Genomic DNA, 61,264 nt, shown 5'->3' on the forward strand with positions numbered 1-61,264 from the left:
ATTTCTTTAAAAAATCAAAAATTGTAGGAAGGTCATCAGGATTAGTCTATTCTGAGGTTTGTGCACCTACTCGTGTGATGAACATCAGTGCATAAAGTGGAAAGAAACAAACTAGGTTTACTTAATCACATGTGCATCTATGTCTCTTTCTCCTAATGTAATGCACAAATTGTATTTTCTCTCAGATGTACGTTGCTTTGGAGAAAAGTGTCTGCTAAATTAGTAAATGTAAACATTCACAGAAATGTTACAGAACATTCAGGTGTTTTTTTTTTCCTCTCCCAAACTTGAGACAATTTTTCTTTTTTTTTTTCTTTTTTTTTTCTGGAAAACGGTGGTTTTCTCTGTGGTTTTCCTGTACGAACACTTCTTGTTTAGTGTTTTTCTAGTAGTGGACGCACAGACATTGGCAAAATTTTTGCAGGTCCTTTTCTCTTACTCTAGGGTTCTTTTTGACTTTCTTCAGCATTGCATGCTACACTCTTGTGATCTTTGCAGGGCTCCCCCACTTCTCAGAAAAGTAGCAACAGTCCTGAATTTCCTCCATTTGTAGAGTTTGCTTTACAGTAGACTGATGAAGACCCAGGCCTCTAGAAATGCTTTTATTCCCTTTTCTAGCTTTATGCATCTCTCCAATGCTTCTTCTAAGGTCCTCAGACGTTTCTTTCAATAAAGCATGATTCACACAAGCAGGTCTTTCTTGAAGTGCAAACTCAGTAACCAAACTCCAATACTGCCAATCTCATATCATTGATTAGAACATCTAACTCCCATTACCTTCTGGAGAAGTTATTAGGCAAGAGGCTCACATACTTTTCCTAGCCTGGATTGACAATGTAATTAATGATGTATTCAGTATTGACAAAAAGTACAGTTTGTGTGCTATCGGTTTAAGCAGATTTTGTCTGTTGTGATTTGGTTGAAGATCAGAAGACATTTCAAGAGCAATTAGTGCAGAAATCCACATAATTCTAAAGAGTTGGCAAACTTTTTTGTAACTGTACATCTTTAAAATGAATTATTCATTTATATTTGAAAGGAATGTGATACGATAAATGCAAAACACCAATCTTTCTGCAGTAACTGCCTGTCCAGTACAGGGTTGTGTTGGTCTGGAGCCTATCCTGAAAGTACAGGGTGTGAAGCAGCAGTACACTCTGGATGGGCCCATTGGAGGGCAGTCAGACTCACTCACTCACACATAAACATACTAAGGGAAGCTTAGATTCCGACACACTTTTTCTGAGTGTGGGAGGAAACATTTTATGCAGAATCAACTTCTGTGTGGTCTGTTGTCAGCTTCACAGAAGAGCTAAAAGAGTGAATGAAAAATGATCATTGTTGAAGAGGTGAATTCATATGAGTATTTCCCATAAAATATACACTCACTGGCCACTTTATTAGGTACACCAGGCTAGTACCCAGTTGGACCCCCTTTTGCCTTCAGAACTGCCTTAATTCTTTGTGGCATAGATTCAACAAGGTGCTGGAAACACTCCTTGGAGATTTTGGTCCATATTGACATGATAGCATCGCGCAGTTGCTGCAGATTTGTCGGCTGTACACCCATGATGCGAATCTCCCGTTCCACCACATCCCAAAGGTGCTCTATTGGATTGAGATCTGGTGACTGTGGAGGCCGTTTGAATATACTGAACTCATTGTCATGTTCAAGAAACCAGTTTGAGATTATTTGAGCTTTGTGATGTGGTGCATTATCCTGCTGGAAGTAGCCATCAGAAGATGGGTACACTGTAGTCATAAAAGGATGAGCATGGTCAGCAACAATACTCAGGTAGGCTGTGGCATTTAAACAATGCTCAACTGGTACCAAGGGGCCCAAAGTGTGCCAAAAAAATATCCTCCACACCATTACACCACCACCACCAGCCTGAGCCATTGATACAAGGCAGGATGGATCCATGCTTTCATGTTGTTTACATCAAATTCTGACCCTACCATCTGAATGTTGCAGCAGAAATCAAGACTCATCAGACCATGCAACGTTTTTCCAATCTTCTATTGTCCAATTTTGGTGAGCCTGTGCAAATCGTAGCCTCAGTTTCCTGTTCTTAGCTGACAGGCATGGCACCCGGTGTGGTCTTCTGCTGCTGTAGCCCATCTGCTTCAAGGTTTGACGTGTTGGGCATTCAGAGATGCTATTCTGCATACCTCGGTTGTAACGAGTGGTTATTTGAGTTACTGTTGCCTTTCTATCAGCTCAAAGCAGTCTGGCTATCCTCCTCTGACCTCTGGCATCAACAAGGTATTTTCGCCCACAGAACTGCCACTCACTGGATATCTTCTTTTTTTCTGACCATTCTCTGTAAACCCTAGAGATGGTTGTGCGTGAAAATCCCAGTAGATCAGCAGTTTCTGAAATACTCAGACCAGTCCATCTGCCACAAACAATCATGCCACCTTCAAAGTCACTTAAATCACCTTTCTTCCCCATTCTGATGCTCAGTTTGAACTTCAGCAGATCATCTTGACCATCTCTACATGCCTAAATGCATTGAGATGCTGCCATGTGATTGGCTGATTAGATATTTGCATTAACGAGCAGTTAAACAGGTGTACCTAATGAAGTGGCCAGTGAGTGTATACACACACACACACACACACACAGCAATTATTCTATATCTCTATAGGACACAGCTCACACTTCTGCAAAGCAGTTTGCTGAAGTCCATTGGTTCATCTTCTACAAAGGTTTGTCTTCCTTTGTTAGCACGCAAAATGTAGAATGTTGTCAATTATGTAAATGTTATGCGGAACATGTGCAAATGCATGTAGCCTTCTCTACACCTGCAGCATCACAGAGGACTGCTCTACCAGGGATCTAGTGGAGTTCTAATATTACTATTAGCTGATGACTATCCTTGCAATTTACATTTATTCCCTTAGCAGATGCTTTTCTTCAAAGCAACTTACAATAGATACTATGTAGTGTTATGAGCCCACACACCTTATTCACTAAGGTGTCTTACACTGCTTGAAACTCTACTTACACTGGGTCACTCATCCATACATCAGTGGAACACACTCTCTCTGTCACTCATACACTATGGGGAAACCTGAAGAGCATGTCTTTGGCCTGTGGAAGGAAACCGGAGCACCTGGAGGAAACCTGCACAGACACAGGGAGAACATGCAAACTCCACGCAGACTGAGCAGCGATCGAACCCACGTTCTCTTGCACCACCCAGGAGCTGTGAGACCGCAGCGCTACTTGCTGTGCCACTGTGCTGCCCCAGCATATGACCCGTTTATATAGCCAGGTATCTTTACTAGAGCAATTCAATGTAAAGTACCCTCATGACACTGCAGCAATACTGAGGAGTTGGAGCTTAAACCTTCAGGTTACATGTCCATGTACAGAATTGGTACTCTACTCCCTAACATTGTGCCTTCAGTGTTCTCAGGATAAAGATTCTCCTTAAAGACAAAATGTAGAGGGAGAAAAAAGTAGTCAGAAGTACTGTTACTTAACTACTCAAGTACTCATCCAACAAGCTGCTTGAGTAAGCATCAGCCCAAACTACTTAAGCATCAAATTTCTTTGATTTATATTATTCTTTTTAATGTTCTGAACCTCTAGAAATATTAACAGCTCAGCTTAATATGCATTTTTAACTCATAGAAAAACATCTGTATCTTTTCAATAAATTAAACCTGCTGTTACAGTGAAACTGGCCACACTAATTCAATAGATGCAAAACAAAATACCAAGGCCTGGAAGCTGTTCAGCTGTTTAGCCGTATCAAATGTAACATGCTTTACTCAGTCTAGCTTATCCGATAGCCTTGGTCTAACAAGGTGGTGGTTCATTTTGGACATCAAAATTGAACAGTAATACTTTTACAAATCATGCCTTGTACATTGTGTGTGTATATATAATTATACATACACACGTATGCTATATCTATATAGGACACAGCTCACACTTCTCACCATGATTCAAGGTGAGCAGCTGTAACATCATAAGCTGCTTTGGAGAAAAGTGTCAGTTAAATAAATGTCCAATTCCAACTTTCACTATCACAGGTGCTTACCATACATTTAGTCTGGCAGAATTACATATGAGTAAATCTTGTTTTAATTAAATCTGGAATCGTGTCTCATATAGACTACAGCAGATAGTTCGGGCTGCTGGAAGAATCATCGGCACACCTCCCCCCCCAGCTCTCCAAGAATTGCGCTCGTCCAGAGTCAGTAAAAGGGCTAGCAAAATCATTCTAGACCCCTCACATCCAGGCCACTTCCTCTTCGAACCCTTGCCATCTGGCCGGCGTTACAGAGCACCGAGCACCAGGACAGCCAGGCACAAGAAAAGTTTCTTTCCTCAGGCCATCTACCTCATGAACAGCTAAATCCCCCCCTAGAGAGTAAACCAGTGCAATACACAACGCTATTTATATTTATAACTGTTTATCACATCATATGTCTTACTCACACTCCCTTGCATTTCTATAGAACATACCTGTACATACATACAATGTCTAGTGATTATTTTTGTATATTGGGTACTTTATATTTTTTATATATTTTTTATCCTTTATTCACATGTTCTATCTTCTCATCTGTCTTGTCACTGTCATTCTGTCAGTGCTGTGGAAGTTTCTGTCACCAAGACAAATTCCTTGTATGTGTAAACACACTTGGCAATAAAGCTCGTTCTGATTCTGATTCTGATATACAATCGACAGTTGAATGAGCCATAATTAGAAGAAATTCGGTAGTGTCAGTTTTAAAACAGAAGGGGGCGACATTTTTGCGTTTTCGGGACATCGGTGGTGATTTTTTCCAGTGTACAGTTCGGTTTAACCGCTGTGTTTCTAATAACGCGTCATCCGCGAGCCGCGTAAAGCACCGCTTCTCAAATGTTTACGTGTCATATTTTTAGATTTAGATAAAAATAGTCCTGCAGACAGCCGGCAGCATAGTGAGCTACAGTCTTTAGATCTCAAAGTCGCAGGTTTGATCCCACCTATGTTTGAGCAAAGTACTTACTCTAAAAAATTGCTCCGGTAACATAATCCAGCTGTATAAAGGGGTCAATAATTGTAACCTTAATGTTATAAGTGGCTTTGGAGAAAAGTGTGAGCTAAATGAATGAATGTAATATAGTCCTAAGTGGTTCTGGCAGCAGGATGTTTCATACTTGCCATCATGATGAGGGTGTAACACTAAAAGCACACTGCTGTACAAATGTTACATTGTAATAAAATTAAGTATACTATTGTGTTTTAGCTGTCTGTGTGAAGCTGTCATTTTTCCTCTGATGGTATGACAATTCACAATTTTTGTAACACTTGCTGTTCAGCAGTTTAACCTCAGAACTATAATATATTTTCTTGATCTGTCATAAAGTGTTCAAAAGGATAGCGGTTCTTGTCATCTCAAAATACATTTCAAAATAACAATTCTGAATAAACCGTGGATGGGTATTGAGTTTCCAGTAATATTTCTACAATTTATGCAGCAATTAAGTGAATGTACATTATTGTGCATTAAAGGATTACTCTGTGAAAGCCTGTTTGCTGATATGCTGCTTCCTGCTTTCAGCAGTCATTCAGCACATTTATTCATATAATTTCACATCACTAGACTCGCTGTTGAGAAGCAATAATCCATGTAGACAGCAGAGGTTTCTTTTATCTCAGATGAGAAATTCCATAATAGTAATGTGTGATTTTTTTTCCCTCCCCACCAAGTAATATCATGTAAATCCTCACTGTACTGAATGGGCTGGAAACTTGTTGGTGTACACTGTGTCACATCATATATGCGATAACTTTTAGGTGTCCCAAAAATGGGGAAACAGGACAAAGTAGAAAAGTTAATAAGCACTGAAATGTGCAAACAGAACCAAATTTCTACAGAAACTGCTGGAACTTGCTGTGTACTATTAAAAGAAATCAGTACTACATATTATTAATGTCTGACAAATCAGCACAAGTGACACATTCTACATCTATTTCATCTTTGCTTTTGTGACAGACTTTTATAGGATTGTTGAACACCCACTTCATCCAAAACAACTACTTTTATACATAAGGCCTGTTTCTTAGCATTATTTTAAATTGAAACTTTTTGCATAAACAATATGGCCTGTGTTTTTTTGTTTTTTTTTTTTTTTAATTTAAACCTGGGTTATCCTACAACATTTAGTATGAACAATCATCATAGTCACAAATCCCTTTAATGAAAAACTAAAATATGTGCTGTGCTGCACACAGAAAGATGCACCCTGTCATGCGGAACAGAGGACACAAAGGAGGCTGGACCCAAGTGCAGGACTGAATCTATTTAGTACTCAGGGATCAGTCTTGTTCTTGTGGTCGGGGACAAGGACAGTGCAAGGGGGGCATCACTAACTATGTCCCTTTACGCACGATCGCGTATCATAAGGGTTTTCTGAATGTCTCACCAACTGAGGGTTAAAGCGTCAGAGCAGCGCGGCGGTTCTGCGCGCGCAGAGGCGTCACTTCCGTCCTCAGACGCTTTAAACACCTTGGCACAAGGTTTCCCAGCAGTGACTTGTACCTGTGTGAGCTGGAAAGAAAATGAACTTGATCCCCGACTGTGAGTCCTCCGCGCTTACGCATGGCTTCTATCACAGCCCCACGGTGCCCGGTTCCGATCGGCGGGCGCAGCCCGGCAGTGAGCGGCAGCACATGTCCGACTCCCTCTCCTCCTCCGCGGGATGGACTCCTGCCTCTCCGGACGCGCGCATCTCCCGTCCGCGAAGCCCGTACAGCCTCTACGCCAAGTCCTTCCTGGGTCTGAGGTGGAGCTCGAGCGGCGGGGGGGGCGTTGCGTGCCGACGGAAAAGGGAGTTCACGCCCGACGAGCAGAAAGACAGCACTTACTGGGTCAAGAGGAAGAGGAACAACGAGGCTGCGCGGCGGTCCAGGCAGCGTCGCCGGATGGACGAGCTGCTCCTGGAGAAGCGCGCCGTGGAGCTGCTGCGCGAGAACGAGAAGCTCAAGGCCACCCTGTCCGCCGTGCACTTCCGCTGCGTGGATCATGTGGGCAGCGGCGCCCCGGTGGCCGCCGAGCTCTGTTCAACTCAAGGTTTCGCCACGCCAACTTTCCATCCGCCTTCGGGGGCGCTCTGGCATTGCCAGCCTCCCGCGACGTTCCCGGCTGCGGCTCCGTCATCATCCTGGATGCCCCCCCGCGCCACGTTTCACGACCCATTCGCTGGTTACCGGGAGTCCACGCGTTCTCCCGGGATCTCGGTCCTGGATGCCTTCTGCGCGTTACCTGTAAGCTCTGTGCCGAGGGTTCTCTCGGGAGCAGCACCAGTGCCAGGCGGTCCGGTGGATGCGCGCAGCTCTCCAAGTGTCCCGCCTACGGCCCCCGAGGCGCCCCGAGGCGCGTGGTACCCATGCGCCACCGCCGCCCCTCCGAACGTAGCGGAGAGCGCTTCCAGGGCCCGGAATCACTACACGGACACTTTGGGGGCCCAGTGTGACGTGCTTCGAAGCGAGGAAAGGAACGGGTGCGATCGTGCGCTGCGTGATGCGCAAAGCGTGCATGAGGAGGCGCCTCCGCGCGGCCATGGCGCGGTTGCGCAGAATCCACAAGGCGCTCCTCGATTCGTGATCGATCCCGAGCCACCGCGCGAGAAGAATGCGATCCGTCCGCATGGTTTTGGACCCGAAGCGAACTCCTCCCTGGAGAGTGCAGAAAAGAAAGCAGAAGCAGAAGCCGTTCTTCCGGAGACAGACCCCTCCTTAGAGACCTCTTTGCCCTACAAACTGAGATTCAAGGCCAGCGGGTGCAAAAGGTACGAGCACTTCCACTTGACAGCTTCGGCAAGTGGGAAGAACTTCGCAGCGCGTGGTGGAACGGAGACCAAACCCAACAGTCCAGGTCCAAAGAGAGACGGGGGAGACGCGGCGCGTGAGGGGCGACCGTGAGTGACGCCGCAGGAAGGAAGAGCGGTGCGCAAACTTGGATCTCCAGGTGAAGAACTTGATGATCTCCTCCGCTGCCATTCATTCGTCCTTCTGCACGCCTTGGGTCCGCTGTCTTAAGCAGCGCGCTCCAAAAGCAAGGGAAAAGCAGGTAGCTTCCTGATTCGGGCTGTCACTGAGTGATCAGAAGGCTGCAGGTTCGAAACCCTGTCACGCATGTGGTTACCGGCACCTTGTTGCCGTGAGGCTTCGAGATACCCTTCACATCTGAACGCCTTAAAATGATGAATCATGACCCGTTCCATTGAATTTTACTCGCATTTTGTTACGTGGGTTTATGAAGAAAGTTACCTGAATCACAGCCCGAGGACTGGGAATAGATACAATAAGGAAGTCAAAGTAGAAATTACCAGAAAAAAAAAATGTGTCAGAGTGGATTTTGTGTGTGATCCTCTAAATACAGAATTAAAGTGTATTTTTCAATCTGCTTTGTAAATTCGTTAGATTACATTATCTGCATTCAGATAAATTCACAGTATGTCAATTATTTTTCATTAATCTTAATTTTGCGTTCATGAAACGGACTTATTTCCAGTACTGTTTGATGTACCAATAGTTTTGAATGGAGTTTTCTTGTTCTGAAATCATTTACAGTGAAATGTTCCTTCGGTGGGGGACGCGTTGGCACAGTGGGTTGGACCAGGTCCTGCTCTCCGGTAGGTCTGGGGTTCAAGTCCCACTTGGGGTGCCTTGCGACGGCCTGGCGTCCCGACCTGGGTGTGTCCCCTCCCCCTCCGGTCTTACGCCCTGTGTTGCCGGGTTAGGCTCCGGTTCCCCGCGACCCCGTTTGGGACCAGCGGTTCCGAAAATGTGTGTGTGTGTGTGTGTGTGTGTGTGTGTGTGTGTGTGTTCCTTTGGCTCCGACTGGACACATAACATCTTAAGAAATTTGTGATAGTTTATTTCTCAGCGCTAAAATAGACAGGTTATTTTCTGTAAGATAATGTTGTTTGGGGTTCGAATCTGGGATGCACAGGGCTCTGTGAACTGGGGTGTTTCTGGCCTGTTGAAGACGATTTGCAAAAGGGTTAAGAATGCAAATGTTATTTTCATTTAAAATGTTTTAAGTGCCAAAACTACAATGTGGAATGAAACGAGTCTCCCTAAAATGTTACGTTGTCTAAAATAAAAATATTTAATATTTAAATCAATATTCAACCGACTCAGCTCTTATTTTGCACAGGGGTTTCGCAACACTTTCACCGTCAGTGGAAATGCAACGTTGTACACACATGGGTCGCTGGGTGGCGCTGTTCTCCACACAGCGGAGCAAATCTCAAACGAATAATTTATAGTATCATAATATGATCATAATTACAGTGACATGTCAATGTCAAATATGTCGACCCGTCATATGAATTTCCCGTGCGTGAATTTAAATATGAATTTATTTGTTAATTAGACAATATATTTATCCAAAGTAACTTATTCTTTTAGTTATTAAACTTGTGCGAGTATTTGGATTTGTTCAGGCTGAAACAGGATCTCCGCCTGTGAATTTTCAACCACCACGCCACCTGTTGCTCTCTCAGAGCCTTTCATCACGTCTACCTGAAAGAAAATTAATCACTTTATTTAAGCCTTTATTAATCACTTTATTTAATCTGTTTAAGTAATCCTTGTTTCGGGTAACATTTCTTACAGGTTTCAATTAATTTTCACACCTGGAACATTATACACTTTGTATCTGGAACATTCCTCATATGAGCACTGGTTATTTGGACAGTCAGTAAATGTCTGTAACGAAGTTCCGTTTTAACGTTTGCTTTTGATTTGCGCTTAAATGCTACAGTGTTACATTTGTTGTAACAAAAATCACAGAAAGGGTTTCTCAAACGTGCAGTGCGATGCCTGTTGAGTCAATAGAAGGCGCTGTTGCCTTTTTCAAACAGCCACATGGATTAACTGGAGAAGCACAAAGACCCAGTACACGAGTTCAGTTTCTCTCCCATTTGTTGGACTCGAATCCACGCCCTCCTTATAGGAGAGACACCTTGAGAAGTACTTTCTGCTGGACTGTTATTCACTAGATTTACATTTATTCATTTGGCTGGCGCTTTTCTCCAAGGCGAGATACATCTCACACACACATTGGCTGAAGCTGTTCGTCCCAAGCAGGGGTCACGGCAAGCCAGAGCCTAACCCGGCAACACAGGGCGCAAGGCTGGAGGAGACATACCCAGGGCAGGACGCCAGTCCGTCACAAGGCACCCCAAGTGGGACTCAAGCCCCAGACCCACCAGAAAGCAGGATTTGGCCAAACCCACTGTGCCACTGCACCCCTGACTACATACTTCTGAGTAAAGTGCATTTCAGCAACAGGAGGAAGAGCGAGAAATGCAGACGCAAAATTTACAGAGTACAGTGAGTTACTCCAATACCATCGTCCTTCCTGATGTACATTACACCAATAGCTGTATCTAGAACTGATAAGTAGTTCACTTTTATCAGACAATCCGGGGAAAGTTTATGGCATAAACTGATCAGGAGAGAAGTGGGTCTGAGAGAGATTAGTTTTGAGCCCCTTCCTGAATGTTGAAAGTCAGCAGTTCTGAGTGACGGAGGTCAGATCGTTCCACCACATGGCAGCCAGATTTGATTTAGGACCTCTTGTGTGTGGTACCACCAACTGAGCAGAGACAGAGGAGCGGAACAGTCTGGCTGGGGCATAGAAAGTGATTGAGTCCTGCAGGTATAAGGGAGCAGATCTGATGGTCTTGTAGGCTATAACAGAACCTTGAACTTGATGCAGGCAGCTACAGGAAACAAAAGGAAAGCGATGAGGAGGGAGAGGATACATGGGAATGTGTTGACATTTCAAACAACTCATGCAGCAGCATTCTGTATCTGATGGCAAGGCTTCGTGGTGGAGGCTGGACGACAAGACAGGAAGGAGTTGCAGTAATCCAGGTGGGATAATACCGTGGTCTGGACGAGAAGCTGTGTAGAGTGTGTTGTGAGATAAGGCAATGTTATGCAGGATGTATCTACAGGCCAGGGTAATAGCTTTAATTTGTTGAGAGAAGCAGAGACTTGGGTCGATCATTAATCCCAGCCTCTTAACTGATGAAGTAAATGAAATGAGTGAGTTGTCCAGTTTGATATGGAATTCTCGATAGGTTGACAGACCTGTGTACCATCCAGAGTGTGAACCCTCCCCTCAGCCTTGTATTTAGTAATTTTGGGATAGGCTCCGGACTCTGGCAACCCTGCTCAGGACAAATGGATGGATGGATGGATGGTGAAGGAATTTGATCTTGGAGAGGTTGAGGGGTGAATGGGATGGAGATTGGTTATTCAAGCAGACATGTCTGAGAGGGTAATCCATGAGGATACGTCTGTAGCAGAAGGAAGAGAAAAGAAGAAAAGCTGGGTATTGTCAGCACAGCAGTGATCGGAGAAGATGTGAGAAGCAATGGAAGAGTCAAGGGAAGAGGTGTAAGTGGAGAAGAGCAAGGAGCCCAGCACTGAGCCCTGTGGAACACCAGCTGAGAAAGACTGAGGGGAAAACAAAGGGGTGTGAAACAACCTAATAAGATCTACAGTCTCTGCCATTGAATATTGGTGTGACTGGTATTTATTCCGCAAACAGTCCCATAGGGAGGAAATACACCAGTATATTTATCAAAATTTAAGGAACACAACTCTCTTTTGAAATAAGTCATATTACAGCATCAATGAATGTTTATAGATGTATTAGTAGCAGCAGCACAATCACGTCACATGATGTAGAAGGATTACATGTATATCATGTTTTATGTTTATTATTTTCGTAATAAGCCATCATTCAAACTCATTGCTTAAGTTATCCCAATACACTTCTATCTCTTCAAGGGCAGATATTAATTCGGTCGTGCTGTCCGGTAAATGTGTATACTAATAAATATAATAACCTGCTATCTGTTAATTAACTTAAGTATTTATTCATAATATTTTAATCATGCATATTAAATTTTACTTGAAAGGTAGCATTTGCTGCAAAAGTCTACGCACACATTCATGTGCCGTAATAACCTCTTAAGTGAAGCAGTTGCAGAAAATGCTAAACATAATCTTCCGATGGTCGTTATGCAATTAAAACACAATAACACCGTAACGTTAGGCACATAGGAGCGCACCATGCTTTTGCATCAGACACGTTTTTAGAAGATAGGATAGCTTCGATTGGTGGAAATTAGAAAATGCTGCGCCGCGACTGGCCAGCGCAGCTGTCAATCATCCGGTGCCGCCAATACGTTTCTTTAGTGACCTACTAACACAGATCCTTAAAGCAGCAGTCATTCCAGGAGGAAAAAGGCAGAGAGACGTCAGCCTCAGTGCAATTGGATTTCACAACCAATTAAACTTCCTTTCTCGCTGTAACGACCGTACACACGTCGCAGCGCACACAATGCAACGGACACCCACAGTTACGGCACTGAGCTAATGTCTGGTCAAGGTAATATCATCATGTGATGTGCCCTGTGTGTTCATTACACTCTGTGTTTTGCGGTGATACCAATTGCCTGCATATAATCCAGCTAGTATTAAAACTTAACATCTGTAAGTCTTGAATTAATCTTTGTCTAGCATAATAAGATGATCGTGTCTTAGAAGGAATAGTCGGTGCTTATGCATTGCTTAAATCTATACTAAACGCGTTCGTGTATCTTTCCATGATTTAACACATATTTACATCTCCACACATATCATATGTATCTATTTATGTGAGTGTAAGAATTGATCAGTATTACATGTGACTGCGAGACAGGGCAGTTGTGTAACAGAACACACGAGGTCTTTTTTAAACATTACTTATAGGTGACCTTTGCGTTTTAATGGCATTTTCGCGCAGCTTTTTAGGGAATCGGATATTTGTGGAGTGTAAACAGCGGTGATCGCTGCGCACTTGGGCTCCTCTCAGATCGCCCAGTATGGCACAGTGACCCAGAAATAGATGTGAGCGGATTGGGTGGGTGTCTCAATGTCGTTGACGTTTCTGTGGACATGATGTGGAAGCGGGCAATTGCTGGTCAGGGGACTGACTGCGGGTCACGTATCTGGAAGCACAGTTTACGTCAAGCGGCCCGGGTTTTGTGTTGTCTGCCGATGCGATGTTTGTCTACCGGCAGTTTGCTGATGATCCGGAGCGCAAAGATTTTTTTTTTTTTTCTCTCCTTTTACTTTGATGTGAAATACAAGTTCACATCGCCGCGCTTTAACACACATGCGAACACCTAATCCTTTTCTAAATCGTACGTGTTTTAACAGTAAATGCCTCTTACAGTAAACATTGCATAACACATCCGCAGTCACAGAATTTGCTGGCAAGTCGTGGGGGTTGAACTTGGGGGGGGGGGGGGGGGGGGTGATGATCACGGTTATTTTATAACCCTCACACAATGAAGATATCTGGGGCATGGGCACGACCGTGTTTATTCAGCCGTGCAAATCGAGCCCGAGTGGCGTGTCTGTCTCGCTGGACCCGTGACCAACACCTCCCAGATATGACTGAAAAGTTATCTCCTAGCTACTTACTGGTTAGGGGAAATCGTTTTTTTTTTAAAAAAAAAAAAAAAAAAAAACACACTTGTTAATTGTTGCGCTTCCCCCGCACCAGTGGGACGGTGATCTTTCGTAAGAGGGCCACGAACGGTGTTTCATTGCATTCCATCGTATCCTTTACGTTTCGTCTCCCCAGGCTTCGGAGAAACACGCGTGCCTAGGTGGCCAGGCAGTTTCTGAAGCGATTCCAGCCGTCCTACTTTAAATGCTGTTAAAAGATTTTCGTTTTAACACAAACGGAGCAACTTCGCGTTTCAAACTTTAGCTTCATCTGCGTCCGTCGTTCGAGCGCCTTCCGATTATTCACCACTAGTCGTTCCGTCTTGATGTTGTTGTTTCTGCTCGGCCACGTGCGACGGGGACGGCGCGCCGCATTCCTTTGTTCCCCAGCTCCTCGCGCCAGCCGAGCGTCCGCCGTTCGGAAGGCGCGAGCGGGAAGCGAGCGGCCCGGGCCGGGGCCCAGAACGAGGCCGAACGGACAATGGGGACGGTGCTGTGATATAAACGAGCGGGGCGAGGGCGTTGGGCGCGCGGACCGCACCCATGATGTACGCCCTGTTTGAACCGGGAAGCGGCGCGCGCTTCGTGCTGCTGGTGCGGCGAGTCGAAGGTCATTCTGAGATGTTTTTTTTTTTTTGTTTCTTTCTCCTCACCCGGTCGGACTGTCGTAAAACCAGCACTTGGCAGCCTTTGTCCCCCCCCCCCCCCCCCCGTTATTATGTAACTGCAACGCGAAAACGTCTCCTCTGTTTTTTTCTGTATTAAAAAAACAGACGCGACTCTGAAGCGCTGATGGATTATCATGCAGTTGTTGGTACTGCGTTGACGGCCTTGTGGTTGTATGTGGTTGTATCAGTGAAGGCGAGTCACGTGTTCCATGATGATCTGCGCTTGAACATGACATCTCGGCCCTTTCATAACCTTAAACATAACATTGTACACAGCATTAACATAACCTTAAAGACACTTCTCTGCATCTTTTTAATCCGAGTGGGCTTGGAATGAGCACATCTACACACAACCCATACATGCATGCATATTGTTTAATAATAAAAGCAGTGGCTTATTAAATAGCAAACTTTAATGTCTTCTTTGCCATAAACAAGTTATAGAAAAATCATCAGCTTGGGCTGGCATTCCACAGGGGGTAGCCTTTGAGAAGATTCAGTGCAGTACAGTCCTCCTGTTCATATCCACATCCAAAATGCATTCTTGTGCAATCCTGTCAGCTTTGTGTATTGACATGTACGCATGACATTAGCAGCATAATAAAGTGAGATCGCAAGTGTTTTGACGACTTGTTATGCGAACGTCTCCAGCTACCATGCGCCACGTGCAGGATTAAATGCAGGCGGCTGCTGTGTTAAGCAGCTGAAATAACACAACGCAATAGTTTGTGGAATCGTGTCAGTGTCAGCTGAGCTCACACTGCAGTTCAGGCACACAAAACTGCCATCAAGGCCTGTGGTAATTTAATAATTGAATCTGATTTTGCATTGTAAATATGTGTCGTTTAGCACAGCATTACAGTGTAGATGAGCAGATGGGATCAGAAATATTCACAGTACAAATTATGGGTTGACTTGTAGAACTTGATCCTAGCAGTCCACTTAGTGTAACCGTCTTGTCTGCCGTTGAATTCTTGGTGCATTATGAGTGTTTTTCTAATATGAAACAGATTGGCTGTTATCTTTTGTTGTTTATTTAACAGCAGTTACAATTGGCCACAAATGAGATGCTTTAAAACCCCCGGGATCGTTGGAAGATGAAACAAACTCCTCTACAGCAGTAATAAGTGCTGGTCCACAAATATTAAATGAAACTGGAAACGCCCATCCAGTCATTAAAGTTTGCTAAGTCATGGCCGAACAAGGAAAACTAATATTGACATCATTCTCCCCAAATTAAAACATATGAATTGCCAATGCTCGTATAGATGTATTTATCTTTAAAAATCTTTGTATCAGTGTTCCGATGTCCTCTTACTTCAGGATTAGTAAAAGATCATCTGTCCTGGAGCTGTTTGCAACTGAAAGTTTGTCTCAATGAAAGAATTTAAAAGAAAAAAAAATTGAACCCACTGTGAAGCTGCATTTGTAATGCAGCTCAGGCTGCATTTATAAACAACAGACAGATAATTTCTGGGAAAGTTTAGGTGCTCACTGCAGCAGAAGAGTACAACAGGTGCTTTATTATTATTATTATTATTATTATTATTATTATTATTATTATTACTGATATTTCATTATTATATCTAATGTTCTAGGTGGGCCTTTCTTCCAGCCTGTTATTTTTTAAATAAAACCCAGCTGTGGCATGAGGAGGCAGTGGGGCCAGTTTAAAAGCTTAAAGTATATAAAGCTTGTATTTAAAGATAAGAGCCAAGGTGGTATACCGGTGTGGAAATGGTCCTTTTGCTATATCTTTTTTACAGCTTAGCCAATATTCTCAAGGGTACTAACTACAGCATGCTTTAGGATGAACGCAGCATCCTTCATGTTCCCAGCCCACGACCTTACCTGCTGCCTCAGTTGACAGTCCTTTCTTCCTCCCAGTTTCTGATGCACATCACTGGCTATCTGCAGTATGTATGATACATCTACGCTCAGAATTTGTGATTTACAGTACGTCTCACATGCCCTTTATTGTATGACTGGAATGTAGATGGTTTCTCAAACCATAACTATACGGCTAAAAATAAATCTTTGTACTCTTCCATAATTACAAGGCTAAAAATACCATTTTTGCGTGTTGTCAGTATGGCTATTGACAGCCTTCCCTAAGCAATCCTTCTCTGCAGGGAACACAAGTACAGATGATGGCGCTTGTTAGCAAATGAACGTGATCAACAGGTTGGAAGAGCATCTACAACGGGAGTGCCAGACATACAATATGAAAAACACTGGAGAAAAAATCGAATGCAAATTTTACAAGGGGAAGATTTCTTTGATTTATCTATAGGAACACTGTGGAACATGACAGTTATGTACACTGTTGGCTTGATAGGCCCATATGTTTCTGATAAACAGAGCCAGGAGCAGTCTTAAAGATCACTATCACAGCTGGTATATATCGAGTTTTCAAAGTGTCTCTTAAATCAGATGGTTGTAAATAAACACTGTGAGTCAGCTGGTGTCATATTTCCCAGCCTGTGTTGTTATGTTGAAAAGGTGAGATGATTGCTTTCCTCGGTGAGTTGCGCATAAGGCAGATAAATGAAGTTTTGACTACACTTATCTCCCGACATTGTGCCCTAAGTTTTGTAAGTCAAATATTAACCCACAGTGATATGTGTATACCAGTCTTTATTTGATGAACATCAGCTTTGGAACTGTTATATTAGTAAATAAGCAGTTATTAGTTCTGTAACGGAATAACTAGGTTATACAGAAAGCTGGGGATGCGAAAAATGTTTCGAAATTTGCAAATGGACAGTTACAGAAAACTCCTGAAGCAAACAGGAAAAGTTATCTGCTCAGTACTCATGTTTGGGTAAGGATAAAAAATTAATTTTTGAAGAGAATCAACTAGCTGTTCTTAGTAATGTGAGATTTCTGAAATATATTATTTTGTTTTCTACAGATTCTTCAAAAGTTGCAAACAAAGGAGACCTTGGAATCACCAGAACAACTGAACTGAACTGAATTTTCGATATTAAAAAATACCTACCATGACTTGCTGCTTGTGAGGATACTGAAAATTGATGTAAAACTGTGAAATATGCAAGCGATTAAGAAAGAGCCACCTTCCAGTGTGTCCTACCCTGGAGAGGATTCCCTGGTTCTTGCTGTGGCCTTGCAAGGGCCGGACCGGGAGCTGATGGGGCACAAACTGTCCAACTTGCCCTTCAAAGCGAAAAGTTCCACTTGCCGGAGGAAACGGGAGTTCATTCCTGACGAAAAGAAGGACAACCTTTACTGGGAGAGGAGGAGGAAGAACAACGAGGCAGCCAAACGTTCCCGGGAGAAACGGCGGCTCAACGACATGGTCCTGGAAAACAAGTTGATGGCACTGGGGGAGGAGAATGCAACCCTCAAGGCTGAGCTGCTGTCTCTGAAGCTCAAGTTTGGGTTGGTCACGTCTTCTGCCTATGCCCAGGAGGTGCAGAAGATCTCCAGCTCCACCTCAGCCCTTTACCAGGATTTCATATCGCCTGGGCCCGGCAAGGGTGCTGTCTCCAGAGACCTGGAACCCGCTCAGCTGGGCAGTAGCTGCATTTCCGTCATCAAGCATTCTCCCCTGAGCACTCATTCAGAAGCGCCTGAGACCGTGTCCATAACCAACGGCAGCCCCCTGGTAAGCCTGTGTAGGACCCCCGAGGCCATAAAGCAGGAGCCGGTCGAGAATGGCGGTTATGCTGCGGACTGCAGAGGGAGGAGCAGTCCGTACGAACTCTACCGCAGCTATGTGGGTAGCCCATACCTGGGAATGCGCTCTCAGACCTCTCCCTTCTCACAGCTGGCTAGGTCCTCCAGCAACTCCCCTAGGACCTCGGACGGGGATGATGGGGCTGTGAGCAAGTCCTCGGATGGCGAGGATGAGCAGCGTGTTCCAAAGGGCCCTTTGACTTCCGGTGCAGACCAGAGAAGCGTCATCACCTCCACAATCAAAGTGCCGGACGTCAGCTCCTCCGCCCTGCCCCACAAGCTCAGGATCAAGGCCAGGGCCATCCAGATCAAAGTGGAGGCCATAGACCCCGAATATGAATCATTTGGGAAGCCATCGTCGCCCATCGACATGACAGCAAAAGGCTGCTATCCTACAAGGAAGCATGGCTCGCCGGCCTTCCTGCCATCATCACTCAGCCCCTTGTCCCTCCAGGTGGCAGATGTTCAGGACTGGGCTTCGCGGCCTGAGCACTGGCACAGTGACCATCCTGAGCCGCTTCAGGATGGCTGCAACGGCAGGCTCTGCTCCAGCTCATCTGACTTGCCGGGGCCCGCAGCAAACAGACTCACTGGTTTTAAGCGCGGCTCGTGCTCTGATGCGGAGTCGAACTTGTACTTAAAGCAGGGCATCGCCGACCTGTCAGCGGAGGTGGCTTCCCTCAAACAACTGATTGTGGCGCAGCAGCAGCAGCACACCTCGGCCGAGTCTGCCGAAAGCACTACTGATCAGGACGACTCGCCGTCGAATGGATGCTGCTCAAAATGAGTTCCCTTTGTGTTTGCACAACACCCGTGTTCCACTGTTTGTGTTATTTCACTCTGCGTTAAATATGGTGTCTAAACGACACAGATTATTTAAATGGAATGTGTGCTGTGCACTTATTGTTGTAGTCTGATGTGTCGTCTTGATTACTCCATCTGTACTCAAAAGCAATTGTCAGGCTCCTTGAAAAGTACATGTAAACTTTTCCCCCATTTTTGTTGTAAATTGTATGTTTTTATTTACAATAAATGTATGTAAGCACTGAAAAATATTATTTCTTTTTTAACACGTGATAAACAGTAATTTTGTATTTATGAAACAGTGGCTTTTGATGAGTCTGATACATTAATAAACTTAAGAAATTGACTGATACAAAAAAATAGTCCACAGAAACAAACAACTTCCCTTATCTGGTACAGGAAATGTTCTAGTATTAAAAAAAAAAATCAAACATAAGGAAATCATGTGGAGGTGTTTATACGTTGTGGCATAATTTAAACGTATCCCACCTTTATTCTTGAAGCATAGTTATAAATCTCATTTTGTAAAACAAATTATGAAATGCAGAGCATATTTCGACTGTCAAGAGCTGGGGGATAACAGTGATCCACTCTACTCTATGTTTGTAACCTCAGAAACCAAGTATAAGCCTTATATGTGATGCGACCCTATATTAGATATGATCCACATGACCTTCTAGTACAGGAGCTCCAGGCTCCTCCTAAAGAACTGAAATGTTGCAATTATTCAGATATTTATTTATTTAGCTGATACTTTTCCCCAATGCACCTTTTAAACATTTACCATTTCACACAGCTTTCAGTGATTCTGTGGTGGGATTCAAACCAGCACCCTTGAGTTCAAAGGCAGTAGTAGCTCTACCCACAACACTAGGTGTTTTTCCTGTGACCGTAGGGACACTATTCATTGCTGGGTAGTAATCCTGAAGTACTTCTGAGGACAGTGTATGCAGCAGTAAATAATCTGCAGTTATGGAATAACCCAGCTAGAAGATATGTTCTGTCACACAGCACCTGCAGACGCGGTATGGAAGCCATCAAGTCCATCAAGAGGCACCCCAAGCGGGACTCGAACCCCACACCCACCAGAGAGCAGGACCTGGCCAAGCCCCCTGTGCCCCCCCCAAAAAAACAGACACTTCATCCAAAATTAAAAATATCTAACATTAAACTCTCTTTAGCCATATTCTTTTCTAATCACTTTGACCACAGTCAGTGTAGGGGTGTATTATGTATATTAATAAATTATTAATAGAGAAGCCTCAATCAGTGTTTGTGCTCTTCTCAGACAATCCGTTGGTCAAGTCTCATTTGCGTAACACTAACAGCAATCAAAAATGTTCACAGTCCCAAACAGGACTCCATTAAAGAATCCGTTTGGGCGAGCACGCCGCTCAAAAAGCAAAGCGAGACCTGCTCCGAAGTTAGGACCGCGTACGCAACAGCGCGGCCGCTTATTACACGTTATGCAACAGACCAGATAAGACGCGCACAGCATTTCGAGAGGTGAGTCACGTCATCAAGCGACGCGCAGGGAGTGTCACGTGACTTAAGAGCGTGCCATTATTGGTGCGCGGCGACGAGTCACTTGACAAAACCCGCCGGTCACGCAACGAGCGAGTCACGTGAGCAGGATACGCGTCGGCGGCGGTGGGTTAAAGTTGAGAGGGAGAGTGCAGTGCGCCGCCATGGCGTCCGTCGTAGCTTGCGGGCGAGTTTCTCAGCTGCTTAGAGCTGTGACCGCGAAGTGCGGTGGTTGCAGCCTGCGGGAATATGCCCCCCGGCCTCTGCACCGCGCCCTTCGCTCGGACGAAGCAGGGCGATGTGTTGGCACGGGGAGGCGCGCGTACGGCTCAGACTCGAAGAAGTTCACGGACGAGCTGAGCGTGAGATACCTGGACGGGTCCGACTCAGGTAGTGGACTCTGCTGCAGTGCTGGGCAGCGCGCAGCCCCCGTCCGTGCGGTCGCTCTGAATGAGCGTGGGCGGCCCCCAAGGCTTGTGTCAGCGGTACATGTCATGATGATTATTATATCATCGACATCATCATTATGTTCAACATGCCGATTTGTCCTGCACGAGCCACGACTTTTTTTCTTCTCCCTCCCCTCCAGCATGAGGACACCCCGGCCGAAAACATTTATTAGTCACTCATGATCATCATCATGTCCTAACTCTGTCGCTCATTATTCAGAGCCACCGCCCAGTACTTCTTGGCACATTCATTGACCTGGGCATTTGTTAGAGTGATTCAGATCAGGGTAAAGCACCTCGAAGGTAGTAGTGTAACAGCAGCGCGCACGGGACGCCGGGAACCGACACACCTGCTTTGGTTTCTTTTTTGAAGGTTACACACTCAGGCAGCCGCGTGCCGCCCGAACATGGAACTTTGAACGTCTCGCGCGGTGTGGAGCAAGTGCTTCTGCGGCATAGTGAGCTGATGAAATATTAAACGTGTTTAAAAGTTGCTGTTGATGGCGCCGCACGTCGTCTGTCTGGGTTATTCCGTCACTGCAGATCATAATAGAGCTGCATGCGCTGTCCAGAGTTACAGTTTAATAACTGATTCTGATTTGGTCAAACTCAAAGCTGTTGCCTGGACTCCAGCCTGGGTTCGAATCCCACTTATGCCATAGTGCATTTAATTAAGGTACCAACCTTGAATTGTTCTGGTAAAACAAAAATACCCTGCAGTATGAAATGGGTCTTTATTGTAAATAGTTTAACATTGCAAGTTTTTGTTAAACTCTGAGCTAAATAAATTTACTTTGTCCTGTAGTCGGCCTGCATTGCTTTTGTAACAATTTTGTTCCTCCCAATAAATCGGGCATCAATATTTTTCGGCCTAACTTCCCCTTCAAAAAGAAATATTGACTGTCTGACCAAGTTCTGTAACTATATAAATCGTGATAGGTGGTGTAAAACTCATCTGATCTGGACTCACTTTGCGTGTGATCTTTTAAGTTCATGTAGGTATAAATGTTCATGATTATGCTCTGCAGTCTAATGTAAATGTTTATATGTATCTTAAAAAACTCCTAGGAAGGTGATTAAGAATCTGTGATACTCTGGTAAATTTTCATGCAGCTGCTTGTGTGATGAACGTTGGCGCATATGGTGAAGGAAACTAACTGCACTTAAGAATCACACATCTGCAGCTATGTCTCTTTCTCCTAATCTAATGCACACGTTGTATTTTCTATGAGATGTATGTTGCTTTGGAGAAAAGCATCTGCTAAATGAATCATTGTAAATAAATGTAACTTTCACTGGAAACACTCACTAGTTTTTCATATTATTTAAAAGAAAGTTATTACCACATCAGATAAGGATTTGTCTTAAGGTTGTCCATGAAGTTAAAAACCACAGTCACTTTGGAACAGGTGGGAGTGAATTGTAAGTTAATTGTTAAAGCTAATATCAGTCCCAAAGTCATCATGGGAAGTTTCACAAAAGGAAATTGTGCTCTTTGAGCAGTACATGTTAAATAATCTGAGGAACTCTTTGGATGGATAAAGTGTATGTTTGCTTATGAAGAATATCTTACTGAGCATATATATATATATATATATGTGTGAATGTGTAACCTGAATGTTGTTCATTTGAGTCCCTCTTTTGCTACTGCTATAGTACCTTCAGTTACAGTTCTTACCCTGAATTATTATGATAAAAATACTCAACTTCATAAATGAGCCAATCATAATCACTTTGGATGAAAGCATCAGTTTAGCAACAGGTAAGATGGTGAACCAGAAACCAAGGAGTCATGGTAGAAGGCAGAATGAAATCAAAGTTTCAATGGCATTCATGTACACTTTACATTGGTTTTAATATTAGTTTTCTTGGAGACGGCATACAAGAGGATTTTAATCCCTTCCATACTTGGATTAGTCTATGCCAGTTTTAAGACAGGGTTCCTTTGTATTGGAAGGAAGGTTATTTAAAAGTCATATAAGTTGGTACTGATTTATTTTCTTTGTCTTTTTAGGTATTGTGGTGTTTGCAATGAATCGACCAAAGGCAAAGAATGCTATCGGCAAAAACCTGTTGACAATAGTAAGCAGAAGAGCATGGCGACACGGTTGCTGTGTGTGTTTTCAAGTGAAATCCTGATGCCTCCATCTCTCCTCTTCCTCCCAGATATCCGAAGCCTTGGATGCAGTGAAAGTGAACAATAAAGTACGGACTGTCATAGTCTGCAGTTTAGTGCCTGGAGTGTTTTGTGCAGGTATTGTGCATTTTAAAAACTACCAAGAGTGCGGAAAAGTGACAGAATGAGAAGGTGCCCTAGAAATGTAATTCTGCAGACAATCGCTTCACTGAGTTCCATTACATCAACGCCAGTCTTTTAAGTGCAGGATATTAATGGTTTCAGTACCTCCTATTTTTATAAGATAATCTGTATAGTGAAATATGAAGTGTGTAAGGAGTTAGGCAATTTTGTTTAAAGTTGAATGAGAAACATAAACCTATACATACTTTCAGCGTTTTGTTAGTTATTTCATTTTATTATGTGATTGGATGTGCTTTAGTATGATGTTTGTTTAGGTAAGTGTCTCTGAAAGCTCCAAAAAGTATATTTGGCTCATCTCAGTTTTTTTTTTGTACATTGTGCTTGAAAATTATTCTACATTATAATATGTTGTTAGACATACATTTTGTCTATATTTGTTAGCAATGTAATTTTCAACGTAGCAGCAGTAGTTTAGTGGGCAGAACTATTACATTACTATTGAATGGACCTGGGTTCGAGACCCACCTCTTGCTGTACTACTCTTGATCACAGTGCTTGCCCTGAACTGATAAAGTGAAAATTACTCTGCTGTGCAAATGGGTCTATCATTTTCAGTAGCATAGTATACAAACAATATTGTAAGTTGCTTTGAAGGAAACTGTCAGCTAAATTTTTAGGCTGGCAGCTAGCGAGATATTTTAAACTTTGGCTGCTTGTTGATTTGTCTTAGGGATGTTGGGCTGTTCAGTGTTATTTACCAGTGTTTGCATATCGGAGGTGGACTTGAGGGTTTTCAGCTCAGAAAAGCTCAGACGTATGAACACCTTCGCTTTATCTAGATTTTAAATGAAATTGGAGCCATTAGTAGGAGCTGTGATACGAGTGGTACGTGAGCAGTAGATGCTGAACTGTGCTCTTCCTGGCCAGGTTTATTACGCACCTTTGGACATGACCAGAGTTTTACCTCCAGTGACTGTGTTGAGAGTCCCAGTTACAGTCCTAGTTATACCCAGAAAATAGTTCTAAGCCAGCGAGTGATTGGCTGTCTGTTGGTCGTTCACACCTTGTTTCCATGTGCCCTTGTTGCATTTTAATTCAGTGTTAAGAATAACAAGTGCTAACAGAGATCCAGGTCAGCTTCAGTTATTGTATTTGACTGTGACTTATTTTTACTGGATTGTGATGCGTTGGTGGTTGTCTTGTAATGAATGTTTTCTCTGTCTTTGGTGAAGATGGTGGATGGTGGTTGAAAGTGCACGTTATTGTGTTATAGTATGATATATTGCATTATAGACATGTGAGTAGCACATGCCATCTGTCATCAAAATCTGTGTGCGTGTGGAAGCGACATTTGTGAGTTTTCAAGCAATTTCATTGAGACAAATCATTAGCCCGTGCGATGTTTTCCAGCGTATGCACGTCCACTCAGATTTAATGTTCAAAGGCGCAATATTCAGCCTTGTTAAGGTGTGCGACTAACACTTAATGAATTTGTCGTCTTTAAGAGCATCGTCAAGGGAGCGAGGAGATGTCTGGGCTGCCTGTTTCTCTCTGCAGATGTTTACAGAATGTTTGCTCGTTTTCTGGATAGCCTTGTCCTCCACTATGATAAATGCCAAAAATGAACTGAAAACACATTGTGAAAGCCTTTTTATTCTTGGTTTCTTAAAAATGAATGCAATCGAAAATGGCACAATTAGTCAAACTGTTAAATGACGCGTAGTCAGCGGCGCCCCTGAGACGATGGGCATAGTGATGCCGTTAAAGCTGCCTTCCTGTACGTTCGCTAATCCGCATTTGTGTTTACGAGAAGTCATATTTAGCTTTGAATAGCCCTACGCCGTGCGCATGCGAACAAACAGTGTGTCGCGATAGAAGCGCGTAAGCAAATTGAACAGAGCTGTTAAACAAATGGGTGAAGGGCTCCCCATTAAACACTGCTGAAGATAATTGCCTTTTCCGCTTGTGACAGCTGACTTTATTCATGGATGAACCTTTGTGTGAATGTTACGGATCTCCCGTTTAATCAGGTGCAGACCTTAAAGAGAGGGCAAAAATGGACCAGAGTGAAGTCGGCCCCTTTGTTTCGAAAGTCAGAGCGTTGACCACCGAGTTGGGTGAGCGAAACATCCAGACGTTTTAAAAGCAGCTCCGTACAGTCACATCGCAACAGTCCGGCAGCTTGAATGTTGCGGCTTCTGATTTTCTCTTCTTCAGCGAGTCATGTAAAACCTTCGCCGCTGCGCCGCTCCTTCCGTTTGAATATGTGCTTCTCTGGTGTTCAGGTAACCTTCCTATCCCAACGATTGCTGCCATTGACGGGGCGGCGCTTGGAGGCGGTTTGGAGATGGCCTTGGCCTGTGATGTCAGAGTTGCAGGTAAACCAGCTTTCATCCACTGGACAGGAATGAAGGCGCTACATCAGGAGTACGTGTGAGGTGATCAAAGGACTTGAAATGGGCTTTTTCACCAGTCGCAATTTCGTTTTATTCCTTCCCCCCCCCACTCTGTTACTGACATGCCACAGAATAGCCTCTTTCCAGAACTGCTATATGTCGGTCTTCTGGTTTTACAACTCACGAAGTGGGGTTTACAGAAGTAATCCGAAGAAGGTTTTGGCACCCACAAAAGTATTTAAGAGCCATCCATCTGTCATCAGTAACTGTTTATCCAGTGCGGGGTTGCGGTGATCTGGAGTGTTTCCCAGAAACAAAGGATACAAGGCAGGTTACGTCTTGGATGGGACATCAGTCCATCGCAGGCCAATCACACACACTCATTCTCTCTCTCTCTCTCTCTCTCTCTCTCTCTCTCACACACACACACAGTACATGCAATTGAGAGTCACCAATTCATCTAAAACACAAGTTCTTGGGATTGTGGGAGGAAACTGGAGCACCAAAAAGAAACCCACACGGAGAGAATATGCAGACTCCACACAGACTGAACCAGCTTCGAACCTACGGTGTTCGAATGATGTTCGAATCATCAACCTATGAACGTCGTGCATATCCAAACCCCCAGCCCAAGAGCCGAGAGGCACGATACAAAATTGTGTTGGGCCAGCCTGGGTGAGACTGTCGGAGATAAAGAATGTGTTTCTCGTTAGCCTCCAAAAAAGGTCCTTGCGGCATTTGTCCAAAATCAGTGACAGGAGTTACTGTGTTCTCGGAGCGGCATTTCGAAGCAAAACAACAGACTGTGTTTGTCTACTAACAGATGTCTGTCCCTGTTGATTTTCTCACCCAAGTTTCATTGAGAAGTCTGTTCAATTCTTGACATATTGTGCATGATTCATAACAGAAGTGACATTTCTAATGCTTTCGCACTTGCCTGGTTTGCTTCAAAAATATGAATTCAGGCCAAATGTTTATTTTAAGAATACGCCATTTTTTCTTTGTCTTTACATTGAATTATATTAAAAAATCTTGGTTCTTGGAAATATTTTGTGTCTGTTCTGCCAGGCATGGGATGTAAATATTTATGAAATTCCGTTCTGTATCTTAAGTCCAAATATATCGCAGTACATAGACAGATTGAACAAATGACAATTTTTCTCTTTTTTCTTTTTGTGAATGTGGATAATTGAGTTGTCCAGATCTCCACTAAGTGCATTAGCTCTTGACGTAAGTGGGTGTTTCCATGGATTCGGAATATTTACAGCAACCCGGTTGTCTTGTCCTGTTTTTTTTCTTTTTGGGGCTTGAATTGAGTCAGCAGCACAGTGGAGCAAAACAAAAAAATGTAAAGCAGCTAGCCTTGCGTACCATTCGGTTTTTAACACACTTTATATAATTCCTTTTCTGTTGGATATCCGTTCCTTAACCACTTTGCCATCTGCTGTCCAGAGTTAATTGTTGTACTAGTGGAGGGATTTTGTTCTAATTTTTTGTAATATAACGTCTCTGTGTGGAGTTTGCATGTTCTCCCGGTGTTCTTGTGGGTTCCTCTGGGTGCTCCAGGTTCCCACCACAGTCCAAAGTTTCAGTTGAACTAGGTGATATAAATTGCGCTTTGTGTGTGTGTGTCTGTGACTGGCATCCCATCCAGGATGTACCCTGTTCTCATGCCCTATGGTTCCAGGATAGGCTCCAGACCACCATGATACTGCATTGAACAAATGGTTATTGGTGACTGATGGATGGGTTGAATATTTTAACTTGCACATTGTGCTATGCTTTTATGAAATGTTAAATCTTGAGGAAGGTCTTAATCGGATGTATTCACTCTATCATATATTTTCTCTGGACATTTCTGTATTGCGGTCTTATGTGTTTTTGTGGGGTTCAAGTTCATTTTTGACGTGTTTAGGCTTTACACATTTTTCCCACTATATGCTTGTTCCCACAGCAACTTCAGCAAAAATGGGATTGGTTGAAGCAAAGCTGGCCATTATTCCTGGGTCAGGTAAGTTCCACTTTGGTGCAGTTGCACCATATGTTATTTGTAGTAACCTTCATTTAACTTTAGTGTTCATACAGTTTTATACATTTGAATTTCTTGCTCTTTTTTCTTTGTCTTTGTTTCTATAAATTGTTGACAGTCAATGCTGCAGTTGTACCAGACTTTTAGAAAAGCTGGAGAAGTCAACAAATTAAATGGACACATTGTTTATTTTAACAATGTAATAGCTGTGCTGTTCCATCTCTGATACACCTCAGATATATCTTTCTCAGAATTCACATGTTTTATGTTCACCAAAATAACCTCGTAGAATGGTTTTTATAGCTTTGAGAAAATTCCAGTGATATTTTGTGTAGCCTCTCTGTAGTTTCTGAATGAAGTGAGGAAAGCAATTCATTAGACCTTTTGGTCTTGGTAGCTGTGTCAACTGTAACCACAGTGTTGTTCCTTAACAGTACCTTGGTCACCATCGCTGCAGATTACATTTTTTTCTCATTTCCATAAACTTGTGTAGTACAGAATTGTGCTTGCCTGCGGCCTATTTCAGAAGCATAAGCATGAGACAGGGTTCACCCTGGATGGGATGCCAGTCCACTCCAGAACAATCACATACATAACACCCATTCACATATACAGTAAACCCTGTGGGCAATTTAGGGTCACCAGTTCACTTGAAAAAACATGCCTTTGGACTGTGGGAGGCAACCAGATCAGCTGGAGTAAGTGGTAAATTGTTTAATGAACTAAAATACAGTTGTAATAAGTTAAGTTTCGTCTGTTTTGCATGAAAAGATACTTTTTTCAGAGTAAAATCTTTATGTACCAGGCGCTGCAAGCAGTTAAGTTTAAACCACTTTCAAAGAGAATAAATGCTCTGTCTCCCTCATTGGATCATAATCAGTTATTTTGAGTACACCAGAAGGGTAAAAATGCAAAAGAATTATCACACATTATTCTCATGCTGTCTTTTTTTCTAAAATGTATGACTTCTCTGGGCTGTATGCCTGCTGCCCGCTGGGTACAAAAAATAGCTAAGGTAGTATTTTTGTATTTTATTACCTAAAAGACTGAGTCTTCATCTAGTACTACATGCCGTGGTCCACAGTGTTTTCAATAAATGAGTTACCCTCCGGTACCTTTTTATGTTCTCCGTGTATCACAGAGGCCTACGCTGCCGTGTAAATGCATGGTCTATACCTGGTTCATGATGTAGCGCTTGGCTGTCAAGGGTAATATAAGCAGGTTCCAAGTTAGATGGCTGTGTGTCTGTTTTCTGCCATTGGTGAAAATAGGTCACTGATCTTGGCCCCCCGTCAGAGGTGTTGAGATTCATTTAGGGTTGGATAGATGCTTGAAGTAGCGACTCAACGTTGGCAGGAGTCGTATCGCATGCAGGCTATGTCAGCTCTGTACCCTGAAATGACATGCTTGTGCCTGCAGGTCATCTAATGGGCAAAGCTACTGTCAAAGCTCTGGTCCATGCAGGATGTGTCAGTCTTGCATGTAGAGAACTTGGGAGCTGCTTGACTCAGACTTGCTTTTCATTCAGCGTGAGAAAAGCTGAGGGCCCAAGCATGCCTAGACAATAAGGAAAAGTATTCTTGTGTTTCTTCACTGTTGGCACAATTAGGGGTGCGACAAGAGACGGAATGCCTTAAGTTTTGTGTTTTTTTTTTCTTTTTCTTTTCCGAATGACAAATGAGCAAACAACACTTTGTTTCCATTGCCCACAGTGTAGCAGATAGGTAACAAATAACCTTCCAGTGCCTTGGCTTAAAAAGCCTTAATTTCACCACACTGCTTCCTGTGAACAACTCAACTCATAGTTTCCGTTTTTTTTCTCTTGGGATACTGTTGGCTAAGCCTGATATGATGCACATGGACTCATGACTAATCATCATAAATGGTCATTGCTCGCCCCACTTGGGTCATTTTCATGTGTAGTTGGGCCTTGTTGCCCCACTCAAGGGCAGCTGTTACTGTACTGCAGTTCCATTACAAAGGGCATAATGCAGGGCTCTGTCACTGCACAGTAATTCTGCCATGAAAATGTTGTCAAGTATGATTATTATTTTGCCATTTCCTAGTATAATCACTGCACTTTTATCCACATGGACCAGCACCCGTTTCAAGATATTTGAAGTAAAAAAAAAAAAAAAATACAGTTAAGTGCTGATGAGTTGATGTCAACTCTTGTACACCACATAGGTGATGCTTCAAGAACTTAACAAAATTTTTTAAGTTAATGCACATCATTATTCAGTTGTCACTCAATAAAGATTATTTAGACACTCATTAAAATAAAAAGCAGGATGCATAATGGCTTCCTGAAACAATGATAAAGAAACCGGCCTTTTATAGCTTTTCATGTAACAGCTCTAGTAATGAGTGCTGTATCAGTTGCATATTTTTCATATATTTCAGTGACTCACTACATAAGACTTGACGAAGTGCTTGTAATAAAGGACCAATTAGCCACTGAATACTAACACGAGGCAGCATTTTTGCGTTGCCGCACTGCAGAGTTAATATGTGAAGCACTTATATTGAATAGTTCTAATGGGGGAAAGCTGAAGTCATTCTAATGAGCAAAACTGAGATCTGAAAGGTGGCTCCGTGAAGATTTTGCCAATTTGCCTAAGCCAGCACAACCCAGCACAATATTGGCTGCAGTCGGAGGACCCTGATGCATTTACTGAGCAGCCCAAAAGTGTGGCCTTTCAGTGGGAAGCTATTGGAAGAGCTTCTTTTCTCACTGTGGACACCTCCCCGTGACAGCGTGAACCAGGGGGGTCCGATGACACAGAACACGAGTTACGGAGAGTTCAAGTTTTATTGCACGGTTGCTTCTGGACTGTTTAGGGACTACGACTAAGGGACTAAAAAGCCTTCACGTAGGAGGATGACGACAAGTAGTGTAGTGGTTTCCAGTTGTCACCGTGCAATCCAGGGATACACGTTGAAATCTCACTGCTGCTCCGGTCCCCTTGATCAAGATGCGTACTGTTAATTTCTCCAGTAAAAATAACTCAGCCTCTGTATGTGCGTAAATCATTGCAAGTACCTTACTGTGCCAACGTAATATTGTAAGTTGCTTTGAACAAAGGCAACACCTATGGGCAGCATGATGGCACAGCAAATGGCACTTTTGTCTTGCAGCACCTGGGTGGTGCGAGAGGATTTGGGTTCAATCCCCGTTTCGTTTGCGTTTGGAGCGAATCGATGACTCTAAATCTAACGCTGTAAATTACATTGGGTGAAAAATTGTTAGCTAAATACTACATAATTGTGTGTAAATGGCATTGGAGAAAAGTGTCTGCTAAATTAATAAATGTAAGTGTGGACTAAATGAACAATGTAAATGCTCAAAATGAAACTGCTGTTGTGCCCTTCAGCAGGTCATGTACCTTATGACGCTTGCTGAAGCAAGTAAAACACATGCACTCCTTGCTCATTACATAATGTGATGACGTAAAACTGTTTTGTGTCTAAAATTATTCACTGTATTGACCCAAAACATTGTCCAGCGGACCGTTTCGGCAAAAACAAAACATTGTTTTACGTTGTAAATAAGTCTGAATGTAAACCGCACCGGGTGAGTTAAAATTTAGTTACAAAAAAGATGAGACGTTTAAATTTGATACAAGTTTTTTAAAAGGGTTTTTTAATTCCCCCCCAGTCAAACACTTTTTGTAGTTTGTTTTGCTTCTGGTGCTCGAATATAATCTCATGGCCACAAAACATCAGTGTTCCAGTGACCCATTTCTGCTAATGTCCCATGAGTCCCAAAAGCAATGTGAGCTTGACCCAGATCCCCTTTGAAAACAAGGCATGTCAAGTCACAGATCTTTGCTTCGAAGTTTTACTGTTTTTGAAGCTTATTTTCATATCCGGCAATATATTTTGTCTGTCAATACCAGAGTAAGGTCACTGGACAGCAGGGTGGCACAGCGAGTAGCGCTGCTGTCTCACAGCACCTGGGTGGTGCGAGAGGATGTGGGTTCGATCCCCGCTCAGTCTGTGTGGCATTTGCATGTTCTCCCCGTGTCTGTGTGGGTTTCCTCCGGGTGCTCTGGTTTCCTCCCACAGTCCAAAGACATGCTGTTCAGGTTTCCCCATAGTGTGTGAGTGACAGAGAGAGTGTGTCTCATTGATGTATGGATGAGTGACCCATTGTAAGTAGTGTATCTAGCAGTGTAAGTCACCAGGGTGTGGGCTGGTAACACTACATAGAGTTCGTTGGAAGCTGCTTTGGAGGAGAAAGTGTCTGCTAAATAAATGAAATGACAGAACTCTGTAGGTCACAGTGTAACACAGTATGTTTTAATACACTTCTGCAGATTACCTCTGGAAGCTTCATGCTGAAGAGTGGTATGGAGGAAGGTTAATTTGTCATCGTATTTGCAGCAACTCCTGAGTGTAGGTTCTGTTTGACTTGTTGGTTGCTGGTTAGGAAGTTTTTCACATGAGGGAGCAAGCAAAGTACTCTTGGTAACATTGTGAGACTTGAGAAGAAGCTCGCCCCAGAATGGAATTTGGCTCTTAATGTGAAGAATTCCTCAACGTCTGTTTGTCTGTCTGTACTTTAGCAGAAGGGATAATCAACTTTGGCCTAATTCCTTTTGAACAGTGAAGTCAGGTGAAGTCAGCAGAGGAACAGCATGCACTGTTCTCGCAGGCAGTTAGTGGTGTTACATGACATCAGCTCAATGTTCTGTACATAGTCAACTTTGTAAACGCTGGCAAAAAAGTGTTCATGTAATTGTTGCACATACTGGAAAAAGTTCAGTGATAATTTTACATTTTAGTTTGTGATTTAAAAAAAACAAAGGTAAACATTTAATCTTTTTTTCCAAGTTGCCTTTAATGGCTGCACAAGTGGTAGAATGAGTTCGGCGCAGTCTGTTACAGGCCACGTTTGTCTGATTGTAGGTTGAGCCGAAAGAATCGGTGTAGCCCGCAGCTCCTGGCCTAGGCAGCAGCAGAGCAAATGTGGTGCACGCGTGTTTCTGCTGTAAACACAGTTTCCTAATTTTAGCCACCAATTTGTCACAGTGTCAGACGCTGGCAGCAAAAAAAAAAAAAAAAAAAAAAAGACCCAGCAAAAAAAGGAGGGAATTCAGTTATTAAATTAAGTCGAGTGTCATCAATGGCAGCGTTAACAGAAGTGGGTCAGCAGGAAAGGGGTCAGAATGTAAATGAATACGTGTTGAATAGAGCCTAGAAATAGCCCTATTGCCTAGTGATGAGCGGAGGAAATTCGAGCCCAGGAACACAACCTTTGAAAAGTGGACCAAAAGTGCGCTATAAAGCCTCTTCAAGAACTCGATTGCAGTCGTGTGTCTGTATGTGCATGCCCGCGTGTGTACTGTATGTTCACATACTGTACGTGTTTATGAACAAGGCTTTTGTTCTTCTGAACCTTTCCAGGTCATTGACGCCGTTGTAGAAAATTGCTGTCACACACTATCTGCCAGTGTTTCAAACAGGAGGGCTGTTCAGGTTCCAGAGGTTTCACGGTAGCTCTTCTGTCGGGTCATCTCTTCATTTTTTTTTTTTTCTTCTTGTTTACAGCTTTTAATACCTCCCACGTAGAATTTACCACCTGCCCATCCATCTATTTTTAGAAACTGCTTTGCCATAGAATTTTTCTGTGGAACCGCGGTAAGCTGTGACGGAAAGTCATGCTGGTGGAGGGGTGTGGGTGAGGTGGGGTATGGGCTGGCCCCATGAGGGCTTTAGTGTTTATGAGAGGGTGGGTGTTGGCAGGTGTCGCACCCCATTTACCCAGCGGTGCCTTTTGGTTAACCCATTAATGAGAACTACAGCATAAAAAGACTTAAAATCCAGTCTCATCCCAAACTTAGCCTGTCGTTTATTTAACAAACTCTCTTTCTGGCAGTATTGGACAAGAACAATGAAAACTTACTGTCTGTCAAAGTCATTGCTTTTCACTACTGTCAAGTGTGTCTTCACCTTTTCACTTCAAAAGCATGAAATGTTTGCTCTTAGCAGTTTCTAAGGCCATGTAGAAAAACCTGTGAAGGTTGTACCCTTTCGAAAACCAAATGCAGCTTCTCTCACAGGTTCTTTTGACTCATTTTCCAGGCTTCCATCTCCTGTCAAATGTTCAAAGGTTCTTTTGCTGCCATGTGACAATTATGAAGAGACTGGTAGAGTTCACCGGACACACCACCAAGTTGCCATTTACAGCTGGAATAGTGGTAAAGGATCTCCCTTTGCGGACTAGATTTCTTCAGACCTGACAGTTATTTTTGGCTTTTAGCATCATGACCACCAATAAAGATTTTTTTTTTTATTTTAAAAATTAAATTTTCAAACACTCTTATGTAAGTTGTCAAGTATGGTGACCAGGGTAGACCTACTTGTGCATAGTCATTAGTAGGGGAAATATTCAGCTCATTCAGTCACTTACCTTTTAGGAATTATTCTGACAACTTCTAGATTTTGAACCAAGTCAGGAAAAGCCCAGGGGAAAGCCATGTGAACACCCTGGGGACATACGAACTCCAAGCTGAAGCTAAATATGGAACCTAGAGCCCTGGAGCTTTGAGGGTCTAGCACTGAACCACCGTGCTGTACTCCAGCATCATAGTGATATTCATGGTAATGTTATGGTGCGATTTGGGTGGAGTGGACAGACAAAGTGATTTGCAGCATTGCATGAGGCTTCAGTCAATGGAGTGTTATTCTGAGAATGCTCTCCTATGGGTAGGTTATGCTCCGTTCACATGGATTGGGAACAAGGCTTGTCTATTCCTATAGCTTTTTCCTCTCTGGTCTCCTCTGTGGTTTTTTTGCTGCTTCAGATCACTAGTTTGGATAATTTTTAAAATGATTTGTAAGAAGCCCTACATCGCTAAATTGTAAGGGGGGAAAAACAAATACTTTTGTTGTAGTTTTAATATTTAGAAGTTAAAAGCATATGACGTGTGTTACAAATGTTTTCACTGGATTTACAATGTAAGCAAACAGTTTTTGCTGTTCGCTTTGCAATATTGTGCTCAAGACAGCCGGAGCTTCACCTGGACAGAGTTCCCTCGCGGCGTCACCAGCCGTGTTTGTTACATCCAGGTGACCTTAAAGGTTTACGCGCGCACACATACACAGGTAGGTGCTTGTAACAGCTGTAGGACATTGGTAGTTTTCTCGCCTCCATCCTGTCAATTCAGATGTGAACAATGAGCTGTTTCTGCCCGTGATCAGCTGGGGGCTATCTGCATTTGGAGTTCATCATATTTTTGCATTTAACCGCTTGTGACTGTGTAATGTGTGAAAAGCGTGGTAGCACGGTATTGTAACAGATATCAGGCAGCATAGCAGTGCCACTCCCTTTAATATCCTTTCACATGTGCATTCTTGCCGAAAACCAAAAGAGGATATGGGCTAAAAAAAAGTGGAAGCTGTGCCATGTGAAGGGGGACAGTATGAGTCAATAGAGGATTAGCTCTGAACTCCCACAAGCTTCTGTGTTTCTCCTGAAATGCCAGCGACTTTTCATGGTCCCAAGCCGTTGTTCCACAGGTAATAAACACATGACATGAGCACACTGGAATGGGGGATCAGTGTGGAAGAAGCTCACACTTAAAAATCAAACTAAACTTTAAAGGCAAAGAAGCAAATCCTGCCCGTACAGCTTTGCTGCTGTTACAAGTGTATGACATTGGACTATCATTGCACTTGTAGCATTGATGGTATGTCAGCATCTTTTTGTTTACCCCCCTCCCTCCACCACCTTATGCTGGGCTGTTGTTGTTTTTTTTTTTTTTGTTGAGCTGTCTGCTTTGACATTTAAGATGGGAATGATACTGGATGGTACTGCTTCCTGGCTTTATCGTCTGACTCTCACCAGTTGCAGAAAACATTTACAGGTAGGACGTCAGCAAGCATGCAGATATGAACGTCTCCTGCAGGACATTATGCTTTCGCTGGGCATGTCCAAACACAGAGCAGTGAAAGATAATCCTGTTCCCAAAGACTGTGGAACATCGGGAACCTTTTGTGGGTGAAGTTTTCGGCTGTTGCGGGTAGGGAGTAGGGGGTTGGGGGGGGGGGGATTATGATGCAATGATTTCCTAGAACTGTTTGCAACATGACTAGATATAAAAGTGGTTCATTACACAATTGGGTACACATTACACAATCCACTGTGCATATTTTATTATTATGGCCAGGAAATACCGACCATTTTACCGCAAGAATTAGTCACATAAAAATGTGAACAGTGACTTTGTGGAAGCAGTTCTTTCCACCCTGTATAATCAGATTCATGTCAATGAAATTGAAGAGTTGAGGAAGAGCAGAGCAGCATCACAGGGAATACAAACTGAAGTGGGGAAAGGGTAGTGTTGTTACCCTCTTGCTTCAATGGAAAATAATGGCCTAATGTGTCCCAGTACTGAGGATGTTGTAAAGTAAATATCCTTGTTGAGTTTGGCATGGTGTGCTCATACACAGTAGCTTGAAATGTGTTGAGAACACACACACATACACACAGAGCTGTTGAGTATTGCTTCACTGAAGCCCTGTGATGCAATATATGCAGCCACAGCCATGTGTAAATACTTTTTCTTCCAAGTGCTTTTGTAACAGTTGGGCAACAAGGTCAAATTTTAACATCCTGTGTAGCAGAATATCATCTGAAAGTTATTTTTATGATGCATTATACAATGTTGTGGAAGGCCTGACTTGTGAAATGTTCCACGTCCAAGATGTCTGGGGAAGTTTGAAGTGAGCATACGGTGCTGTGTAAATTACTTTATCTGTACCATCAGAAAAAAAATCCTAATGCGTCAGTAACCACATAATAAAGTGTAAGATCCACACATCAGGAATGTTAAACTGTAAACGTGAGCAGACAAAACAGGGGCACCCTTTCTACACTTAAAGCTGTGTGGATCAGGCCTTCGTTCACAGTACCTGGAACACTATATTGTATATGCACCCTTAGATATACATACGTAGAATAAATATTATTTTGCAACATGTATTTTACATGGGGGGCGCAGTGGCGCAGTGGCGCAGTGGGTTGGACCGGGTCCTGCTCTCCGGTGGGTCTGGGGTTCGAGTCCCGCTTGGGGTGCCTTCCAATGGCCTGGTGTTCCCATCCTGGGTGTGTCCCCTCCAGCCTTAACGCCCTGTGTTGCCGGGTTAGGCTCCGGTTCCCCGCGACCCCGTATGGGACAAGTGGTTCGGAAATGTGTATTTCACATGTTCAAATCAACTGTGGTTAAGTTCCATTCCTGAAGGTTCTACAACAGGTAGCAGATAGTCTAGTAGTTGGAGCTGTAATGTTGCACTCAAAGGAGCAAGATTTGGTTCCAGCCTCCTGCTATTATACCTTTGTTCAAGGTACTTATCTTAAAATGCTCCATTTTAAATTGCCCAGTTGTTGAAATGGGTAAATCAGTTACTGTCAGCATCAGCTAAATATAATAGTAATAGTAATAATATTAAGAGACGCCTTTTTGGACTCAACATTCCAGCAAGCCAAGATTCCTGGTACACCACCTGCTGTAGGAAGTGGACACTGCTTAAATGCTAATACATTTATTTTTACATTTCATTAAGTAGAAGGACGGTATGTTTCAGTCTGCTGCCATTGCAGAGCTCTGAGCAATCTCACAAAGTATGTTGCTAAGTCAGTATAATTGCTGCTCTGTGAGCCTGGTGTTAGAGCAGTCTCTGGTTTAACCATTCAAAGCGGTCAAATGTGCATTACTGATCTACCAAGGGGTGGAAAGCATGCCTGTGGCTCAGAATAAATAGGATCGCTCTCATCAGGTCCTTTGTTATGCTGCCAAATGTACTCCTCAGAAAGGCCCCATTAATTAACATTCTGGCCTGTGTTTTCCTGCCTAGCTGGCAATTAATTTAACCAGCATTATTTAAACAGAGACAAGAAATATTCCCTCTTTCCCCATGGTTTTTTCAGTCTCCCTTTCTATATGGAAAGTTGTGAACCCACAGTCATTATTTATTATCTGATTTATTACCATTATTATGTAATTTACCATTGCATTGCTTAGTTCAGTGGTTAAGTCCTGGTGCACTTCTTTGTGTATTGGTTTTGATTGATCCGACCTTGCAGTTAAATTAGTTGACTTTACGGCATTGGTTTCATCAGTATTTACAGTGCAAATGTTTTCCTTAACACTAATTCCACTTAAAATTTTAAGCCCCTTAAGTGGTGTTCCGGTCACTGGTGTTCAGTTTCACTTGAGTCACTTCGTTATAAGTGCCATATAATTTCCAAATTACGATCTTGCTCTCTATCTCTTGCTGCTTGTCCTAGGCAGGGTTAAAGTGGCCTGGAGCCTCTCCTGGAATCACAAGGCACTAAGCTATTTAGAGTACACCTTGCACAAGATACCCCTTCATCACAGGGTAAATTTTCATATTATCCATTTGTAAAGCTGTTTTTTACTTTAACTATCTAGCTCAATAGTAAAATAGAGGGGTCTTTCCTGGGTCACAAACCTTGTTCTTAAAAACCCTGCTTCCTCTGGTGTGTATTTAGAAATGATCATTTTTATACTGTGATATTCAGTGCTTTGTAGTTTAAAAATTTGCTTCTTCAAATGTTCCAGTAATTTTGTTTTTCCATAAGCATTTTGGCAGGTTTTCACTTTGTCAGTGGAACCAATACATAATAGAGTCAATGTACTGTGGTGTCAGTATAATGCCACGTTCTCCTTAACACTTCTTCAGGGTTGGCTTTGTGTTCTCGAGTCTGAGGTTTATCTTGTTTTTTGAATGTACCCAAGGAGCTAAGCAGGTTTATACGTCAAGTTTCTTTTGAACAAACTTTTTTTTAACCTCTGAGGTATTGACTTTTTCTTTTTTAGGTAAATAGGAAATTATGATCACACCTTCACAATGAATAATGAAAAAGCTGTATTTACTAGATACAGCTTGAACTCTTCAACATTAAAGGAACAAAGAAAGAAAAACAAACAGTACATAGGCATTAACTAAAGTATAAAAATTTTTCTGGCAAGAAGGGTAGCAGTGTACTCTACTGGTCTATGATAAAGGCTGAAGTGGTCATGGGTATTTCTTAAAGTATGTTTTTAACCAGTTCCCTTGGACTTGATTTGGACTTTTGACCAATTTTACAACTGCAGCAATGAAAGATTGATTTTGCCAAGTGCTTTAAATCATATTTGCAGTGTATGATTAAGTCACCTGTGTTATGTAACCTTGTCACTTAAATGTTACAAGTGGACTTTCTGCTGTAGACTCATTAAACCTCCATGTCGCTTATCAAATATATTTCAAAGGCCTTCCCACACTTAAGTCTCCTACCTCTTTTGAGCTGTTGCATAAGGCAAGACTGAGATCATGTTTTAAGTGCTAAATTGATTTGATTTTAAATCTTCAGCTTTTGTTCGGGCAGACGGGCAGGGCCACGTTGACACACCCGTCTTGACTGGTTGAGCTGATCAGAATTTGTGCGCATTTTGGGGTGTTTAGGGATGAACGCAGGCAAAACTCACAAGTATGGGGGGCAGAAGTGTTTCATAATCATCAGAAAGGCTTCGTTACACAACCAGGTTGTTGATGTAGTGATTGCATGACTGCTGACCTCGCAGCGGCATTCAAAAATTGCAGGATTCCATTGCATTCTAATTCCGCCTTTGAACGTCTGCTTCTTATAGTGTCAGGCAGTCATGGAGACCCGCTGGTAATTGAGTTGCTTCTTGAAACGTAATACTCTCGTATGGCCCGAGTGCTCCGTGTGTCCTATGACCCTACAGCTGTGCTGCAGTAAGTCATTCTTTAAATAGGTGACCTCATCAGTTGAAGAACTGGTACAGTTCCCATCAAGAGAATGACTGTGCTTTCCAGAATTATGTCATTTAAAAAAATAAGACCCTCGTACTTTGGTTTTTGCTGTTTTAGTTCTGCTCTTTGGAGCTCTAACAAACACAGCAGTTGTGGGTGGGTGGGTGGGTGGGTGGTTGGTTTCAAATTTTTGTTATCCAGGAGGAAATTGCACAAGGTTACAACAGCATACATTCAACAAAGTAAAGGAAGACATTGAAATTACACATACATTTTTTATACTTGTCGAAGTAAGGGTGTAGACGGTGGATAAACAGCTCAGTATCATTCAGGCAGAGGGGAGAACTCATCATAGAGCCTCATGGTCATTGGCAGGAATGACGTCAGGTAGCACTGCTTGGAACAGCACAACTGGAACGGGGTTTTGGTGAAGGTGTTTGGCCAGTGTGCTGCGTACAGAGTGAGGGTCGATGTCTGCGATGTCACATACGTTACACCAATACCGCAATATGTGCAAATCTTTGCTTTCGGCTGGAAAGAAGGGAGTGGTGATTTCTGCTACGGTAATTGTAGTACACGGGGGAACTGAACTCAACTTGAATTAATTGTTGTGTTGTTAGGTCAGCCTGAACTGTGAGGATTAGAGTTGGTAATTGCTCTCCCTTCAGATTATAAGTCTTGGGTGGTTTTAATGACTAACTACCAGCATTCTTAAGAAAAGGAGGGAACCTTCCTTCTCTGCAGTTTTCCTTGTGGTTAGTAACACATGGTGGCCAGAAGCAGTCCTTGTTTCACGAAAAACTCCCCTGCTCCCACAGGAGGGACACAGCGTCTGCCGCGGGCCATAGGGGTGTCCATGGCCAAGGAGCTCATCTTCGCGGGTCGGGTGGTGGACGGGGCGCAGGCAAAGGAGCTGGGCCTGGTGAACCACGTCGTGGAGCAGAACAACAGCGGAGATGCGGCCTACCGCCGAGCCCTGGACCTCGCTCGGGAGTTCCTACCCCAGGTAACGCCCATCGCTGACCGGTTAGGACAAACTGTTAAGAAGGTTGGCAAGTAAGGATCAACATAGGATTTTACCCCCGGGTTTTGTTGCTTCAGCCATTCCCTTATCCCAGCTACTGGGTTATGTGTACATATTGAAGTCTCCTCTGTCTCATCCTTTAGTTTGGCTTGGAGTTTCATTCTGAGTCAAAGTTACTGTCAAGCTTCTGCCAGGAAAAGGAAAAGATGATGCGGGTATTTTGACAGACTGTAGCATTACTGGTTTAACTGGATCTCTGTAAGGAGTTGACTGTTCTTCCTATGGGTTGCACAGCAACACAGCGAGTAGCACTACTGTGGGCTGTCCATCCATCTGACCATAGATTTGAATCCAGCTCAGTCTGTCTGAATTTTGCAGGTACTCTCCATGTGTGCGTGGGTTTCCTCCAAGGGCTCTTGCGTCCTCCCACACTCCAAAGATGTGTTTAAGGTTAATCGTTGATTGTAAATACAGTAGTGAGCCATAGTGAGCAAAAGCATGTGCAACTACCCTACGATGGATTGGTGTACCATCAAGGTGTACCTGTCTGCTTAGTGACCAGGGAATCTGGGATGGACTCCGGACTGCCCTGACGCTGACTAGGACAAAGCAGTTAACGAAAGCGCGAGAATGTTTTTCATGTTTTCACAAGAGATTCAGCAACCAACTTAATTTTTTTGATTTAGGATTTGCTAGGTGATATGTCATCTTAGCTTCTCAGGAAATAACGGGGACAAAAGTCTTTCTTTATCAGTTGTCAGGTTGTGGGCAGTGTGCTGTTTATAACCCCTTCATAGCCGTTTATGCATTTTCTTTCGATCTGTTTTTCAACTGAATGCTGACAAAGTGCCAGATAAAGACTACATGTTAAAATTTTGCATCAGATTCCATGAAAGCAATGTAATGTTCTCGTATTTATGCAAAAGTAGTTTGCAAAGCACAGCTATGATGGTTCGCTTCACACTGTCTTCTGAAGGTCCGTCCTGATGCACAACACATACAGCTATGTGTAGGTGCACAAGGTTTATTGTACACCTGACATTCCTTACTTTTTAAATCAAATGTGTCCTCTTGAGGCATGTCATTCGGTCTCCTTCCCACTCGCATGAACCTTTTACTGTACAAGACCTATAGAAGTGGTCTTGTACAGTACGCCTTTTAACACAACTTAAAAGTTATCCTTGTTCTGAATTTCAGGGACCCATTGCAATAAGAATGGCAAAACTTGCCATCAACCAAGGGATTGAGGTAAGCTTTTAATATTCAGCAGCGATTTTCTTTAAGTGTTCTGTTCTGAATGCAAACATTTAACTGTGTCTCTGTGGGTAATAGATACTACATTATGAATGAACCAACCGTGTGGCTTTCCACAGTAGCATTGTGGTAAAATGTGATGAAGCAGTGCAGAAGTTTTCCCTTCAGCCTTGCTGTAATGTCTCATTCGTTCCATTAAGAATATTCCTCTAAGTTATCGGGCTTATAAATTTAGCAGTTGTGTGCTTGGGAGGGGTGGGTATTTTTGCTGGTGAGACCCAGAAACTGAACCAACTTGTGAATAAAGCAGGTTCTGTCGTGGGTTTGACCCCCAACTCAGTGCAGGCAGTGGCAGAGGCCAAGATGAGGACAAAATTAGAGTCCCTAATGGACAGTAGCTCACACCCCACCCCACCCCCCTCCCCCAAGGTGCTCACCATGAGCCCCTTTAGTCACTGGACTGTTGAGTTACGGTGCACAAAGAGGCACTTTGGTGGATCCTTTTTACCAATAGCTATTCACTCCCTGATGCCAGTCAAGGGTGTGTTCGCTCCTTCATGAGGTCATTGCACTGGTTAAGTCACTCTCACTTTAGCTGTAGTATATCTGTAACTTTTAAATCTTCATTTTCTCTTTTTTTTTTTTTTTTGTCTTGTTGGTATACCTGTGCTTTGTTATTATGTGTCATATCTGTGGTTATGCATCATGTTGAGCTGGTATGTGTGAATTTCTCTGCAGGGATTAATACAGCATTATCCTGTCCTGTCCTAACAACTCAATTACAAGTTTTAACAAATTACATAGTTCTCTGCATAATGGGAAGTGATACATATGTTTTGATGCTGTGTGATGTGTTGGCAATCGCTGACATCGCCACTGCCTGCTTCAGCCGGTGAACCTCATCAACAGTGTAATACAAAAAACTAAGAACATGTAAGCAGTGTGTTCTGAGTAATATCTGTACCCAGCTTTCAGGACCTAATGGACTAATGCTGGTAATTTTTCTTCAAAAAAAGTACAACATAGCTGCGCTGAATTTCTCTTTATTTACAATACAGGCTTTTATTTAAAAGTGAATTCTGTGAACTGCTGTGTATAGCTTTTTTATGGTTTTCGCTGTAAAACTAAACAATTTTCTGGTGTAAATAGTGTGGTTTACATTTCTGGGAATCATAAATTTCACCGTACAGTGGGGGGGGGGGAAAAAAAAATGCTGCCTTGGTGCTTTTCTATGTCTTGAGTCACAGAATCAACTCTCATGTGGCAGTGATTGTGCTTCTCGGCAAAGAACAATTACTCAAATGCACTTTATTGCCTGCAGTTTAGAGCGGGGCGAGACCGAACGTGTGAATAATGGTCGGATTGCTTGTGCTGTTTTTGGTATAACAAGCTTGTGCTTTCAAATTTCTCCAGGTGGATTTGGCAACAGGTTTGGCTATTGAAGAAGCCTGCTACGCTCAGGTAAGTTTCTTAGCATGTAGTGCCATTCCTGCATGTGCAACTTAGTGATAGGCACCCAGGAAGCACCATGTTCTTGAATTTCGTATTGGAAATTTAGGAGCGATGGGTCTTATGTCCTAGTTATTGGGAGCAGGTAGCATAAAGTTTAGAACTGTTACCTTGCAGTGAAAGGATCCGGGTTCGATCCCCACTCCAGCTGCAGTATTCTTACTCAGCGGTAGGACCTTATGTGGCTTAGTATACAAACTTAATACTATACGTCACTTTTTAGCGTCAGTGTAATAGGCCATTACTGTTACCATTTTGCTCCAGAAAGAGGTGAATGACTCCAGTTGTCTCTCTTGCACAAACACTGCATAAAAATAAGGGTATCAATAGGTCTTAAGTCCCGTGACCTCAGCACAGACACAGGTCAGCTCAGTGCTAGAATGGAAATAAATAAATGTAATATAAATGGGGATGAACTGGCTTTGGGTAAGTGGTTTTAAAAAGGCAATCAGAAAAGTAAAAATCTATGCGAATATTACCTGCAGTATATTTACATTGCAGTGGGAACCAATAACTGGAGTGTTTAAATATTTATTAGTAATTGTCTGGCCAATTTTTTTTGTTTTACTTTGGTTTTTGAGCGCTGTAAGTATAATGTGAATCCTCTTCCAATTTGTGAAATGTCCCTGGTACCATTTGCTTCACTTTGGGTAAATAAAATATAATATTCTGATTGTTTGTTTGTCTCATGAAAATACCTGTTGTTTTTTGCTTGCTCATCACATCTCCATCCTTTCCTAGGTGATAACAACAAAAGACAGAATCGAAGGCCTCACAGCCTTCAAGGAAAAGAGACCCCCGCGCTATAAGGGGGAGTAATTAGCCTGGCCAGTTCAAAAGAAGAAGCCACTGCCTTCGCTTTCATTTGCACGTCTTTGTGTCTGATATAATATCCGTTCGTCCCCCGTACTCTACGCATGTGACACGCGCCTTATGTCTGAATGTACGTCTGAGTATCCGTCGTCTCGCTGCTTTCCTAGAGGAGTTGGGACGTGCTTTAAAGACCACGGGAACTTGTGGTGCAAATTGCTGGTGAACCACTAGAATGGCTCTTTGTTTCATTTCGCTTCTCCTTCCTGTTGGATTGTGCTGCGTTACGAGTCACCGTTATCTACGTATATCCTGTACTGTCCACCTCCAGCTACCCTTTTCGGGTCCTGTTGTCCTGCATTATGTAGATACTGTTGTCTGGGCTTTTTTTTTTTTTTTTTTTTTAATTATTTAAAAAAAAAAATTTCTCATCACTTCAGCATTCTGATCAAATGTGTTTATCTAAAATACAGGGGTTGTGAATGTGAACGCCTCCATTTCGAAGTAGGATGGACTGACTGACACAGAACTCCTGTGTGGTCCTCTCTTCTACTGAAAACGATTGCAGTCTGACTGTCGTGCTGATCAGTTTATTGTGGGAACCTCTTTATGGCATTACAGGCACAACCGTTATGACCCAGAGGATGGCTTTTGAAGAAAAAGCAAAATTTTGAAGGCTTAAGAAGGAAATTGTCCTTTATTTTAATAAGATCTTGGACGTGTAACAATAAAGGGATTGTTCTAGTCTCGCTGCTGTTTATTCCTAGTGCTGAGCTACACAAATACACTAACAGTCAAAAACGAGCAAAATACATTTCAGTGGTAAAAATGCTATTAGTCTGTCAAAAAGTTGATACATAACTGACTACTGTTTGTGTAATTTCAAAATGTGATGTACAATAGGTGTTTGAAGAGATTGCTGGCTATTCAGTAAAGGTAAGCTTTCATTTTTCCCTTCTCATCATCTGTTGACCTTTTTTTTTTTTTTTTCGCTCTCTGTAGCTTCCAGAGTAAACCACCGTGTATAAAACTATTACCAGCAGTAAGTTTTGGGGTTTCTCCTGCAATCCTGGAAGAACGCTTAATGGAATGATTGTAAAATGTAAAAATAAAATTCACAGTCCAGCATGAAATCTTCTGCAAATTTTTTTTTTGGCTTTATCATAGCGAAGTACATTTCTAAATCAATGTTGAACGAGAAGGTAAATCATGTGGTGGAGCGCAGTGGCACAGCAGGTAGTGCTGGTGGCTCACAGCTCCCGCGTGAGTTTAAATTCAGCTCAGCCTGTGTGGAATTTGCATGTCTTTCCCATGTTTGTGTTGACTCCCTTTTGTGTAGTCACAGCTACTTTAATGGACTAATATACCAGTACAGGCTGGATTAAGGAAATTATTTGTTGTGTGTAAATATGAGTAGTGCTCATATAAGTACATAGTGCTTGGTCTACTTTACTCTTCCTGTTAATTTTAACATCGGTACAAAGCAGCATATTACAGAGGTTTTTCAAACGAATCATCTGGAAGCTCCTCCGGTGAAAAGTTTGGAGAGGTTGCCAATGTTTGACCTTCGGGTTGGCTGCTTACCCTTCAAAACACGTGGTTTCCTTCCTGAGGAATGTCTTTTGAGAAGTAGAAAAAAAGCCAAGGTTGTGTAGTCAGTGCCACATAAAAGCAGGAAATGTTGCCTGGGGGGTGGCGGTCACGTTGTCTCGGTCGGCTTTCTGGGAACGATTACTTGTATGATGTAATAGGTGTCTGAACATGCAAAGCCACAAATAACTCCTGTTTATGACCTCTTTTACAATATTTAACCATGCAGTATGGAGATGTGATGTGGTCCCTGAGCCTCTGTGAAGTGCGAGGTTCTCATATCCACACGTACTGTCGGCAGCGATGGACGGCCGATCTGTTCAAACCAGTTCGGTCACGTGTGTATCGGTACTGTTCCGCTGACTCAGCAGTCACTTGAAATGCGTTCAGACACACCGGACAAAGTTCTGTGGCTGTGCGGTTTGTGTTGCGTGGCTTAAATTCAAGTTGGTTTTTACATTTTTTTTTTTTCTCCATTTTTCTGACATCTTTGTCTAAGGTAGCTTACAGTGTGAGGTTTGCAATACTAACCTGCGTACACATTTCCACTGTATTGGTTCAGGGTAAGTGCCTTGATGAAGGGAGCCGGTAGTCAAACCCTACTGCAAGGCAATGACTCTAAGCACTGCGCCACCTGCTGTTCCAAGTGCATAATATGGTTTGTGTGGAAGAAGACATGCTGTCCATATGTAATCCGTTTGATAAAAGTTGAAATCCAAGTTTGGTACATGACTCTATAAGAATGTGAGAGGTGGACATAACTGCCTCTTTACCTTACAGAACTAATTCTGATCATTGAAAGTGTAAGGAAAAGGGACAGCTGGTAGTATAGTGGTTAGAGCTGCTGCCTTTGGAGCCAAAAGTCACAGGTTTGAGCCCAACCTCTGGCTGTGGTACCCTGGAGTAAGGTACTTAACCCTAAAAATGACTTACATTTTCATTACCAAGCTGTATTTATGGGTTGATAATTGTAAATAACATTGACGTTGCTTTGGAGAAAAGCATCAGGTAAATGCAAAATGATACGTTTCTAGACACCTGGTTGTAGTGTTGTTTTCTTGATATTCTTTTTTTTCACCCTTCCCACTCCCTAAAGAACCATCTTGTCCCCTTTGTCACATAATCTGATTTACTGCCAGAAAAGGGAAAGTTGTAAAGTGGTTTACAAGCACCGGATTTAAATTCCAGAGTCGCGTGGTCTTACGGGGCACACCTCTTCCTGTTGGACTAGTTTGAAGGTCTTCGGCTCACATTCCACACTAAAATCTTGGTGTGTACTGATCAGCCATGTGCTGTATACCCTAAGCACCTTCTCCAGAATAGTTTTTCTCCACATTCCTCAGGGATGAGCAGAAAAGCGAAAACTATTATCAGTTACGCGGCGAGTCCTGAACCTCTCTGCGGAATTCTGCATTTGGATGGAGTACGTACACGTGTTCCATTTGGCCTGTTTTGTGGTGTCTGTATCTGGTTGCCAACTGCAGCCAAAATATATTTGTACACATTCATCCCTTATCAGTAACTGCTTGTCCACTGCAGAATGGCTGCAGTCCGGGCCATATCCCAGAAACACGGGGTGAGGAAGAGCACACGCTAGACTGGATGCCGCTCCATCACAGTGCAATCACATACGCTAATTCTCTCTCTCTCGCACGCACGCACGCACGCACACAGTCTGAAACCGCTTCTCCTGAGCGGGGCCACAACGAACCGAAGCCTAACCCGGCAACACAGGGCGTAAGGCTGGAGGGGAAGGGGACACACCCAGGACGGAACGCCAGTCCATCACAAGGCACCCCAAGTGGGACTCGAACCCCAGACTTGCCCTGGCACCACGACCCCCTTGGTCACACAGTAAGGGCACATTTAAAATGCACAATTTTGGACTGTGAGAAGAAACTGAAATGCAGAAAACTGGCAAGCTCTACGCAGACTGACTGAACCCGCAGCCCAGGAGCTATAAGACACCAGAACTTCCCACTCTGCTTATCAGGCCACCCTCATACACTAAATACATGTGTATTTAAGCTCCGAGAGCTGCTTCCTACATTGCATTTCTGCTTTTTTTTATGCAGGAGCTGGGTCAACACGGGGGAAACACAGTGGCCTCTTGGTGGGAGGGTGGGCGCAGCCACAAATTCACCTCAGGGTCAGATTCCACTGGGCTGGGCTGGGCTGCTGTGACCTCTCTTATTCCTCACACATGGTGTAAGCACAGTATGGCAGCTGATCAGTCATAATAATAATCAGACTAATAAACTCTAATCATAAACATCAGTCATTAACTATAGATGTAAGCAGTGTAATGGAGTAGGAGGGGTAAGTAGTAGTAGCAATGATAACGATGATTGTCCATTTACATTTATGGCCCTTTAGATAATTTTTTTATTGATTATTTGTCGCGTTGGTCTTTTCTTGACCGTTGTTACTGTTAGGTGATTAATGTAGTCATTTCTCTTCCAGTCGGGATTTTAAAGAGGAGGAGAAGGACCTCGGTGCTTGTAAGTAGTGCTTTCAGATGGACACGGTCAGCTGCAACGGACCGTCATGGCACCGAGGACCTGGGGGTTAGGGTGGCGGTGGTGCAGGAGCGTCAACGGCTGCTGTTTTGACTGGTACGGAAACCGGAGGCCCAGGCGAAGGGGTGTCGCTCCTGCCGCCGAGAACCCCCCTCGCACCCGCATACAGATGCTCCCGGTTCACGTGTTCGCTATTCTGGGCTTGCCGGAGAGGCTAAAAATAGCGCTTCTCTCCTCACGTCACCCACCCTCCACTCTCACCCCATACCAGAAAGTGTGCTGTCAGCGCACCTGATGGCTCGGTTGACGACTCTTCTCGGTTGAGCAGCAGACAGGAGTCGTATGATTTTCAGGAAATGTATATTCTCCTTTTCAAGGAAGTAAAATGTCAGGGTGGCTGCCGAGGGCTGCCGAAGCGCGTATCGGGTTCCAGCTGGGACCGTTGGCTCAGCGCTGAACGAAAGGAGACGGTCGGCTCCCGTGAGCCGCGGCGCAGTCGACCGGGTGCGAGAGCGGGCAGTCGGTGGGATGTTGGCGGGTCGCGTACCCGCTGCGCTTCTCGGCTGGCGCGGGCGCCGTGACGGACTGGGGTGCTGACGCGGGCGCTCTCCTCGAGACCCCCGTTTCCGCCGCTGGGCCCCGGGTCCCTGAAAGGCTGCTTCGCGGGCCTTTCCAGTGGCAGTGATTCAGTGTGCCTTTCTCCCCTCTTGGTTCATGTTCTACCGTTGAGCGTTATGTCATCTGTCGTCATCAGCCTTCTGGGGAGAGGCCGATTCCTCACACGGGGATGGATTGGAGGGAAAAATGGGATCTTCGCTGTTAGAGTATACATAAAGGATTTTTAGAAGTATTTTAAGCCCTGCAAATGGGTTGGAGGTGGTGCCTCACAGTTTCTGAGCAGTGGGCTCAATTCTGTCTGGAGTCTCTATGTTCTCCTCATGTGCTTGTGTGGCTTTCCTCTCACATTCCAAAGACATGCACTTCAGGTGGTTTGCCCTCAGTGTGTGTGTATGAGCGAATGAGTGTGTGTGATTGCTCTGTGATGCACTGGTTCACCATCCAAGGTGTACCCTGACTTAACCCCCCTCGCTTCCAGAATAGGCTCCAGACCACCACTGCCCTGCACTGGACACACAATTATTGAGGATGGATGGATGGAAATGAGTTGACGCACCAAGACGACACTCTGGATGTTAATTTGTTCATAGGCTAAAGAGTATTAAATTCCTGCCTTAATTTTCAAAAGAAACTCGGAGGTTTTCAATCCCACCTCGGACAGACGGAGTCGACAAAGTCAACTTGGTGAAACCTCCACGTATGTGCTTGGATAAAAGTAAGTACCTGTTTTTCGGGAAGTGATCTGCAGCACCATTGAAGAGCGTTTTCAAATCAGCGCCGTCTCCGCAAAAATGTTACTATTTGTCAACAACGTTGTGAATCTGGGTTAAGAGGGGTTGCTCAGCAACGGCGGGAAGAACGATGGGTTTACCTTCGTGACAATAACAGTGCTGACGCAGGGCGCGTCCGCCCTTCGGTTCCAGTCTCCAGAAGATGGACGAGGGCAGCGTTTGACCGCCCGCCTGCCCACCCATCCGCCTGTCCCCCGAACGTAATGGACGCGCTTCAATTGTCAGGCACTTTTGGCAGAGGCTAATGATACCCTGGCCGGGCCGCCCGAGTGGGCACGACATAAATCTCCTCATCGGCTCCGGTGCTGTTTCCTTCACATTGCCATGACAACCAGCATCGGAGTGCAGTAATGAAACCATAATTATGAGAATAATGTGGCCGTTCAACCGGCACACGTGAGCTCGCTCATCTTTCAAGGCATCGCTGATCGTCTTGACCTTCTGCAGTTGTCAAGGTGAACGTCAGCCAGGAGAGCGTCTGTTAGTACCACGCTATTAATTTAAGGAACTGTTTTCTCCTCCACCCATAGCAACTGCGGCCCTTTGCCATATAGAAGCTTGTCGACATACTGCAGAAACTCCACTAATATTTTTGGCTTCTTAAGGAGCTGTCTTTTGTTTTCATAGTGCTGAGCTCAGATTTATTTTAAATGTATTATTTTCAATTCTTAATGAATCTGCTCCTTTTTCAGTAGTGAAGGGCTGCTCTCTTCCCTTCGTGCCTTTTCCACGGTAAGTAGGCGGTGACTCACAGGACTCTGACGCATTTCCGCGTCCAGCTGCAGCTTTCCGGTTTTTCTCCCGCTTTGCAGTATGTGAAGCAGCTGGAGCTCCTACTTCTTTAGCTTCTCGCTTTATCCCAGTTTGGCTTCTTCTCCCTTCGCAGCCCCAGGAGTTGACGTCAGGATATTTCTGCTCCTTGAAACCTTGTGCAGAAGCACGCAGACTATTGATATGGTGTTGGTATTAGGGTGCTGTAATTGCAACCCTTGAACTAACTATAGACCTTCTTCCAAGAACATCTATAAACCAAATTTCATACCTCCCTTAGAGACCTTTAATTGGCAGCTACCGACGCTGTGTGTGTGTGTGTGTGTGTGTGTGTGTGTGTGTGTGTGTGTGTGTCTGTTTTCAGCTGTGTCACGGCTCACTTGTGCCTTACGCCTTTTGATTTGCTCTCCCAGCAGCGGCAACATTTTAATTAATATATCTATTCCTGTTTCATTGGCAGCAATCATTTCTGAAACTCGTTTCCAGCATGTCAGCCCATGCCGCGACTCGCTACGTGCCAAGAAAGTCTAGTCTCGTATTTAGGTCCAGTGATAATATAATTTACATTATGCGTTAGTTATTCATTTTGGGAGACGCGTCTTTCCAAAGAGACATTCGGCTCGGGGTGCACAAAAGTGCCTTTCAGCAACAAATGGAGAGAGATGTATATGCAGACACACGATTGCTGAAGGACACTCAATTAGTCCAATACCACTGTTTTTGCCAGTGTACATTCACAAATGGCTCAAGATTGAATTGTTAGGGAGTATTTTTAAGGGGGGGAGAGTGTAGTGGTACGGCGGGTTTGGCCTGTGCCTGCTTTTTGGTGCGTCCGGGGTTCGATTCCTGCTTGGGGTACCTTGTGACAGACTGGCATCCAGTTCTGGGTGTGTCCCCTCCCCCTCTAACCTTGTGCCCTGTGTTGCCGGGTTAGGCTCCGGCTCGCCGTGACCCCACTTGGGACAAACGGCTTCAGTCAGTGTGTGTATTTTTAACAGATAGTGAAAGTTTATGGATTAGATAGACAAGGAGAGAAGTGACTCCAAAAGAAATGCCTCAAGGCCCTTCTTGAATGTTGAGCAAAATTCAGCAGTTTTGAGTGAAAGAGGGAGCTCATTCCATCATTTTGGAGGCAAAATCAATTAACTTCAGGCTATTGATTTTGGACCACAATTCCTGATCAATGATTAATGATCAATTCCTGCAGGTATCAGGGAGCAGATCCATTCACGGTCTTGTAGGCCCTAACAGAGCCTTGAATTTGATAGGGGCGGCTACAGAAAGCCAGCGGAAAGAGGTGAGGAGGGAGATCCAAAAATATACAAAGTGAATGTATATGAGCAGTACTGTTGACAATTAAACCGGTTTTTTTTTTTTTTTTTCCCTCAAGTGATTTGGTTAACAAGTTAGATCAGGAAATCGAAATCAGAGGTGCCAACTCTTCCCAGCTCTTCTGCAGCAGCTCCCAGAGATGGAGGACACTTGTGGGTTACTTTGCTTTCACACTTCTATCCAGTTTCTCCCATATAGGTTTTTACCAGGTTGTCCAGGTGTACTAACACTTTTCACTGGTATTGTACGTATATACAGTGCTGCTTGAAAGTATGTGAACATTATGAGGATGGTCGTCATTCTTCTATAAAATGTAAATCTTTCATTTGTTCATTCAAATGTAAACCAGTATATGGAATTGGTCATTATACATACGTATTGTAAAGATGCTTCTCATTAAACAACGATTTTTTGGTAAAACTAAGGGACACAAGGGGTTCACGAACTTTCAAGCAGACATTCAAGATACACAGGAAAAGATGTTATACCCCATGCGTATTTTTCAACGGCTGCACACGAGGACCCGGTCCACCCACCATCCTAAAATCACAGAGAACAACACCAAGCATAGCCAACATACATCTTAATGGCCGGAAACCAAGACACTTAACTGACCTAACCCACCCACCAAACCAAAAGTAATCCCACCGATCAAAATCCAAACCAATAAACCAGATTTAATGCACCAACAAATAATTAAACCAAGCCTAACCGACTAATACAAAACACCAAGCCACACCCACCAACAATACACCTAAAGCAAGTTGACATTATATAGTGAACATTATTATCCCATACTCTATAATTGATGATCTTAAAAAAAATGATGCAAGCACATTCAATCTGGAGGCCTGTTTTCTTTTCAAGCACCTCATTTAATTTTAGCTGCTCATCAATGGTCGGACCCCACTAATGTAACTCTGATCTTCAGATATTAGCTGACTGTTTTGCTGAACATAGCTGGAATTGAACGGTGATCCTCTGGCCACATTCCGGACTGTAACACACTGTCCAAGCCAAAGGAAGCTCACATGGAGATGGGAGTCAGGTGCGTGTGTGTTCACACATTGTGTGGGGGTGTCACTGTTGGCCCTGATGTGGCCCTCTGGTGGAGTCAGTGTTAGAGCTCCCTTCACTGAGGTTCCTCAGTGATCTGTGTGGATCAGCGTGAGCCTGGTCCAAGTTGAGCATGTTCTTCATTACACGCCTCGTTTTATCTCGCCGATGGAGATATCGGTCTGTTGCCGTAAGAAGAGACCCTACTTTCCCTATCTCACCCGGCCGTTTGAATTATTTAGTTGCTTCGCAGAAGGTCTCGTCCAGGGGAACTTGCAGCAGTTGCATTTTTTGAATTTAAAAAGCAGAAAGTTTTTCGCTCAAGCAGTTGACATTTCTGCAGTGCTACAACAATAACTCCCCTTTTTATTATTGCTATTTATTCACTTAGCTGATGCTTTTTCCAAAGACAGCGTTCAGCTACGTACACTGATCCAACCATTTTTATAGCTGGGTACTTTTTACTGCAGCAATTCAGGGTAAGTGCCATGCTCATGGGAACTACAGCATACGGAGATTCAAAACTCAATCCTTGACTGCAAGCTGGATGCTCCCACTACTCTGCATCCCACTGCCCAGTGGGACTTGACCTAGACCTCCTTTGGTAATCATAAGACTTTCTTAAAGCTCTGCACTGCCTGTGGGCACAGGTACTTTCAGGAGTTTTGTGAACTGTGACAGGTCAGTAATGAGGGCTGGGACTGGCAAGGTTTCCAGCTCCCTTCAAAGCACTGAGATCTTAGAAAAGGGATTTACATTTATTCATTAGCTGATACTTTTCTCTAAAGCAACTTACACCGTTAAGCTATTTTTTACAATTATTTACCCATTTATACAGCAGGATAAAATTGAGGGTAAGTACATTTCTCAAGGGTACCACAGCCAGAAGTGAGATTCAAACCTGCAGCCTTTGGGTCTAACAGTAGCAGCTCTAACCTCTAGGCTACCAGGGTTATTTTGCATGTTGCTGCAAATTACATGCACAATAACTTTTATACTATGCTAGAGTATTGCACAACGCTCTGGGTGGCATGAGTTTCAAAAAATGTGATTCACTGAAATTCAGCAGTCTAAAGTAATCTCTGCATTCGATAATTTGTACATTTGCCCACATTTCTTGTAAACCTGTGACACAACACTGATGTTAATTCAGTTAAGAACAACACAAAAAAGTGCATTACTGTAATGTCGTGACTTTGAAGTAATTAATCCAAATTATAATTTAAAAAAAAAAAATCTGCTTTTGCTTCGCCTTGGAAGTGATGAAATAAGGCTTATATTTTCTGCATTATGCTCTGTTCACATCAAGCTGGTAGGTAAATCAGGATACCAAATTTCTAGCAGCATTTGCACAATCAACGATCACTGCAGCCACTGGAAACTTTGAAATGAACCCTGAAATTTGACACAATCCTATAAAAAAGTGATATTTCAGACCTGTAGTCTTGAAAGCCTTTTATGAGTTTCCTTTCAATCTCTTCAAAGATATTTATTCATTTAGGTGAAGCTTTTCTCCAGAGCAACTTGGAGTGTTAAGCGTCTTGTAGTGATTTACCTATTTATACAGCTGCGTAATTTTTACAGTATTATTTTAGAGTAAGTACCTTGCTCAAGGGAACTACAACAGGAGGATTCAAACATGGATCTTTCAAGTGCAAGGCAGCAACTGTAGCCACTACACCAAAGTTGAGTATCTGAGTAATTTTTGTTATGTACATTAATATACTATTAATAGAACAAGGAAAGTGAAGTGGGTTTGGACACATATCCTTTTACATGTATGTGGAGGAAATAATCCCTGATTATGCAAACAGCTTCTTGTGAAATGAGAGCACAGCTGATGACAAATGAATTTCTCTTGTGGACATAAAACAAATGTTGGAAGTGGACGCTGAGGAGCAGAGGGTCCTTGGCTTGGGGGCGGTGGAAGCGTCGTGTGGGGAGGGCGAGCAGTTTGGCAGCGTTGCGCAACGGCGTGCCGTTTGCAGAGTTACGGTAAACGAGTTCCCCTCCCCCGCCAAAGGCAAGGCCGCGGGAACAGCCCACAGTGCCCCTTGGGTACTGTCCACAGTACAGTCAGTGCATTTCCTCATTCCCTGCAATGTGTCCAGCTTGCACTGTAATGCAACCACACTGCACATGTGTTATGTGTAATCAGTGTTTTTTCTTCTCTTTTAAACAAACTTAATGCCGGGGGGGGGGTTGGCGCAGTGGGCTTGGCCCAGGCCTGCTCTCTGGTGGGTCTGGGGTTTGAGTCCTGCTTGGGGTACCTTGCGATGGACTGGCATCCCCGTGTTGCCGGGTTAGGCTCCGGCTCACCGCACCCCCTCCGCTCAGGATAAGCAGCTTCAGACTGTGTGTGTGCGCGCTCATGTGCGCTTACTTCTTTGTTACAACTAACAACCTTTATGGAAGATGTTTCACTAATGAGTTAATGTTCTTCCTGAACCACTTTGCACCCTCTCCCACCCCACACACACCTTTATTTTTATCCTGAGTACATTATACAGGTGAGATCAACCAGTCTGGAAAGTGTCCTGAAATATCTAAATTGCATTAAAACAGGTAATAATAAATGGCGACAGATTTTCTTTCTTTGCCTAAAGTTCTTGCTACTTTGGAGGCACTTTCACACACACAAAGGCCAATACTGAATGTCTGGCACGATTCAAAGTGTTAACTGATGCTTGTTTCGGCAATACATTCAGGGGAAAAGGTGCATGTTTTTGTGGTTGGTCACTGTGACTTTTAAGGCACGGCAATGTTTGAACCCAAAGGCAGAGAGATATTTCAGCTGAGCACCATTCTCCAAACCTTGCATGCGATATGTCATCTGGAAGCACTAAAAAGGAGAAAGAAAGATTGATCATATTTATACAGGCCCAAAGAAGACCGTACATGTATAGACTAATTGCAGTTCTATTATGGTCTTTAAAATGAATACTTAAATGTACACATAAGAAAATTAGACTTCTATTATAGCTAATACTGTTACATCAAACAAATGAACACCACTCCCCCCCCCCACAATTTTCAGATTCTTATCAGTTTCCCGACAGCATTTAAAGATGAAATCTGGAAATCTGAGCAAGCATTGCAATAAGTACACACTTAATATTTGCAGCCATTAATAAAAGAAAATATGTACTGAATCTATGCTGTATGAAAATTGCCCCAGAATTAATGGTGTGGCTTTTTAGATGAAGGAAACGATCCACGCATTTTTTTTCCTTCTCAGTTCTGAAGATTTTTATTAGTCTGTCACTAACAGACGAAGATGAAATCTGAAACGCTGAGGAAAAGCCTGCATGCAAGAAGGGCATATTTTATATTTTAAGTAATTGATGGAAAAAAAAAAAAAAAGATAGCTGAATCTGCTTGAGCGAAAATTTGTGACGAAAATAGCGCTGCAGCATTTTGCAGAAAGGGGATCATTTTTCAAGAGGAACAACAAAAGTGATCAAAAGCTCAGCCCAGTATTTTCAGCCCAACGGGTGCAGTGCCTTAATCACTGAAAATGACTAGTTATTCTATGGCTTATGATTCTTTTCTTTTTTTTTTTTCTTTCTTAAATCTCTGATTAATTTTGTCGGACTCTTCTGTCCGAGACGCCTCGCAGGCCTGTCGTGCGCGGGATGGTTGAATCCTCCGAAAGGGGCCTTGCCGCTCCAGCTCTGCATCTCCCGCTGCTGCGGGCCGTCCGTTTGCCGGGGGTCCGAGAGGCCTGCGGACGGAGCTTCTCGCAGCTTAAGACCTTTCCCCGTGTTGTGAAACCGTCGGTTGTGTTTTCCGCCGCTGGGCTCTGGGTGAGAAAGGGTGGGTTGCAGAGTTCAGACGCACATCCTCAGCTGTCCTTCCTCATTTAGAGCCGTCGTGTCTCTGCGTGCTGCTGCCGGGCAATAAAAAAAGATGAAATCGATAGCACTTGTAGATAATCGTTTCTCCTACTGAAGTAGAACAACGAAGCGCTCTTCGAAAGGGAGGCCAGAGCAGCGTAACGAGTAACTCGATCTCTTTATTAGTTTACCTTTATCTTGGCCTAACTCATTTTGTTATGCAATGGTGTGTCGACATCCACTTCCTGTACGTGAAGTGACGGTACACCGGGGCCGCGGCAGCTCCAGGAAGCCTGACGTAAATTCTCGTAGATTTAATGCAGATGCCCGAATATTAAGAACGTGATTTAAATAACGGCACGACGTGCGATGTAAATATACGTGTGAAGTGCGCGCATCTGTTCTTTTCATGCCATGAGTTGCCAGTAATGAACTTTTTCTGAAGATAAGCACTGTGGCAGGGAGATTTGGATACTTTTACTGCAGTGGTGCTTTGCTTTTGGATACAATCCCACATCGCCCTTGAAGGATTTATTTGCTGTAGGATAGTCACTGTTTTTTGGCTCGCTCTACCCGTCTGAAAGGATGTGATATCAGTTCCCTGGTGCTCAAGCGCCCTCTAGTGTACGGACGTTGCTATTGGCCACAGGAGAGACACGTGAACCCTGGAATTGGCCAATCTGTACCTTTATGTTTCTTCATGTAGCGCCGCCTAGTGGCTCGAAAGGGGCACAGCGGAAAGCGCCCGCAAAACACACGGGACGTGCCCGTATCTCGCTTTAAGACGGTTTTACCGCAAAACTACGAAACAACACCTGCAGGGGGATGCTTATATACAAAAAATCAGAATTTCCAAAAAAAAACAACCTGTAGTTTTCTAGTTTTATTAAAAACAGTATCACTACAAAAGGTGTTTTTGAAGCGGAACGCATGGTGGCGGCACAGCGAGTAGCGCTGCTGTCTCACAGCGCCTGGGTGGTGGTGCACGAGTCTCAAGAACGTGGGTTCGAGCCCCGCTCAGTCTATGTAAAGTTTGCATGTTCTCCCTGTGTCTGCATGGCTGTGTGTGTGAGTGACAGGGAGAATGTGTTCTATGTATGGAGGAGTGACCCAGTGTAAGTAGTGTATCTAGCAGTGTAAGTCACCTTGGTGAATAAGGTGTGTGGGCTGGTAACACTACATAGTATCCACTGTAAGTTGCTTCGGAGAAAAGCATCTGCTAAATATGTAAATCATGTCATCTTAAGGAAGCATATACTGTACCAGTATGGTTATCTTAGCACCAGCTCAGAAAATGTGATGGTACAATCTTATTGTCCAGTATACACACATTTTCTGAACAATATAATAAAGAAAAAAAGCAAGATCGTCTCCAAATGCATAACACTCACTTACCAAAATGGAAATTTGAGTTGTGTCTTTCACAGCCCAGAGCGCTTTTATGTTTCCTATAGAAAATGCATTTATTTTTGCCTCCTGTGCTGTGGCTACTGCACTACCTCAGTGTCCATCCACCAACCTGAACATGTCTTTTCACCTAGAACTGTGCTTTCTTACAAATATTTATGGTACTGATAACAGTGCCTAATAGTGTGAGAGAGAACATGGGTTTGATCCCCACTCAGTCTTTCTGGAGTTTGCATTTTCTCCCCTTGTCTGCGTGGGTTTGCTCTGGGTGCTCTGGTTCCCTCCTGCAGTTAAAGTGAGTTGGTGACTAAATTACCCTAAGTGTGTGTGGCTACCCTGCGATGGACTGGTGGCCTTGTGCCCAGTACTTCTGGGATAGGCTCCGGATCACCGTGACTCTGCTCAGAATAAGTGCTTATTGAAATTGTATGGATGTTTATAGATAGGCCAAAAAAACTTGAGTTATTCTCAGCCCATGGTAACGTTTTTCCATTATTTCCTTCATGCATAAATGGCCATGCTGCACGCTGTTTTCTGCAAAATGCACTTTTCAAGTCGGTATCAGCATTGTGCTGTGGGGAGCCTCTGTCTACATGAAAACAAAAACTGCTGTTGGCAAGAAAAAAAAATCAGTGCATGTCAGTTTCAAAGGTACTAAACAATTCTTGGATTTTCCTTTTACTGCTTGTGGTATTGTGTAAATTTCAGTGCCACACACTCAGTCACAAAAGGTGCAAGTTACCAAGGGTGACAAGGACAAATGCCTCTGGCCCTCCCAAATACTTTTAGCACAAATGAAAATGGCACTGAAAAACAGCAAGGAAAGATATATTTTTAATCTAAAATCAAAAATCAGGCTTTTGACTGAGTAGATGCCAAAAACATAAAAGCAGTGTGATGCAGTGCTTTTCTTATTGGTTCATAATTACATTTTGTGTTACCAGCTATAACTTGAAGGCAAAAGAAGCAATAAATCTGTTTTACTCTCTGTTTCTTAACCTTCTCTCTGTGTCCAGAGGTAATATAAAAATATCGTGAATATAATTTTAATTTGCTTCGGTTGACAGGCATTTCTGCCTGTGCTAGGTGCTGTTTCGGGGCTCATGCTTGGCACATAATTACATCTGGAGCACCATGCCCATCTGCAGACTGTGTTTCAACCACACAGCGCCCAGGGAAGACTCAACAGCGCTTCCAATGGATTTCCGGTGCTTTAATTCTGGCAGCCACTCTGCTGCACAGTAAATTAAACATCGAACCACATCCATTAGTCTTTCCCCATGATCCTTTTTAATTTGGCAGCTGGGGCACTGTAATTGTCCCCACGAGGTCTCTTTCACCTTAGCCACCAATTTGCCAGAGACAATGTGCTTTCAGGAAAGAAGGATTGTGCGACATTTGTCCCTCCAAACTGAGATCTGCTGCTCTGAGAGTCCAGGATCTGTTTTAGCACAGTAATACTGTGCCAGCTGCGGCTTGTTATGTGACAGCCCATAATTGAGCGCACAAAATATTATGGGCTGTCTAAGCAGACGACTGCTCTGCAAAGTCAAACTAGAGCAGATACATGTCTTGAGGATCTGAAAAAAGTCCACTGTCCTTCATTCTCCCTCTGCTTACAAAGAAAATGTGGTTTGGATATATGTATTCCGTACACTATAATATGGATATTAACAGGGCACCATGGCAACAGTTGTAAGGAATCCCTAAGTATGACTAGTATTCTGATCATATTACAAATTTCTCAGTAGTGCAGTAAGGGGAGGCCCTCAGAGTAAAAAGTAAGTTAGAGAGGCACCAAATTCAAACAGGCAATTAAGCAATTCTTGAAGAACAACATTCTTCATTCAATCACAGGCAAAGGTTCAATGTGGAATTGATTTTTCTGACAAAATTTGTACTATGACAAAAATTGGAGTTATAAGACATCTGCTTATTTTTTCCTATAAAGAGAAATTATTGATTTTTTGGACTGATTTTTTCCTAAGTGCAAACCAAAGTTTCAGGAAATTACTGAGCATAGTAAGACTTGTGGATCTGTGGACCTGAAATATTAAAAGTATATTTTATTGAACGCTCATAATTATATGCATTCAAATCAGACTGTGAGTTTAATTTAATTATCTATGGCTCTCTGCTGAAAGGGAACAAGAAGAATAAAATGACGGTTGAACGGTCCTATGTGCAGACAAAAGAAAAAAAAACACACCCTGCAGGACAAAAATATCCCACAACGAGGAGGAGCAGGTGGCCCGGTGCCGGACCCTTTTGCGTACCACAAGCCCAAAGAGGGCCTCCGCTGCCTGCAGAAATAGGATCTGGTTTACCAGTCGGCATGGACCTCTCATGACATGCCTGCATGCACTGCGGCCCCGGTGACTGATATCACCTCCTCGCAGGCTGCCGGGCCCTGACCAGAGGCGAGGTGTGGGCCTGCCCTGTGGCTTCGGCCCCCCCACGCGAAAGGGCCCCCCGACATGGCTGCAGATCCCACTGTGGGCGGCCTGCTTCCGGCAGATGTCCCAGATACCAGGCCGAGGGGATCCCACCACAAAAAAGGGGTTGCGTAAAAGGCAGGCTCCTCTCGAACCTGTCGAGTAGGCCCGACTCTTCCTTTGGTCAGACTCGTGGAGACATCCTAAATGAATTGTGGTCAACATCCAGTAGAGCAGATGTTGTGATGATACAATTTTTTTCTATTGGCTGCAGTTTAACCAGAGTAACGGATCGGTCTCCCTTTCTATCATTTCTCTAATTTTGCCTTTGTTTTTCATCTGAAGTCATACTGTTATTTTATATCAAGCCTTCACTGACATTAGAGGATAGCTAAGTCGTTTATTTGGCATCTACGTTAATGTGACAGAAATGATTGGTGCACTACATTGTCATTTGTGGACTAAGGAAAAACAAATTTTTGAAGAGACGAAAAATAAAGCGTACCACTTCAGATCACATCAGAAAGGTGCCCAGTACCTGTTTAAAACAGGTATATAAACCATCGTCAAATGGACCTTGTCACTGAAAACCTCCAGAGATATTGTTTGATCGTCTAGAAGGAAGAATATTTAAAAACATAATAAAAACATTACATCTGCAAAACAGATGAGAAAACAAATCAAGTAAAGCAGAACACTGATTGCTCATGAAAGGTGAACGATTGTCTGCAGCACCTTGTTACTCAGCGGAGATCAGAGACTGCACTTTCAACTTCATTGAACTTTATTCTGTCATTGTGGGGGGGTGGGGACCTGTTTGGTATCATCCTTAGACCTGTTAATGTCATGAAACTTCCGGATGTGTCTGGCTGATGGTTGGAGATTCTTCATAAATGGCAGTTGAGTCGTTTGCATTGAATTTTGCATGAAGACTGTCTGACCTTGGGCTCAGTTGACTAAGTAAAGTATATGAAAATCATCTCCTCAAAGTTCACTTTATGGCTCCCTTTTTTGGCCTAGATTTCCTATTGTTCCAATAGTTTATTTGTATCTTCATGACCACACACACACACACACACACACACACTGTCTGAACCGCTTGTCCCATACGGGGTCACGGGGAGAGGGAGCCTAACCCGGCAACACAGGGCGGAAGGCTGGAGG

General features: G+C 43.4%; 2 protein-coding genes across 5 annotated transcripts; both read left to right on the plus strand.

The window, feature by feature from the left end:
- The first annotated feature begins 10,961 nt into the window (after positions 1–10,961).
- On the plus strand, positions 10,962–18,942 carry nfil3 (nuclear factor, interleukin 3 regulated). 2 transcript variants are annotated; one of them, XM_018744899.2, is made up of 2 exons: positions 10,962–12,426; positions 17,115–18,942. In XM_018744899.2, exon 2 carries the CDS (start codon positions 17,253–17,255, stop codon positions 18,684–18,686), a length of 1,434 nt encoding a protein of 477 aa, XP_018600415.1. In that variant the 5' UTR covers positions 10,962–12,426; positions 17,115–17,252; the 3' UTR covers positions 18,687–18,942. The 2 variants fall into 2 exon arrangements, with proteins under 2 accessions (XP_018600415.1, XP_018600416.1); XM_018744900.2 differs by lacking the exon at positions 10,962–12,426 and adding an exon at positions 14,238–17,024.
- Positions 18,943–20,114: 1,172 nt separating this feature from the next.
- auh (AU RNA binding protein/enoyl-CoA hydratase) lies at positions 20,115–44,868 on the plus strand. 3 transcript variants are annotated; one of them, XM_018744913.2, is made up of 10 exons: positions 20,115–20,209; positions 22,691–22,758; positions 22,843–22,930; positions 24,967–25,053; positions 25,222–25,314; positions 27,287–27,343; positions 39,967–40,154; positions 41,370–41,420; positions 42,840–42,887; positions 43,677–44,868. In XM_018744913.2, exons 2-10 carry the CDS (start codon positions 22,708–22,710, stop codon positions 43,752–43,754), a joined length of 741 nt encoding a protein of 246 aa, XP_018600429.1. In that variant the 5' UTR covers positions 20,115–20,209; positions 22,691–22,707; the 3' UTR covers positions 43,755–44,868. The 3 variants fall into 3 exon arrangements, with proteins under 3 accessions (XP_018600429.1, XP_018600428.1, XP_018600430.1); XM_018744912.2 differs by lacking the exon at positions 20,115–20,209 and adding an exon at positions 20,345–20,617; XM_018744914.2 differs by lacking the exon at positions 20,115–20,209 and adding an exon at positions 20,895–20,963.
- The last annotated feature ends 16,396 nt before the right edge of the window (positions 44,869–61,264 follow it).

This window comes from Scleropages formosus, chromosome 6 (genome assembly GCF_900964775.1).
Source record: "Scleropages formosus chromosome 6, fSclFor1.1, whole genome shotgun sequence".
In the NCBI taxonomy this organism is placed as follows: domain Eukaryota; kingdom Metazoa; phylum Chordata; class Actinopteri; order Osteoglossiformes; family Osteoglossidae; genus Scleropages; species Scleropages formosus.

Coding starts and splice junctions, on each gene's coding strand:
- nfil3 (XM_018744899.2), top strand. CDS start 17,253: ATGCAAGCGATTAAGAAAGAGCCACCTTCCAGTGTGTCCTACCCTGGA.
- auh (XM_018744912.2), top strand. CDS start 20,392: ATGGCGTCCGTCGTAGCTTGCGGGCGAGTTTCTCAGCTGCTTAGAGCT. Junction 27,344..39,966: donor GGCCATTATTCCTGGGTCAG/GTAAGTTCCACT, acceptor CTGCTCCCACAG/GAGGGACACAGCGTCTGCCG. Junction 42,888..43,676: donor AAGAAGCCTGCTACGCTCAG/GTAAGTTTCTTA, acceptor ATCCTTTCCTAG/GTGATAACAACAAAAGACAG.